Consider the following 72,089-nt stretch of genomic DNA (forward strand, 5'->3'; position numbering starts at 1 on the left):
TTTTATATTTTTTTCTCTACCTAATTGCTCCGCTTACTCATAGTTTCTATGACCTCATAACTTTGGCAAAGTCCATCATGGTCTTTCCAGGCTGATTTCTACAATATTTAACTTTGGTTTCTGCTGCTAAATGACTCATTCTGCTAGAATTGCCTACTTTAAGAGAATCTCACTTGGCGAGCTCATCTTTGGTGAGCCAGGCCACATCACAGCTTCCTCATCAGCTTTTGGGTTGACTGCCCTTGAGTCAAGTGTCCTACCTCTCGGTTTGGTTGGAGATGGCTAAGGAGGTAAAAAGCAGTGCAGTGAGATGTTTCTGAGGCAGCTCGTCCTGCTAAGAAGTGTATCCACCATGAACACAGTACTTGGCATGCAAAACAGAATTTTGCTTTTGGTAACCAGTAAACTGCCTACAGCCCACCCACACAATTTCAAAGTTGCCCCCATCTAACACATTCCATCTATCACACACATTGTAAATACACCAACATCTTACAAATAGGATGCTGTTAATCTGGTGTCAACATCATCTACTGCCTCTGGAGACAATGTCAAGAGGGCGTATCAAAAATTGCTTGATGATCTTAGAGTCGATGGGGTAATGATTAAAGTCATTGATCTGAGGCTAGACTATGAAATCCGGCTCTGATACTTACTATCTGGGCAATTGTTGTAATCTCGTTATTCTTCAGTCTCCTAATCTACAAGACAAATATGTTTCTCACCCACCCTTTAAGATTTTGGAGCAGATTAATTGAATCAGTATTATCTCAAGTACGTCAAACACTATAGGACAAGAAATGTTACCTACTATTATAAATAGGACCATTGAAATGCTATCAGTTTCTATTTCCTCTCTGCACTTGTAACTTACACAAACACCACTAAGTAATTGATATAAAATAGTAAAAACCCACCATTGTCATAACAGTTACCTTTTATGGAAGAGAGAAATGAGAGGGAACCTTCACTTCTCAGTACTTGGAGCTCTGTATCATTCGTCTCTGGTCCTGAACATGCAATTCATTTTCTAGAATAGTGAACTAATCTTGAAACATGAGGCTTCCATGGTTGGTATTACAAGGCCATTTATTTTTGGATGGTAAGATATTTAACAGGATGAGTGACTCCAAGGATATCGGCTTGCTACCTACCTTTTCTTAAGAGTTAGAAGTCTTGATACTCCTGTTCTCCAGAAATCATAGGTGAAGACTTGGTTAGCTGTGTCAAGCTACAGTCAGGCACTAAATAATTCCAATTACCCCACCATTTTCACTTGCTTACACCTGATTCCTGGTACAAATTTATGTTTTATTTAAAGTCTTTTTGTCACAAGTAAACAGACTCATTAGAGTGGCCCTAACATAAAGAGAGCTTCTCTTAAGGATCTATGTGGTCCAGTTCTGGAACAAGACTATTGACTGGAATTGGAACAGTTCTAGGAGCCAGCCATTCTATCTGTAATTCTTAAGGTAAATGACACTCTTTATTTTGAGTCTTTGGTTTTTTTTTTTCTGAGTTTCTATTCTTTTATAACTTTGGTTTGCCATATTCCCTACCTTAAGGCCTCGACGCTGCCTTAGGACTTCTTTTTTTATGCCTCTTTTGACCTTGAGCAATGGATACCAATTGCTGGATTTTCTTTGTGCTTCTTAACTAAAATCCCAGAGAAAGTGAATTTTGTTGGACTAGCCTCCTGTATCATACGTTCTGTATAGCTAGTAGGTTGATTACCTTTGGTCAATACCAACTCCTGCCCAATTATTTATATAGAGAAAAGAAGAAATTTATTTGCTTTACACAGTGCTTCCTCTTCCTCTGGGCATGTGGGCAGGGACATTTTACTTAGAAGGCTCTGCACGCACAGAAGGTGTTATGAATAGGACGTTAGTATGATAGTCTAAGAGGAAATCACATCTTATTCCTCAGGGTGTAGTCCTGCCCATCAGTTTTGAAGGACGATAAAGAAAACTTTGCATTTAGTGGTGTCAACTCAGTAGCTTAAAATCGTCCAAACTAGGAGTATTTTCTCCATGGGAAATCAGCAATTACTACAAATCAGGGCTCCTTATCTCTCCACTACTCACCAGCCCCACCATCCTACATCCATTTACCAACACTTTACTGCTTCTTACCCAGTAATTTCAGGGAAAAAAAAAATCCTATTTACATGGGCCAGGCACCCATTCCCGAATCTATTACTATAGTCACAGAGTAGACTAGCCAGGTTGTCTGGCCCCAAATCTCCATGGAGCTAGACTATTGGTTGTCCTTGTTAGAATGGCCAAGACAGAGGGAATAGAAGTGGTTTCATCACTAGAATTGAGATGGTTAGAAGAAAGAGTGGTAAATAATGAGCATGCAAAAATCACGAGGCAAGACTCTTAGAGAATCTGAGACGTTTCAACCCAGAAGACAAAACGGGACAGGGCCAGCAGCTAGGGTCATGAAAGATTTCAGGACACTGAGAGGATTGTGTGGACGTTCCTGGTTATATTTTTGCTGCTTTAAAATAGAATTCCTTATTAAACTTAATCTCATTCATCATAACTTCTCTAAAGTAAAATATACATTTAGTGTACGTAAGAGAATATAGGAATATACAAGCTTTCTTCCCTCTTGAAACTCTTAGAAAATAAGAATAACACCTTCTATATTTTATGATCACTATTTAGAGTAATTTGGCTGTTGATCATAAATGGAGCACTCAAACTTATAGTCACTTAGACAATTCCCCAAATGCTCCAAAATTAAGGTGTGTGTATGTGTGATAAACTAAGAAAACATACTAGCATTCAATGATGATAGCTTATTCATATCCACACAGCGAGGCCTGTTGGTTTGCCCCAAGTGATGTGAGCTCACATAACCACACTTCTTGTTAAAGTTAGAGTACTATCAAAGTAATGAACACTTGCTTATTGGTCTCCTACGGACACGAATGCAATCGTTAGAAGGTCATCCTGAACACTGAAATCATTCCCCCCCAATATACTGAGAAGTAAAACCTAAATGCAAGCAATACAGCTTCTTGGCATCTTTTATTTGCTCCAGTTGATGCTAAATGCCACAAAGATTCACAGAAGTTCCAAGGGTTCACATATGATACAACTATTTGACTTCACTTACTTTATGTTTTCATGAAGCACTGAAAGCACAGGTTCAAAGAAGTGGGTTCCCACCCTCCCACTCCCATCTACCCCCTTTCAAAAAAGGGCATTTTTGTTTGTATTTCATTCTATATCCTTGGAGTCTTCTTCACCAGAATCAATAATTTGTTCTTTTAAACTATGGTAGTGTCTGGGACATATGGAATCAAAAATACAGAAAACTTCTTGGTTACATTCTGCATTTCTGACCTTCAAATATACCCCCAAAGGACTTGGATTTTCCCACTCCTCTTTTACTGTCTGTCCCAATTAAAAACACCAAGTATTTAAAAAAGGCACCTTCAGTGAATTTAAGACATTAAATCATTACCCAATGCCAGTCTTTCCTCTTTGACTCTTGATCAACACTATCTCGTAGAAAAAGTGACAAAGATATCACCATGCTTGTTAATAAAATTTCACTGACTTTAAATAACTAGATAGATCAGGAACAGAAAATTAACACCGGACCCACTCTGTCTATTGAGCATACCTGACGTGAGGATACAGTGACCTTTTTGCTGTCTCTGTTGAATTGACTTCGATGTGGTGCCTTTCATCCCCATGTAGGAATGAGAAAACCACCTCCCGTGGAGGTTGAGTCTTACAAGAGGTCTCCTTCCCTTGCTAAGATCCTTGCTCAAAAGAAAGGTCATGAAAGCTGCATACTGATCACATTCTAAACCTTTTTGGCCAGGCCCCAGTGGAAGCCTGGATTAATGAGACTGATAAACTCTGACTTACCCTTTAAGACAGTTAGAGAAAAACACCCCGTGGTGATCATTCAAGGCCAATAGGGGAGGCCATTACCAACTCTCAGCTCTCTTAACTGGCTATTGTTCCAAAGACACTTTTGATTCACAGTAACAGGCCAGTGCTCAAGCCTTCCTCTCTTCTTCTTTCCTTGAGTGAGAAGGGCACACAAAAGTCAAAATTTCCAGAATTAAGTGGTATGTCAAAGGTCACTAGAATATTATGCTTATCAAAACTGTTAATAAAGAATCTTTATCCATATCCATTGTGACAATTTTACATTCAAATGATCCATGTATGTAACACTGATATCTCTGATGTTTCTGAAATTTTAGTTCTTCAACTTAGAGTGAAATAGCAATCAGTCAGAAAATATTCAGAGTACTTGGGGAAAAAATCCCATTTTGACAGAAAAACAACAGATGCACATTGTTGGTTCATAACGAGAAAAAAATTCTGACGTATAAGAATAATAATATCCCCAAAGATGTCTATGTCATAATTTCTAGAATCCATGAATGTTTTATCATATATGATAAAAGGGACCTTGCAGATTATTAAATTAAGAGTCTTGTGTGTGTGGGGGGAGATTATCCTGGATTCCCTGGATGGCCCTGATTTGTCATAAGCAAATATTTTATGAGTGTAAAGGGTGGCAGAAAAGTCAGAGACAGAGGAGGAGATGTGACAAGAGCAGAGAAGTTAGGAGTGACACAGATGCTGGCTTCTGAGCTGAAGCGAAGAAATAAGGGCAGTCTCTAGGAGTTGGAAAAGGCAAAACGAGGAATTTGCCTAGCCTAGAGCCTTCAGAAGGAATGCAGTCCCGCCAAAGCCAGAATTTTGACTTCTTGAGACCCATTTTGGACTTCTGACCTAGAACTATAAGCTCCAGGTTAAGCTTACTTTAATCTTACCTAGTTTATTGTTGGCATTCAAATGGCAGTATTCAAAAATAAAGGACAGGCTATAAAGATCTAACCCTTTGTGGATTCTAAGAAATAAAAGTAGTAAAATCACATTTAAAAGAGTTAAGTGACTTTTTGAGTCTTTCAAAATTAAATAAGTTATTTAAAATGTGCATTGGGGGCAAACAAAATGACCAAGAAAATATGCCTCTGTATTTATTTCAAAAGAATTTAACTAGAATGAAATGTTTCACTATTGCATTAAACTTAGGGAATTTCAATTGATTTAAACATCACATATACGAACTCAGAAGTGTTATCGTTGTTAACCATCACTCACTTTTATTAAAAAAATGAAGCTTTGATATTTTCAACAGGAGAGACAATGCTTTTAATTCCCTTGCATTTGTTCAAGGAAAGTTCTAACCTTAGACTACATCTGTGCCTGCAGAGATAATGATAATATTCTTCCTATCATCAAGGACAAAAGCAAATATGGGAAGCTCCAGATGGATATTGAATCTATAAATTGAAACACTTTCATGGGGGAGTAGGGGTGGAAAAAGTCATGGTTTTTTTTCTGTAAGATTTTTCACTGAGAGAGCCAGTAAATCCTTGTTAAACCTTAGAATTATTATTTGGAAAATTTTAGAATGAGAAACGTCAAGAAAGAAAATAATTTGGTTGCAGCCCGAATATTTGGTCTGGGCCCCATCTGTACCCTGAAGATGACCCAGTGGGTGTCCTGCTTTCACAACTGTACAAACTCTACATTCGGGACGACAGCTAGAGTCCTACACATCTGTACAACTTAGGCCAAATCTAGCACCATGCATTTTTTTAAAACCATTTTTTTTAAACATACCTAAAATAAAGCATTGGTTACTTCGTGTTTTATATACTTTCAGATTAAATATATATAATATATATATAAATACACTCAATTATGATCATAAGTGTTCTCTAATCTGCTTTTATCCCACATGATTCTCCACATCAGTCCTCAATAACAACATTAATTTGCTTCTGAATACCTCACTGCTCCATCGAAAAGCATTAAAATGAAAACACATTCCTATTATTTTATTGGGGAAAATATGATATATTTAATTCTATCCCAATTTTTGCTGACAAAAATTGAGAAAGTTACATATGTAATCAATGAAAACCGGGAAGTACATGAATACACTTTTTATAAAAAATGTAATGCAATGAAGGCTTATTTTACTCACCTAAGGAAGGAAAAGACCCATAAAGGTGGTGGATAGTACAGGTGGGGCCTAAAGGCGTTGCCATAGAAAGTGCTTCCTCAGGGGCTCCTTGGTGGCTCAGTCGGTTAAGTATCTGCCTTTGGCTCAGGTCATGATCTTGCGGTCCTGGAATGGAGACCTGTGTCAGGCTCCCTACTCTGCTTCGCCCTCTGGCCCTCTCCCCCTGCACCAGTTCTCTCCTTCTCTCTCAAATAAATAAATAAATAAAATAAATAAAACTTAAAAAAAAAGAAAGCGTTTCCTCTCTGCACTATTTTCTTCACCATATTTTGGTCCCACCATCATCTTGCACACCAACTGCTTCAAATAGAGTCGTAGCACAGAGAAACACCTAGAAAGCAAACAAAGTTAAAAAACAGGAGCACTTCAAAACATGAGGAAAGAGCACAGATGCCCAATGATTCAAAAGCCAAATGTCTTTGCTTGATCAGTGCCTGGGCAAAGGTACTGAGCTCATCCAAACACTGGGCATGATTATTTTCTGTTTCATACGGCATTAGATAAAAACTTAAATGTATATATATATTCATAACCTTAGACCCAATAGTTCCACTTAGGAGAACTTATTAAAAAATTAGAAATTTATGTACATGTACGATTATTGCTGTGTTCTTTGTAATAGTAAAAATTTGAATCAACCTGTATGTATAAACAATAATATTTAAGTAACTTAGTGTATCCATATGCTGAGATCATTTAAAGTCATTAAAACATGTCTTGGGGCGCCTGGGTAGTGCAGTCGTTAAGCCTCTGCCTTGGCCTCAGGGCGTGATCCCAGCGCTCTGGGATCGAGTCCCACATCGGGCTCCTCGGCTGGGAGCCTGCTTCTTCCTCTGCCTCTACCCTGCTGTGTTCACTCTCTCGCTGGCTGTCTGTCACATAAATAAATAAAATCTTAAAAAAAAATGTCTCAAATAATAACGCACAAAAATGCATTTGATACATTGCTAAATTAAAGCAAAATCAGATTGCAGTATATTCAAAACAATCTCAATTTTGTAAAATATCTCTGTAAATGTAGATTTATTATTAGAGACATTTGAATAGAAATAAACCAAATATTTTTAATGTATGTATGTATTTATTCATTTATTTAAGAGAGAGTGAGCAAGAGAGAGAACATGAGGAGGGGGAGGGGAGAAAGAGGGAGAAGGAGAAGCAGACTCCGCATTGAGCAGGGAGCCCAATGCGGGGCTTGATCCCAGCACCCTGGGATCATGACCTGAACCGAAAGCAGCCACTTAACCGACTGAGCCACCCAGGCACCCCATACTTTGACATTTTTAAATTAATAAGGCATTCAAATGGAAGCAGTTTTCAAGATAGCCTGATGTAAGAGATGACTGTGAAAAAAACTCAAGAAGGAATTATAGTTTGAAGTGATAGAGGCTTAAAGTGATCAGGGTGTTAAGGAGGTGGTGGTTGTAGAGAATGTTTCTGCAGAATTTCAAGGGGAAAATTTAACCAAGTACCCAGTGAAAAGGTAACCAAATGCTCCAAAATAGTAGTCATTGAACATACATTTTTATTTGAAAAGGAAATGGATACATTCTAGTTTTCTCCCAAATCTTCCACTCTGGTTAATTGGAGAGTCCTAAAGTCTCTGAGCTTCCAAGAGTCTTAAGGTCAAGGACTGAGTGTATTTTCATTGCTAAGTTCTCTGAAGCAGCCACCACAGAACCCTGTCTACTTTTGAATTTCAACGTTGGCAGAACCTGCCGTTATCATATCATCCATTCGGACATAATTGAGGACTTCTGATATTGGCCAGAGATTTGGGTTAATTATAAAGCAACTGGTTGCTCAGCCCTCTGACGCATTCAATAATAAGTACCATTCAGCTTCCTATATTTTGCTTTATGAGAGGAAATAGCTATGGAACTAAGTCGACTTTCACAAAGTAGTCAGTTGTATTAGTAGATGTACACATCTTTTTTAAAATTCAAACCCTTAAAATACATAGATATGAAATAAAAAAAGAAAGTCAAAAAATGTACAATTCAGAGCTTTTTTCTGTTCAACATTATACATACATTAAAATGAATGTATCATATTTTAAAGCCTATTTCAAATGTTCAGTCCACAAGCTTTGTTTTTTTTTAAACAAGAATATAATAAATACTGTATTGAGACTTCACATGCCCAAAGTTCATAATTAACTCAAAGAATCTTTTTACGCTGGGCCACCTGCAGGCGAAATTATAAAGAAGGGGAAGTTTACATTTATCGTTTACTTCCTTATTACTTTTTACCTTTAGGGATGAATGTATTGCTCTAGATCCTGGACTCAACTGGATGCTCTTATGTAGCTTTTTTTTTTTTTTCTTACCCCTAAAATAGGTTTCCTGTCTATTCCACAGGACTCGGTACTCTATGCTTTCCTGACAGCTTTGTTTTAAGGGCAAGGAATTGTTTTTCCCGTCTGAGTTCCGACTTCTGTCCTGTGTTTGAAATGGGATTATTCACATATTGAGTGATTGCCCCTCACCAGCAACCACACACAGAGCATGATGCACAAAGCCATTAGCACTTAGGCACTCCTCATAGGATCAGAGGTCACCTGAGGGGTGCCTGTGTGGCGCAGTCCTTAAGCGTCTGCCTTTGGCTCAGGGCGTGATCCCGGCGTTCTGGGATCGAGCCCCACATCAGGCTCCTCCGCTGGGAGCCTGCTTCTTCCTCTCCCACTCCCCCTGCTTGTGTTCCCTCTCTTGCTGGCTGTCTCTCTCTCTCTGTCAAATAAATAAATAAAATCTTTAAAAAAAAAAAGTCACCTGAAATAAATATGCCATCTGAGCTACCTATACCAGCTTTGAATGCAAAAAAATGAAAGATTTTGTCCTGGTGGCTATAGCTGAATAGTCCTGATGGGTTTCCATAGAAGTAGAGTGGGAACCATAACCAAGATTTCACAGGAAACAACGCCACTCTGAGTCATTCACCTGCTGTTACTTTCTCCTGTTAAGTGGAGCTCCAAATGCTCAAGACATCACAGATGTAAGATTCGTCTTCCTCCAGTTCACCATCATCCTTGCCTTCACAGCTGTTCTCTCTGCAGTGAAGGCAAAGCTATCCCAGGGGATCAAGATATCGTTCTGGCCTTGTTAAATTACATCTTTCAATACATTTGGGGCTTTCCTCTTTCTTCAGTGTGATTTTGTTAGTTTATTTTTATAATTGGTGTGGTTTAGAAAGAAAAAAAAAAAACCATAAGGGTACCAGAGGCTATTTTTAAAGAACTAACACAACTGTATAACTTTAATTTTAAATGGGAAATAAGAACAAGAGAAAAGATGATAAATAAAGGTTCTGTATAATTTATGTTTTGTAGAGAGACCTTTGTAGCTAGCTGAAATGCTGAGAACTTTATATAGTATTTGCTTTGTTGTCTAATTCATCTTCTTAATTTTCTGTTTCGTTCACCTTGTAAATTAATTTTGAGCAATGGAGCTTGGATTTAGGTAAGTAATGGGACATCTTCACCAAGAAAGAAGTGACATACTTCCCAAATGTATGACTTTGGTCTCCAAGTGTCTCTGGAAAACTTGAGGACGAAGGAGCATCAAACATGAAGTAAGAGAATTGTTGCAGAACTGATCTAGAAGAAATCTTCCCAGCCACTTAAATTTGTGTTAACACCTCAAATGAAGACAAAAATAAAGAAAAACACAATAGCTTGAAATAAGAAAATGCCAACTTCTTAAGATTACCCAAAGGTATATTATAGATAAGAAAACAAAAAGTGTGGTTCCTCTTTTGTTAGAAAGTATTATGGTCTTTGTTATCATCTGCAGGCCTAAATTAACTGCCTTGTCTCTGGATCCCAAGATGTATTAGTGGAGGTGAAGACACTGACATACAGGAAAGATGAAGGATTTGCTCAGTGTCACCTAATAAATTAATCCATGGGGAAAGAAAGAGAGCAAAATACAGCCCCACTTTCAAATCTTTGGTAGTTACTCAAACAAACCATGAATTCCAATGTATGGAGTACACTTACGAGCATGTGTATAAGCCAAAATATATATTTAAAAAGAAGTCAATTATCTTGTTGATGTGCATGGGTTTTAACTTTTTGTTTTGAAGTGATTATGGACTTATGTGCATTTTCAATATTTTTTAAAGAAATCTGCAGAATCCAAGTATTTCAGGTCTTCTAGGATTGCCTCAACATTGTTATTTGTAAAGCTTGATTCTAGGAATATTTCCCCCCAAATCCTGTCTAGTGACATCATCTTCTTAGGAATATTGGTAATAAATACACTTTACTAATAAAATGGCCTCCCAACCCACACATATAAACACTTTGCTTTTAATTTCCTCAAAATCAAACAGTAAGTATCTATATCTCATAGAACATTGCCTTTGGAACTAAATTTATAATGAAACAGTAGACATGGACTTGACCCGACAGTTCTTAGAGTTTACTTGGTGAAATGACATTTATGTATACCCTTGAGAAGCTCCATGCCCAAATACACAACTTCTAGCACTTTCAGTTTCTGACATTATCTGAATTCCTGCTCACAGAATAAGATACAACTATCTAGCACAAGTTAAATGCCAAATAAGCAACATGGAAAATAAAAACAAAACTGAAAATTGAAAATATATCTACTTGTTACAAACAATGTTTATAAAACACCTCTCTGTTCAAATAGAAAAAATTGTAAAGCTTCAAGAAATGAACATTCTGTACAAACATGGAGGCAGTTTGAGTCCTGGCTCTGGCATACCTTGTCTGATTTTTGACGAAGTCATTTAACTACTACCATTATTTCACAGTGGGGCTGCTATTGGCATTTGGGCAGGATAATTCTTTTTTGGTTCTACCGAAAAATTTGCGAGATGTTATATCATCCTTTGTCATGGATATCAAAGGTAAGCACTATCTTCCTTTTTTCCCCCAAATTTTTAAAGTTTTTAATTAAATTCCAGTTAGTTAACATACAGTGTAATATTAGTTTCAGGTATACAATCTAGGGATTCAACACTTCCATAGGACAGCTGGTGCTCATCACAACAGGTGCACTCCTTAATCCCCATCACCTATTTCCCCCATCCCCCCACCTCCCTCCCCTCTAGTAACCATCAGTGTGTTCTCTGTAGTTAAGAGTCTGTTTCATGGTTTGCTTCTCTCATTCTCTCTTTTTTCCCTTTGCTCATTTTTGTTTCTTAAATTCCATATATGAGTGAAATTGTATGGTATTTGTCTTTCCCTGACTGACTTATTTCCCTTAGCATTATACTCTCTAGCTCCATCCATGTCATTGCAAATGGCAGATTTCATTGTTTGCTATGGCTGGGTCATATTCCATTATATATGTGTGTGTGTATATATATATATATATATATATATACACATGTGTATGTATACACACACACACACACACACCCCACCTCTTCCTTATCCATTCGCAGTCGATGGACACTTGAACTGCTTCTGTAATTGGACTATTGTAGATAATGCTGCTATAGATACCAGGGTGCATACATACCTTTGAATTAATATTTTTGTATTCTTTGGGTAAATACCTAGTAATGAAATTGCTGGATCCTAGTTCTATCTTCAGCTTTTGAGGAACCTCCAAACTGTTTTCCAAAGTGGCTGCACCAATTTGCATTCCCACCATCAAGCACTATTTCCATTTGTCTTGACATCAATCCTCTCTCCTAAACCCTCACATTTCTCAATACATTGGGTAGGGGTTAGCAATGGGTGAGTGATATCATTCTTGTGAGAACCTCTTTTTTTTTTTTACCATTATGTAATTTTACAGATGAGACTTTTGCTTCATAAATTAATTTTCTTCCTTTTGTTTTGAATTTCTCCAATTCTCTACAGCTGACTACATATTGTAAAATTATAAAGATAACTCTTTCGTGTGGTGGTTTGATTTAATGTTTTTATTTTTCTTGTCTCACAAATAGGGCCATTATGTGGAAGATATATTTTGGTGGATATTGGAGGAGGTAGTAGGCAGCTAGAAGCAAAGTATACAATAGGATAAGGAAAAAAATAACCTTCTCTGTGATGTTCGTTTCTCAACATCTTTCTTATCTTTCAAAGCCCAATACAAATGTAGTTTGAAATATTTCATTTCATCCTCTGCCTTTTCCTCATCTCTTAGTAAACTTATACTGTGTATGCCATGAAATTGGAAGTACCAACAAATTGCATTATACAGCAACTGGGCTCAGCAAAACATGGTGAATTTTAGTAAAAACATACTAAATCTTAGCACAGGGGTCTAAGAAAATTAATTGTTTATGTGTAGACTAAGAAGTATTCCTCAGCAGCATGATATATTACAAAGGCTATGGAAGACTCTCAAAACTTGTATCAGCTGCAACAGCCAAAAGACTATGTACATATGGTAAAATAAGAAAGGACCAGAGAAATACAGTTGTCCCCCTTATTTGTGTGGGATACGTTCCAAGACCCCCAGTGGGCTTCTGAAACCATGATAGTACTGAACACTACATATGCTGTTTTTCCCTATACATACACAGCTGTGATAAGGTCTAATTTATAAATTACACACAAGAGATTAAAAGCAATAACTAGTAATGAGATAGAACAACTGTAACCCTCCATTATAATAAAAGCTAGTGAATGTGGTCTCTCTCTCTCTCTCCTTCAAAATATGGTACTATCCTCACCCTTGTCTTTATGATGATGTGAGATGATGCAATGTTACCATGATGAGAAGTGAGTTGAATTGGCCCAGGTGTTGTGACTTGGCATTAGGCTACTATCGACCTTCTGACCAAATGTCAGAAGGAAGATCATCTACTTCTGGACAGTGGTTGACTAGGAGAAACCTGGAACTGCAAAATGAAACAGCAGATAAGGGGGCTACTGGATTCCCAGGATTTCAGGATAAGGCTCTTCTTTCTAAAATCAGAAGGTCCTCTCGATCCCACCTTTTCTATGTTTCAGGGGATCACTTGTTGCCCTTTGGGCTTCTTTCTTTGCCCTAAATTCTTCATGTGCCAGTGGAAATAGGAAGGTAGGAACTGTTAAGAACAAAATCTTGAGAAAACTAAAGTTGATTTTGGATAGCTGCCTTTGACCTCTCAATCTCTCTCTCTCTCTCTCTCTCTCTCTCAGTAGGTTTTATGATTTTATATCCACTTTCTTTTGTGAAATTAATTGAGTCATATTCCAACACATTCTCATTCATTTTGTGATTGAACTCCATTTTTTTTTTTAATGGAAAGTGGGTTAGTTTGAATACAAAAAGGTAGGTGACCTTTACCCAAGGATGAGATTGCAGGAGAGATTTATGATCTTGAAAGGATTCGTGTCTAAGCAGATAGCAAATCCCAGCATGTCCAGGCTCTGCCACTGCCTCATTTCCTTCTGCCACGTCGTTTTGCTGCAATGCTCAGTCATTGTCTTCTTCAGTATGTTTCAATTGACAGGAACATTTACAAATGAAATCCTTACTAAAGGTGAAGTAAAACGATTTTCTCCTTCAAGGTCTGAATTTAGGAACCTGTCTTTTCTCATAACAGCTGATGACATCTCTGTTGTCTAGGAACAGAAGGGAGAATCCATCTGTTGGCAGGAAGAGAAAAAAGAATATACACAAGGTACTGTATATTTGCAGTTTGTTTTTTTTTTTTTTTCAAACATCAGAGACAGGAGATGTGGGAGTTAAAGTAGCAATGCTAAATGTCTAGGTGAATGTTCTTTTATTATTGCACGATGATGAAAAACTGGCATTTAGAATGAACTTAGAGATGACACATTGAATAGTAACTGTTCTTCCCTCCAAATCATTTTTTTTAAAATATAATCTATGCTCTTAAGGTTGGTGATATGTTGGAAAAATTAAACTAGGTCTACATGCACTTTAAAGTTATCACTGCCATTTAGCAGACAATTATTTAGATCCTGTGATGCAGAGAGAAATACGTATTGGGATATGCCCATTCATTTGGAGTTGCTGGGCTATTTCTCTTTATATTGCGGGTGCTTTTAAAATTACTAATTTTGAAAAAGAAGTAAAAACAATGTTAATTTTGTCTTCAGAGAAAACCGTGTGTATACGAGGCCCTCCAAAGCAAGCTGAATCACCAGAATAACCCGTCTGGCTCCTGTGTGTCACAATTCCATCACTACCTAGAAAATTGCCCCCTGGGAATGGCCCGGGTCGGATCATTTTAATGATGTGTTACAAAGTCTATCTGAGCTGCTATAAACAATTCTTTCTTTGTTTAAAAGAAAGAGAAAAAGAGAGAAAACAAGAACAAGTATAACATTCCCTGTTTCAAAGGGATTATTCTTAAAAACGATTCATACGCTTTTGACCACATTCCCCTTCAGCCACCACACCAGCAGCCACAACAGCCAGGGGGAGGTGTGCACGAGTGTATGCACACACGTCTATCTCCTCACACGCGCCATTGAATTCACTGCTTCCAAAACGTTACGATTCTTCCAAACAATTTTAATACTGAAAAAACACAAATGGGCTGAAGACTTAATGCCTGGTCAGGTTTGCTGTAGTGAAAAAGACAATGGACTCCCTGTTCTTTAGTTTACCAGCTACTTCAAGGAAAGTATTCATGCACATAAGTAAAACTCATCACATAGATTTGGTGGGACTCACATAAATGAACATGTAGTCAGCACACTGCAGGTGCTCTACAACTGGGGTTGGTGCAATCTGACTCAGATCTGATCTGCTCTTCTCTGTGAGAAGCCAAACAATATTCCAGAGGGTATCCCATCATTTGAACCAAAACCCAAACAAAACATTGGAAAATAAACAGACACACACACAGACACACGTATTACCTAAAAACAAAAACAACAACAAAATAACAACAACAACAAACAGGAACTAAAGCAAAGAGTTCAACTTAAAATTCAAGGACAAAGACATTCAAAATGATGCACGTGAATCATTGGGGCCTTTAAATATATGCCTTCTTTTATAATATGTTCTAGCACAATGATGTAATTGGTCTTGAACTTGGTTTCTACAGCTCAATGATGTCCCTTGAGTAAAGTAAACCAGTAGATTGAGGTTCAAGCTCCACTCTACTTTTCTCTTCCTATCTTCTAGTTTAACATAATAATGAGATGGGTGGTAGGGGAGTTAACAGAGAAAAGTGCATGGTATGATTTGTCCAGGGCTTTGAACTTCAACTACATGGAGGGCAAGTGCAGTTTCTAATTCATAGAGAAGAGACAAAGTATGGTTTTATTGCTAATAGTTTTGCATCTCACTTGTTTTGTGTAAGTGAGAGAAAAAGGTACGTGCTATCTTTCCAATTTATAGTCACTAAAGCTTCTGGTGGATGCTATACTTTTCTGAATATTTTGATATAGGTTCAAACTTCAACATGAGATACATATAACCATATACAGTCATCTAGAACATGAGATATATCATGGAATGTCATTCAGCCACAAAAAAGAATGAAATCCTGACATTTGCAACAACATGGATGGACCTTGAGGGCATTATCCCAAGTGAAATAAATCAGACAGGAAAAGACAAATACTGTAGGATCTCACTTATATGTGGAATCTAAAAGAAAACCAGGCCCATAGATACAGAGAATAGATTTGTGGCTGCCAGAGATGGCAGGGTGTGGGAAGCGGGTGATCAAATGATCAAAAGTTAGAAACTTCAAATTTTATTTTAATTTTATAAACTACAGTCACCACGCTGTACATTATATCCCCAGAACTTATCATGGGAGTTTGTACCTTTTGATCATAGTGGATCACTCATTTCACTCAACAGGCTTTTTATAGGGTGATGGCTTTCCTCAAGTTCTGCCACCTACAGCAGCCAGAACCAGAGTTAGCAGACTTGGAGTTCCGGTATCTTCTCCTAGACTGACTGTTGACATACTCTCTTATAAGACTGTGCCTGCCATTGATGTTCTCTCCACTATCCTTAGTCATAGTCATCTACTGACTTCCAGGTCTCTCCTCCATATTCATTGTAGACTTTGGCTCCTGGTTTGTGGTTTTATCTTCCCTAGGCATTAATGCCCTCCATCACACCCTTCTTCACACACCCTACATATTAACCCCCATATTTAGGTCTTGCTACCAATTCCCACTGATTTTATGCAATTTTCCAAGCCCTTAATAGACAGCAGGAAGAGTCCAGTTAAACAATGTTGATATATTCTGGGTAATTTTTAAGTGTTTAGAGAAGGATTTTCTTTAGTGCCCAATATCTTCATCTTTTCATTCTTCCAGGAAAGCTAGAGAACCTGAAGGAATAAAGTCAGTTATGAATTTGTTGCTTGCTTTATAAACATACGTTGAGAGGGAATCATATAGAAAAACAGTGAACAGGAAAGTTGAAAGGAAAGCAGGCAAGAAAATCTTCATTGAGAAATAGATGATACCATTGGTTGTAAGTTGCTGAAGATGTTCTGTGGCCTGGAATAGCCTGGTGTGGAACTTCTCATAGTTTGGTTGAAAAACACCCGAAAAGATAAATGAAGAGAGAGGAAATTAGCAAAACACCTTCCACTTGGCTAGACTAATGGGCAGTATGCCAAGGGTGAATTGGTGGTTTATGCAACCAGGAAGGGGTGTTTGTGAAATCAAAGAGAGCCTAAGTAATACTTAGCCATTTCAGGTTGATCTGACATGGCCCCCTTTCCTTACATTCACACCAGCTCAATTCTAAGTTTCCTTTCCAAGGCCAGTGTGAATTTATCAGTGACACTGGACAACAGGAGGACTTATTCACACACGCAGAAGGAAACGCGACTTTCTTCAGGGTTGGATATACATTATTTTATGGATAACTGAACTTATTATAACCTATTTCTGAATATCATTATACAGCATGAGTATTTTTTCATAAAAATAATAAATGAAATAAAGATGATAATTTGTAAGCTATACCACACATAAGCAAGAAACTTACCTTCTGGAAGCGACAGCTGAATCACAAACCCTGTATCTTTTAGAAGAACTATAATTTCTTCAAGTGCGGGGGGGGACACTTAATTTTCTGAGACTATCTCAAACACTGAGAAGATAGCAGCAACAGGAGTACCAACAGATCCCCGAGTTTATTTAATTTGTGGGGGGAAGAAAATACCATTAATCCTTTTTATTCCTTTTTTACATATTTATGTTAAAGTACTATTAATATGATTACAAATGTGTGATAATTGTCATATCAATATTAATAAGAATAATGTTGAAGATGTCCTTTCATTTCCTGTTTACATAAAATAAATACCCACCAGGGGCACTGGGTGGCTCAGTGGTTAAGCCTCTGCCTTCAGCTCAGGTCCTGATCCCAGGGTCCTGGGATGGAATTCCGCATTGGGCTCCCTGCTCAGCAGGGAACCTGCTTCTTCCTCTGCCTGCTGCTCCCCCTGCTTGTGCTCTCTTGCTCTCTCTCTGTGAAATAAATAAATAAAATCTTTAAAAATAAATAAATAAATAAATACCCACCAAGTGGTGGATATCAGCATTTCTCACTTGGGTGGGGAGTGGTACTACTGACACTGGCTCTGCCCCCGAAATGTCAGGACCGTCCTTACCCTCTGTAAGTAGGAAAACCAAGAATGCACCCCACCCTCCCCAATACCCACATCTGTGAATGTTCCCTGGGTGGCTGGTACCACTCTGATTGAAAGGCACCAATCTAAAATTAAAAAGCGTATTTTCTTAAAATAAGAGAGACAATTCTCAAGGAAGGCACTTATTTTTGTCTCTTTTAATTTCATCTCCCCTTCCCCATCTCAAACAGGCTACCAAACCTGGAGAAATCCCTTCCTAGCATCAGCCGCTCCACTGGAACGGGACAGGCTGTAAAACACTAGCACAGAGTAGGTGTTTAATGAACACTGAATTTCTTTGCTTCTGTCCGTTTTTTCAAGAGGAGGAAACAAGGTAAGGAAACATTTCATGCTGAGATAGTTTCATTATGATTCCATTGCTGCTTTGGAAAGGGTAAGTCATGTTCTTACCCATCTGCTTATCAAAAGCAGGCCGTCCACTCTTGTTTGGTCGCCTGGGTGGACAGGGCATAATTTGTTTCATATTGTTAAAGCAGAGCCGGTCTTTTCTAGCCAAGCTGCAGGCAAATTTCAACAGCAGGAGTTATCAACCTTTAAAGGAAGCCCTGTACAGCAAGGCACCGGCACTTCGCTGACTGATAGAGACTGGTATTTTATTTTTGGAAAGTCGCCTAAAGCTATTATGGCTCCGGGTGTTTGACAGCTCTCATGTGTTGCTATTTCAGAAGAAAATTTTACTTTAAAAAATCAAGTAGCCTCGGGCTTTGGAATCATACTTAAATTTTTAATAAGTTGTCAGAAAATACTTTGCCGTATTCATTTGTAACTGGACCAAATTCTGCAAATTAATATGTAAACCGTCACCACCCCATTTACGGCTGGTTGGGTCAAAATACTTTTAAAGGGCCGGTTATCAAGTTTATACTCCGGGAAGTAGGAGGTTCCACCTGTTTATTCTGCTTGTGTTGGACAAGAGGACTATCCTGAACCTATTTCTGTCGGGAACTAAACTGATACGGGCTGGCTTCTGGTTGTTTTCCATTTGACCAATGAAGTTCTCAGAATAGACCCTGCGGTAAAGCTGGTAATTATCCATAGGTCACTGAGAAATCTATTTAGCGTCCAGAGAGAGAGAAAGACACCGAGAGAGGGAACGCTTCCGTTGAGGTGTAGGTGGTGCTGTCAGTCAGTGACTTCGTCTGCAAAGGGGGTTTCAGAACTGATGATTTGATCACTTTCATCTGACCAAAGGTACACGTAATTAAAAATATTGATTATTCAGTTGACTCAGACACGATTATTGGCCCGGGAAGCAGGTGGATCTGGGATAGAACGAAAGGATCATGGGTGGTTTGGATTAGGTCTAGGAGAAACGTGTAGGGTCATCACAGAATCTTTGAAGACTCCTTGTGTTAAGGGAAGGAAGGAAATTTTTTTAAGCAGATAGAGCTAATTTTAAAGTTCTGCATCTTCCTTTGATAGGTCATGCAACTCTGCCTAAGATTTTTATTCCCTCTGGGTGTCAGTCTTTTCAAGTAAAAAATTCCCATAACAATAATGATGGAAATGCTAATGATAACAGTAATAATCTCTGCCTTATTACATTGTTATGGGGATTAAGAAACATATCAGAAACACAGTCTGCAATTATTTCTGCATCAGGTAGCTGTTGTATCTTTTCCTGTCTATTACGTAGTTGGAACCCAGGGCCAACATGGAGGCTTCTGTGGACCTCCAGAATTTACTCAGTTTATTTAGGCTGACGAACCTACAGGCAAAATACCCATGGAGTCATATTTGACTGTTGTGTACCAGAGGATAGTGAGCTTGCCAGAAAACAGAAAGTGGACATAAAAGTCAGCTGGTTTCTGACTAGAGGGTGTGTAAAAGTTTATCTACAACGCAGGAAGAATTTTGTGGTTGAGCTGTCAGAATGACAAATGTGTATGCAGAATACACAGGTCTCTGAGGATCCCATAGAGTCTAATCCCTTACTGAGATATCTAAGATATTCTGCAGAAGCACAATAAAATTTCAGCTGGACTCTAAGGAGTGGTTAGATGTAGAGAGGTGAGCTACAGAATAAAGTCATTCTAAGGGATCGTGAATAATCCTACTCCTCAACATACAAACACTTATGCCCTATTTCAGGGACAAAGTTGTTCAGAGCAGAAGGTTCTAGAATATTCTCATGAGAGAAGAATAGAGAAATTATTGGGAGGTGGTGTTTGGAAAGTCTTGACTGTCCAGTAACCCTTATATCTCAGAGTATTTGACCATTGCATATGGGAGGAGAATGGAGTCTCCAGAAGACTCCATGTTGACTCGCAGAATGGGTGGGAGGGCAGACAAACCAGAGATACACGCTAAAGAACTGTTGTGCACTATGAGCAGTGTGTGTGATTTCCTGGAAAATACAACCAAAAGTGCTGAGGGATAGATAACAACATAGAATTGACAAAATGTTGATACTTTGGAAATGGGGTGCCATGTACATGAGAATTCATGTTACCATTATCTCTACTTCTGTGTATGTTGAAAGTTTTTCACAATAATATAAAAATAAATATATAATACTAGCATTCTTAAAAATGTTTGTCTTAGACCACTCTGAATAGCTAATAAAGGCAATTCATAGTCTGTCCCGAAATACATATGCTTTCACAAATATTTGGGTACATTTGCCGAGAGTCATGGCTCTCTCTTCTCCCTTCCCCTCACCTTGGAGTTTATCCATGTGCCTCCTGGGTTCAACAGATTCTTTGTTTACCTACAGAAAATGTCTCCACATTGAGATTTCTGGTGACTTTAGACTAGGACTTTGGATCTTCAAGTGAAATTCACAGTTCTCATTCCTCAGAGCTTGCTGTAACTCAAATCACTTAATTACTTCTCTTCCTAAGCACCTTCTGTTCTATGTCACACAGAACTTTCTCAAGGGTGACAGTGCTTCTCTTGTCTGTGCTCTATTTAAAGAAACACAGGGAGCCAAGGTCAATTCAAAGGAAAGAAGTGGTTTATGATCCCGAGCTGCATGGCCACAGAACTGTTTACGATAGTAGAGGCATTTTCTAAACTCCAGTGAAAGGAATTTAGGACATCACTCAACAGCTGAATGGTATTCCACGTATCTGAACTGATTATTATTCCATAAAATAGAAACAATGTGGATTAAAAACTAGGAAAGGAAGCAAAACACCCCATTGGTTAAAAACTGAGATTCTAGAGTGACAAAGACCAAAACACAGTTCCAGAAACTTCTCATCGTTGAGTCTCCCAAGAAAATCCCTCACTTCTGTGGGCTTCAGTTTTTTCTCTTCTATAAACTGTGTGATACAGAACTCAGAGCTGTTGGGAAGATGAAAGGGAGATGGTATTGATGATCCCTCCAATTAATAATGGCTGTGGGCTGCTGTTTCAAACCGGGGCTTGCCCAGGTTTTTGTGTCAGACTCAAGACATCATTATTTTATCTGAATAAAGCCCTCAAGCATATCAACAATGTGGCATCGGTCATCTCTGATGTGTTTGTTTAACATCATCTTCTCTGAAATCGCTTCTCCTTAGGACCACTCTTTTCCATCCTGGCTTTTTCACGTCTCCAAACATAGACCCTGATTGACCTCCAGTCTGCCTCAAATCTTCTTACTCTATAAACGAATCCTCAAGATCCCATGCAGTCTCATCGTTTTAATTACTACCCATACATTGATGATTCCCAATTAAAATATATATGTATATCTTTAGCTGTTTGTTATCCCCTGTGTTTAAGACTTTGAAATGCAAAAGCCAGGAATTCAACATTTCTGGAACTGAGCCCCTATTCCTGTCTCCTTCCATCCCTACGACACTTACCACTCTTGGCTCAGCCATCACAGCTCAGATTATCACAAATCAACTTGTAGTTCCTGCAGACCCTCTCTCTTCCTCAGCATCCAAATCCAAGAAACTCTTGTGGGATCTTCCAACCCAATTATTATTATTTTTATATTCTCTCTCCTCCTCTCCTTTCCAGTTGCTACTCCCCCAATTCAGAAGGTCATTGTCTCTCCCCTAGTCTTTTGAAATCACCTGCTCACTGGTCTCCCTATTTCCATCATTTTCTCCTTTCCCGATGCCAACATCTCTCAACATGTGGTTTATCTGAATTGTAAAGCTGGTCTTGAACCTCTTTGCTTAAAAGTCAGTTTGGCATACAACAACCACTATCGTTGAACTAGCCTCCATCACCAGTTCCTCCTTGATTCATATTTTATGTTTGGGCAGAACCACAAAACAAAAACATATGGGTTCTCTCATTCAGGAAGATTTTATATCTTCTTACCTTTCATCCTACTATTCTGAGTGTATGAAGTATTCACTTCTACTTGTGTTTTCATGTAGTAACTCATCCTCATTCTGTAAAATTCGTTCTTCCCTAACTCTATCACACAAGTTTCTTTCCTTGGCTGGAATAGTTGTCTGACTCTGTGCTCCATTGCATGGCATAGCTTTATTATGACTCTTTATTTATTTATTTTTTAATATTTTATTTTTAAGTGATCTCTACACCCAATGTGGGGCTCAAACTTACAACCTGGAGATCAAGAGTTATACACTCTACCTCCTGAGCTAGCTAGGCATACCTAACAGGACTCTTGAGTTATTTCTACCCTTCCAGTTAGATATATGCTCCTCAATGGCAGGATTTTATCTTATTTTCATTATGAATTTCTATTATGTGGCACATGTTAAAAACTTAACAAGTGTCTATTGTACAAAATTAAACTAAACATGGCTGTTATAATCATAGAATATTTTAGAAATGCAGTAATAGGGTAAATTCTAGGAAAATATGAAGTATAGTAGATTCCCCCATCTCCTTACCTGCAGGGCATACATTTCCGAGACCTCCAGCAGATGCCAGAATCCAAGAATTGTATAGGACCCTATATATATTGTGCTTTTTGTCCTATATATATATACATGCCTAGGATAAAGTTTAATTTATAAATTAGTCACAGGAGGGATGAACAATGGTAACTAATAATAAAATAGAACAATTATAATAATATACTGTAAAAAAGTTATGTGAATGTGGTCTCTCTTTCAAAATATCTTATTATCCTATATTCCCCCTTATTCTTGTGAGGATGTGAGATGTAACGTGCCTGCATGATGACATGAAGTGAGGTGAATGACGCAGGCATATAATGTAGCATGAAGCTACTATTGACCTTCTGATGATTCCTCAGAGGGAGGATCCTTTGCTTTGCTGTGGTTGACTCCAGGTAACTGAAAACACAGAAGACAGGACTGCACATAAGGGGGATGATAGTAGTAAGAATTTTCTAAATCTAGCATATACTATCATCCGTACTCTTCAATGAGCTTCTTGTAAAGTCAATGATTTCCCCTGAAGTGATTTTATTCCTTTATCAGCATGAGAAAGCTGAAGCCAGAGTAGTAAAAATGGCAGGGGGTAGAGTCCAAAGGCCTTCTGCTCCCCAAATATTTCCCTCAAACAATCCGAAATGAAACACTTTGCATGCTTTGGAAGTTCTACCAGTTAAAGATCACTTTGGGCTCATAGAGGAGAGTCGGTCATTAATTCATTTATGTCTGCTGGAAACTAGAATATTTTCCTCATATTAAAGACTTGAGATAACTTTGGCTAAGGAAAGAATTTTCCATGTGGGTAGCAGAGAAAATGAAGGAGAGCATTTTCTTTGACGTGTAGGGCAATGGAGAATAGGGACAGATCTAAGTGGAGTGACAAAATGCGGCAGGATTTGAGCAGCATAGTGGCATTATGGCGTTCTCCTGGCAGTGTGGTCGCAATGGCTGTACATTGCTTACCTTGTAGACAATTCACATTACAGTCTCTGCAAATGGAGCTCCCGGTGTGGCTGTAGGTGGTGGCTCTGGCTGGGCCTGGGGGAGGAAAGATAAGAGCTACTAAGGCAATGTAGAGCTACAATGGATAAATGCACAGAACCATCCAGATACTGTGCTTATATTCGCCTTCGTGCCTGCAGGCTTCTTTCTAGTAGACCGAGGCATACGATATTTAAGAGCAAAATCAATTTTCAAAGTAATAAACTCTCTCAGATTCAGCGTCTAGGCACAGAACTATAAAAAAATAAGCTGTCAGAAAAATCTCTAGTGAATGAGCATTGGGCATATAAGCATTTTTCCCCGTTGACAGATGGAAACGACGGAGAACAGAGGCTTCTCCATCCGGAGAGGTCTCTGGTTATTGCTATCATGTTCAACCAGGTAGATTTGCTGGCCATCCACTGAGCAGATTGAGTCTTAATAGGAGGGTGGATCTATATTTTGAGTGTATTCTGTCAATTATGGTAAACTTCCCCAATCAAAAACAGCACACACACACACAGGGTATGACATAGTATCCTATTTTTCTGGTTAGTGAAATTATTTATAAGTATACAAAATAGGACCAGGTATTTGAAACTGGAACCATCACAGAAAACTTGGAATAGATTGCCACTTATGTTTTTATGCAGAAAAATTCTCATGACCTACCTACTAAAAATGGCTTATGTTTTATTGGTCCTTTCAATATAATACAGTCCATCTTTAGAAAATAAAATTCCTTAAACTAGAAGATACTTAGTGGATTCGTACCTTCAAATTTAGAAACCGGTGTCAGTGATTAAATAAGAAGAATACATAACATGTCACAGGGATCTTTAGCACAGATGAATTTATGATTGGACACATACCTCTGAGGACAACGGAAGGCTTCAAGCTAGTCCTTCATATAAAGTCACTTTTATCATCCTTTTCTATACTCTATGAACCCAAAATATGGTTGACTGGATGTTGAGAAGACAGAAAATTTCTGCCCACTACTGAAAAAGTGGATAGTTTATGGCTTTTTCTGAAAAAGTTTATCACCACCTATAGCATCCATGAAAGCAAAAAGGATTCTTCTAGTCTTAGTACTGAAATAATGTTGAAATTAGGTATTTTGGAGTTCCTATGCTTCCTTCTCTGGAACCATCCCCAGTAATTTAGTCAAGGAATGTGATAATAAGAAATAACGAGTCTCCACAAAATTTAAGATTAAGAGAAACAGAATATTTATTCACCTTAAAACTAAAATTTACCAAAATAAAGTCAGGGAAAAAATGTTCGATAATAAGAAATAAGAGAGGGCATAGCTAGAAGAAAAGAAATCAGAGGACTACTCATAGTTTTGCAAATTCAGCATTTCCACTGTTTGCTTCCAAACTTAGCTGAGATAAGGTAAACATTTTTGGAAAGAAAAAGCAGGCACATTCTGGCTTTCTTTAAGGCGAGGCAAAGTTGCTTAAGAAGCAATTTCATCAATGTTTTATTTCCTAACCAATCCCATCATGTAAAAGGAATTACCAATCAAAACATTTCATCAATGGCTGATCAAGGCAGCTAATGGTCTATGTAGGTACATGCTTCATGACCTAGAGTAATTTAAATTAATCTGATGTGACTAACAGCTGCCAACTCTCACCCAGCCTGTGAGTAAAGAATAAAAATAAGAAACAAAAGATTAAAATTTCTAGCTCGCTATATCCTACCAGTTTGTTTTCTGGGGTATTTTATTTTATTTTATTTTAAAGATTTTATTTATTTATTCGACAGAGATAGAGATAGCCAGCGAGAGAGGGAACACAAGCAGGGAGAGTGGGAGAGGAAGAAGCAGGCTCATAGCGGAGGAGCCTGATGTGGGGCTCGATCCCATAATGCCAGGATCACGCCCTGAGCTGAAGGCAGACGCTTAACCGCTGTACCACCCAGGCGCCCCTCTGGGGTATTTTAAATACTGGCTTTTTAAGAAATTGAAGGGGAAAATCCAAGTACATAATATTTCAATTCTAAATTTTCTATAATTTTAATGGATTATTTCTATAGAGTTCATTCATTCTAATGGACAAGTGGTCTGAATATATATTTAAAAGGGGCACACAGTTGACACATATACTCATGAGAGACCCAGTCAAGTTGAACAAACATTATTGCTAAAGAACCCAGTGGATAGAGGCAGATGACAAAGCGCGTTTCCTGAAGGACACGTCAGGATAGGAAGTTACAAGGCCTGGGTTTAACTCTTTGTTCAATCTCTGAGTACTGTTAAGACATTTAAACTCTGTTTCCTTATTCAGTTTAGGTCAATTTAATAAAAATATATTAAGTCCAGTAATTTTTACGTTGTCTAAGTTGGGCTGAATGAGTAGTAAGGTCCATTCAAGCAAGTTTGGTGATTCGTCAATCCGTTATAAATAAAGCCATTAATATCTGTGCGGAAGATTTACATTGAAGGAAATTTGCCTTCTTTGCTTCAGGTTTAGGACCTGGTTTGCGTTTGTCAGATACACTTCCTCTCTGAAGCAGGTGATCCTATATACATGAGTATTGTTCTCATTTCCCTCTGGGAAGTTACCAGGATATGCTTAGCCTATCAGCAAAACTTCGCTCTAGAACAAAGCTTTTCACATAGTATAAGACAGGAATTAATATATGCTGTTGTATTAATGAATAAGGAAAAGGAATATATACATGCAGAAATAACTCATTTGAGTCTTGAATCTTCCAATATTTATTGGTTATTTAAGGTACTCCTAAATTGTACTGTTAGCACAATCAATCTCCTTGTTTAAAGTCTTATATCTAGTTTGAAATGACTCCAATCCTGTCGGCAAGGAGAAATATCCTTTTTTTACTTCCTACAACACCTCCCCCCAAAGCCCTGGGTCAAAAAACTGAAGTGTCCATCTGTTTCAATATCGCCATATTGGCATAGCAAAAATTTTACCCAGGGCTTGAACCGCTTCTGGACTAAAACTTCCCACCCATTGTAAGACTCAAAATGCAAACCTGGTTTGGTACGAAGGCCTCTCCCCGTCCCCCCCCCCAACGCACCCCCCCCACGCACTACGTGCCCCACACCCTCCCCCACTCCACCCCTCTCCTATCCCACCCCTCCCCTCAGGCTTCCACAGGTGGGAAAGATGACCTGGAGGGAAAGAACTGGTGGCAGCTTCCTTCCTTCCTCAGCTCCCTGACCTTTCCCCCCTCCATATGGTTCCTGCTGTGTCCGACCCCCTGACGCAGGGACACAAGGCAAGCTGAGAGGAAAGCCCTTCAATTAACAAGAACTCTCCCAGAGCTAGTGTCAGCGTTCTAGGGCTTGGCAGGAGTTTAAAACTTATTTCCTCCTGAGACTTGTGAATTCTTTGGAGACCTCAGTGCTTCTCCTGCATTTCACTCCTCCTCCACGCCCCCCCCTCCCCCACGCCCCATCTAAGGAACTTGCCAACCTAGTTCCCTGCAGCATGGCAAATGCCCTAGGACTCCAGGGGTACTTCTGATGTCCCTCTGCCAGATGGCCCTTTTGAACTCAAGGGTTTATCTAGGGGAAACATGGATTCGTCCTTCACAGTGAAGTCTTTGCGGGTGGAGTACCACCCTTTCTCTGTCAGCTTTTTATGCATCTCTAGGTTGACTTGGTCACCAGTCCTCTGTAACTTCCTTTTGCAAAGGGGACGTGCTGAGGAGGCAGGGCTCATTTTGGTGATTTCTTTAAAGCCTCATTCTCCTAAAGTAAGGGACATCCTCATTTCCCTCCTTCGGGTTGGGAGAGAAACACCACTCTCTTCCAGAAAATGTCCTCAAATATAGTCTCCATTTCCTAGCTCCAAACTCATGTATACCTTACACGTGTGCAAGAGGAGGCTCAGAAAAGTCCAGGGTGGAGCGCCTGGGTGGCACAGCGGTTAAGCGTCTGCCTTCGGCTCAGGGCGTGATCCCGGCGTTATGGGATCGAGCTCCACATCGGGCTCTTCCTCTATGAGCCTGCTTCTTCCTCTCCCACTCCCCCTGCTTGTGTTCCCTCTCTCGCTGGCTGTCTCTATCTCTGTCAAATAAATAAAATCTTAAAAAAAAAATTAAGATTAAAAAAAAAAAAGAATAGTCCAGGGTACTCTTTATTCAAAAAAAGTTCTCCCCAATCTTAAGCTGGTGCCATCTTTAAGATGTGCTGCACTTGACACATTCAATTAAACATCACATAAATAGCACTAGCAAATTTTCCTATCTACTCTTGTTTATGTAGAGATAAGTGTGTTTGTTGACTAGTTCTGAGAACTTATGAAAATTGCTCTTTGAAACATTATTATATCTGCCAATATCTTATTATAACATTGCATATGGTTTATACTTATGTAAAACTAAAATAATTGGACTGTACAATGATAAATCTACAGATGGCCTTTGGGACTTCCGTTTGCAATGCCCAAACTTAGGCTTTTCATGGAGCGTTATCAAAAACTAGTCAACATTCTTGTCCCAGTTTGAGATGTTTCTTATCCTGTTTTGCATTTAACAGCATAAAGGATCAGAAATATTGTTACTTAAATATACATTAAGGAATTCAGCACCAAGAAACACATTCTAGGCAATTATGAAGCTGCATTATCCACTATAATAGTCACTAGCCACCTGTAGATACATACATTTAAGCTAAGGAACTTACAGAAAATTAAAAATTCTAGTTCTTACACGCACTAGCTATATTTCAAGTGCCTAATAGTAATAATTAGCTACAGACTACCATATTGGACAGTGCAAATATTAAGAACTATTTTTTGCATCATTATAGACATTTCAGTTGGACAGCACTACAGTAAAGGAAAATGTTGAGATTAAACCCATATGCATGAAATCAGATACTCGCCTTGTCACGGGAGGCAGAGGGATGTTTGGGGGTTACTTAGGATGGGCCTCAAAGGCAGAATTGAGGGTTTGCCCCCCTATAAATGACTAGATGCCTTTTCTGGGACAGCTCAGCTTTTCTGGGTGATGTGATTTAGGAGGGTTTCAAGTCGGGCAGTGTATTACAGAACTGGTTCCACTGAATAACAAGGTTATAGCTACCAGGAAATTTTCTTAATATAAGGAGATCTTGACCTTACTGCCTGAGAAACTTTGAAAGACAGTCCTCAAAGATGCAAAGTGAAGACACTACCTGGTACAAATTGAACTCACTGATAAATATTAACATTTATTTTTTTTTAAAGAAACCCACTCATTTTACAAATGTGAGATATTTCCATTCCCTTTTCTTGTGTCCCTAAAATAGTTATGATTTAGATTCCCTTATTTGTTAGGATAACAAGGTCTACCGTCATGGCGGCTAAGATGTCACTGGAACTTTTCTAGGGGAAATTGTAATGCAACTTCTCTTTCTAAAATTTATTTATTCTTCTTTGCTTTTTAAAATTGACTTCTTTTGTTTCAAAAGAGCAGGAAAGGATGAGATAAAACCTGGAGACGGTGAAAAAAAATATATCCTGTTTGTCTGTTTTCTGTACAAAACAAAAGGTTAGAGCTATTATTTCTTCTCCAAAATAAAGCAAATATCTCTTTGGTCATCCATAATAGGTCAGAACTATTTTGAACAGTTTGATGTCATTTCTACATCCCTCAAGGAAACAAAGGGGAAAGTCAGAGGAAGGGGAAAGGCAGCTTTGATAAGTTATGCCAGCCACTGGTCCCCAAGAATGAAGCATCCTGTTTTTACCATGTGGCTGAAAACAGTGGAAAAAAAAAATCCACCGTGATCAATGGTATTCATTCTTTTGTTATTTCACAGTTACCTGCCATCATTCCCTAAATAAACTGAATGAGGGCCTTTTTGGTGACAACCGTGAACAATAGGTCAGTCTGGGCAAAGGTCACTGGAAAATTACAGCTTCAGGGGGAGAAGGAACAGTGACAAGCCGGAGAAAGTTCACTATACAAATAACATTCAGTCTTGAATGTCGGTCGTCATTAGATTTTATGACAGTCCTACCTATCAGTGCCGTCAATTAATACTCCCAATTATTGTAAAAGTGGGCTGGACGACATATAAAAAGTAATAGGAAATTTAATGCTCACAAAAACGAAGAATTCTTTCCAAACAAAAATGTCTTTTAAATGGACTTTTTGTCGTTCCTAGGATTGCTATGGCCATTAATCATCCAATTATTTAAAACGACTTCTAGCAAAATGACCTCAGAGATTGCCACTGACGGGGATGAGAGTATGCCACCCCAGAACGTGCCACGCTGTCATGTGGGTTATTTTGAGCTGAAGACAGTAGAGGCCCAAAAGACTTGGGAAGAGATTGTAACCTCCCCCCTTAAGTGCCCCTAGGAATTTAGCTAGAGGGCCTGGTCCAGGAGGAGAGCTATCACCAGACAACTACAGAAAGTCTAGGCCAAGTGTGGTCAGCTGGGGGGAACTCCACAGGGCTCTATATGTTCAAAGCCCTCTTCTGTGTCCCGCTCTCTCCCATTGGCATAGCAAACATTTGTTTACCAAACATTTGCTCTTCCCATCTTCCTGTGAATTGCCCTCCTTCCCTTTGAAGCCCCAGACTCCTATCCCCCTCTTTCCTTAGCTCAGGATGGCATGGAAGCCTCAACTGCCCAACTTTGCCCTTGAACCTCATATCCTTCTGGCTCCCATGTGTGTGACATTAAATTTGTTTTTCTCCTGTTCAACTGTCTTGGATGTTAATTAATTGTTAATTAATAAACCAGCCAAAAGAATCGGGAAGAGGAGAGAAAAAAATTTTCCTCCCCTACACTAGCATTTGGAATTCATATACATTTGGTAGTCTTATCTCTGGGTGTCCAGGCACTTTCCTATAGGACTTATCAACATGGCGTCTACAGGATGTGATTTCAGCATGAGTACACATGCGGCAACTACAGAAGAAACGCCCCTTCACCAGTCTACATGTGAGACTGGCTTCCTAGGACACTCTCCATGCTGGGGCAGGAGGACAACAGCAGCTCTGCATTTCAGTACCTTTAGGAATAATATCTGAGACAAAGTTCTAAGTTACTTTTCTTCACGAAGATGGTTTTCTGATTAATATAGGATTATTAAACATGGAACTATCTGGTAAGTAAATTGCATTCTTTCCTTCTTGGTCAGGACTGGGAAGAAATATTTAAAATTCTAGTCAATCATCTGGATGTTTGTTTTACTTCCTGCCAAACATCTGGATATTCAAACATACCGAGATAAAGTAATACTCTTCAATGATTTTTTATGAACTGTGTAGATGTACCCTTAGATTGGGGGCAAAAAACAGTTGAAATGATTTCACAGAGCTATTTATACAATTAAAGCTTTATCAAGGGGGAATGTGATTTAAACCTCCATCCTTGGGAACATCATCATGATTTATATGGGGTTGACTTACTATTTTAAAATTTCTATACATTGTTTTCTTCCATAATAGCTCCAAGCCTCCTAATGAATTGAAAATATTCAAGTATTTAGAATCCTAATGGATTGCCACAGGGAATGAACAGAAGGTCTCTCTCCCTCCCCCTCCTTTTCCTGTGTTCAAGTTACAGGGCCAGATATATGGCCTTGAGACAACACAGAAGCAGTGTCAAGAAAACCATTTTGCTCGAGGGACCTGGCAGCTGAACTCTCCCCAAATGCTTTTAAAAAGAAAAAATATACATATTAAATGCCAATTTTAAACAAATCCAAAGATTTGTGGAGCCCTTGTTCACCTCATGATGTTGCTGTAGATATGAAAGTACACCAAATGAGGTAACAGATTATGAGAAGTCGATGCTTAGAGTCTCTTGAGTTTTCTAACAAGAGATCTGGGAAGTTTAAAAGCATATCAGGTTTCTCAGAGATTATTAATTCTGGACTGCATTTCAAAGTATATCAAGTGCAGTCTGCTTTATACCAAACAGAAGAGAATGCACTACCAGACTAAGCAGACAGAACTAATAAGAGCTCTAATAAATCAAAATAAGAAATATTTATTGAACATCTCTGTGTCTCCAGCATTGAGCTGTTAGGTGTGTGATGTATATAAAATAGAATGAAAAGGTCTGTGGTCTCAAAAAGCTTAAATGAATTGGGAGAGATAAGATGATGGCTCCGAAAATAAATAATCATACAAAATTTGAACAGCAACTCAAAATGAATGTCTCAAGGAATATCATAAACAGCAAAAATAAACCAAAGCAGGAACAGAAAAGAAGTCATCATTTAAATTTTTGGGCTAAAAAGGCAACTTTGTGAAAACGTTGCGGTGGAGAAAAATGTTGGCCTTCAAGTTATAGATATTTATGCCTCGGAGATTCCAGGCTTTGGCTGAATCCGTCCTTGTTCCCAGTTCGATGCTGTGTTTGTAATGGCGGCCAATGGCCAAACTGACTACAGTCCATGGTGCTCATGGAACGAAGTTTAAGAAGTAAATTATAAAATATACAATAGCCAAGTGGCTGCATTGCAATGTAGGAAAAATGGACGCTTGCTCTTGGAAATACAATATGACACAGTAACTGAAGTTTCTCTTTGAATTTCTAGGCTTCATCTGACTACCTACCAGATCTGCCCATCTCAGAAATCTCCGAAGGCCCAGCTGTCTAGTGGTGTCAGCTTATTTCCTCTTCCTTGATTTACTATACTTATTAAGACAATCAAAAATTATTTTAACCAAGGTAAATGAAGCATGCCTTCCTTCCCTTTGACCTTTGATGTGAATGACCTAGCTCCTCCTGACATTCAGTTGTTGCTGTTACATCATTATGAGGCGCAGTGAAGAGTTTAAAGAAACAATAATAAATGACCGTGAAACCCAGTATAAAATAAATAAACAAATGAAATGTTTTTAAAATGAAGAAAGACTCCACAAACTCAAAGTAAATTAACTACAACAGAGAAAGGGAGAGAGGTGGGTAAGGGCCAAATCCTTCTGCCTTGAAGAAAGAGGGATCAAAAATAATTTTGTTGGGGTGCCTGGGTGGCACAGTGGTTAAGCGTCTGCCTTCGGCTCAGGGCGTGATCCCGGCGTTATGGGATCGAGCCCCACATCAGGCTCCTCTGCTATGAGCCTGCCTCTTCCTCTCCCACTCCCCCTGCTTGTGTTCCTTCTCTCGCTGGCTGTCTCTATCTCTGTCAAATAAATAAATAAAATCTTTTAAAAAAATGATTTTGTTCTACAATTGATAGTTTAATATAGTATGAGATATGCTGTTAAGACATTAAGCTAATCTCAAATGGAGTTAAAGATAGAATGCTTACCTGGAAAATCCCTGCTGAAAACAAAGTTGAAATGGATACTCTACTAAAACAGAAGAAAATGAAAAAGCAGAGAGACTGAAATTAAAGCATATAACAAAATGAAAACAAGTTAAACCAAACAGTACATCAACAAGGGATTGGTAGGATGAGCGGCGGAAGGGGGTCGTTTAATAAGAGTGCTGTTTAAAATGCACGGGCGGGTGTAGGGACATCACCAAGCTAGCTTCAGTATTCCAGAGCAAGCAGCCTAAGGAAACTTACCATCCATAAGCCGCAAGGTAATGGGAGCAAACTATGACCAAGAACCCAGAAAATGGATCTAGAAAGAGAGCCTCTGGCAGGCTGTGGCCTTTGGTGGAAAGACTGAACAATCATGAGGCCCAGCAGGGTGAACTAGGATACCTGCTCGACCTTCCTCTCTTCCTCTTCTGCCATCCCTTGTCTAGAGTCTCCACTGATTCACTCGGCAAAAAGCCAGAGGACAAGAAGTCAGTTAATGTGTCCTCGAAAGCACAGAGCAGTGCAAACGGGGGGTGTGTGGGGCTTCTGGGGGAGCAAAACCAAGATACTCAATACCGAATGCACACAACAATGACAGAAATCATCATAACTGGGCATAACATCCTTTGGAAGATTGAGTTTTTTAAAAAATTGCTTCCTCAAGATGTAATTCACATACCATGAAATCCATCCTAAAGTGTCCAATTCTGTACTTTTTAATATAGAGCTTTATAGCACTTCTAATAATTTTTAGACATTTTAATCACCCCAAACAAAATTCCCTGTCTGTTTCCCCCTACCCTCAAACTACGGCAAACACTAATCTTCTTCCTTTCTTTACGGGATTTGCCGATTCTGAACATTTCGTATACTTGAAATCATACAATAGGTGGTCTTTATGTGTCTGGCTTTTAAACTTAGCATGACATTTACAGGGGACATCCATGTCATAGAAAGTGCCATTACTTCATTATTACGGCTAAATAATATTCCACTGGGTGAATTTATGAGTTTGCTTATCCATTCTCCAGTTGATGGATATTTGGTTATTTCTACTCTTTGACTATTATGAATAATGCTGCCATGGATATTCCTGTCCAAGTTTTTATGCGAACATATGTTTTTAATTCTCTTGTGTAAATATGTACAGTGGAGATTGCTAGGTCTTGTGGTATCTCAATGTTTAACCTTTTGAGGAACCACTAAACTGTTTTCCACAGAGGTATTCCATTTTAGGTTCCTGCTAGCAGTGCACAGGGTTTGGCTTTCTCTGCAGCCTGGCTACCGCTTGTGATTATCTGTCTCTTGTAAAACTTTAGCCGTCCTCAGTAGGTCTGAAGGTGTATCTCCGGTGGTTTTGACTTGCATTAATGATGACCATTGTGTGTGTGTGTGTGTGTGTGTGTGTGTGTGTGTGTGTGTGTGTTTTAATGTATTTCTTGGCCACTTACATGTTTTTGAAACATATCTAATCAAGTCTTTTGTCCTTTTCAAAATTGGGTCATCTTTTTATTGTTGCAGGGTTTTTTTTTAAGATTTTATTTATTTATTTATTTGAGAGGGAGTGCGCGAGCGTGTGCGCCGCAAGGCAGAGGGAGAGAGAGAGGGAGAGGGAGAAGTGGACTCTCTGCTGGGGGTGTACCCAATGCAGGGCTCGATCTCACGACCCTGAGATCATGACCTGAGCCTAAATCAAGAGTCAGGTGCTCAACCGACTGAGCCACCCAGGAGCCCCTCAGATATAAATTTTATATTATTTTTTTAATTTCATTTCATTTTTTAAAAGATTTTATTTATTTATCAGAGAGAGAGAGCGCGTGCACACAAGCAGCGGAAATAGCAAGCAGAGGGAGAAGCAGGCTCCCCGCTGAGCAGGGAGCCCGTTGTGGGACTCATCCCAGCAAACCAGTGGAACGGTGCGCCTGCCCACCATATCTTAAAAGTTTATAAAGAGGTCCTAACTGGGCTCAGTTACATATACCATATATGTGTTTTTAACACCAGGTAACTCTTTCAAGGTTATGTCCGTGGAGCAGCCTCTGCGAGCAGGAAAGGTAAGTGGAACCCATGATCCAAGGACAGGGAAGAGGGTGAAGAGCCTCCAAGTGTCTGGGTCCAGTTCACCACTCAACTGGCAGTCCCGTCTTATTTATCACATCCTGCAACAGTACTTTCGATGTTCTATCTAACATCTAATGATCCTAGTCCAAAGTCATGAAAATTCATTCTTATGTTTTATGCTAAGAATTATATAGTTTTATCTCTGTAATTTGAGGTTATGGTCCAATATGAGTTAATTTATGTATATAGTGTGAAATAAGGGTTGCAACTTCATTCTCTTGCCTGTGGATATACAGGTGTCCCAGCACGATTCATTAAGAAGACTTTTCTTCCTTGAATTGTTCTGGCTCTCTTGCCAAAAATGAACTAATGATTAATGTATGGTTTTATTTCCAGACTCTCAATTTTATTCCCTACTACGACACTGTCTTGGTTACTGTAGCTATACAGTAAGTTCTAAAATTTAAAAAAAAAATGTGAATCCTCCATTTTTTTTCAAGGTAGTTCAGCTATTTTCGATTCCTGATTTTCCATATAAATTTGGGGATCAGTTTGTCAATTTCTTGAACAAATTAACAAAACAAAATAAAATAAAAATCAGCTGGGATTTTTGGTAGGGACTGTACTGGCTCTGTGTATCAATTTGGAGAATATTACCATTTTAAGTTTTCCAATCTGAGCATGGGATGTATTTCCAATCATTTATATTGTTTTTGTTTTTGATGATGTTTAGTAATTTTTAGTGTATAAGCCTTGCACTGCTTTAGAAAAATTTATTTCTGAGTATTATATTCATTTTGATGTTATTATAAATGTAATTGTTTTCTTAATTTTATTTTCAGATTATTCATTGCTAGTATAGAGTTGCGATTGATTTTTGTACACTGACTTTGTATCCCCAAACCTTGCTGAATACATTCATTAGTTCTAATCATTTTTCAGAGGATTTCTTAGGATTTTTACATACAAGAGAACACCATCCGCAAATAGAGATATTCATTTCTTTTCCCCAATCAGAATAGCTTTTATTCTTTTTCTTGTCTAATTGCTCTGGCCTTAAAGAAGTGGCAAGAATGGACATCTTGGCTTGTTCCTGATCTTAGGGAAACAGTGTTTGGTCTTCCCTCAATAACTATGGCCTTAGCTGTGGTTTTTCCACAGACAGTCCTTTTAATTGAAGTTTCCTTCTATGTCTAGTTTTTTAAGCATTTTTATCATGACACAGTGTTAAATTTTGTCAAAATATTTGTCCTGCTCCAGTCGAGATAATCGTGTGTGCTTTGTTTGTTATTCTATTGATACAGTGTATTGTGTTCATTGATTTTCATGAAAAAGTAAGAATTACTCAACAGGTGAAGCTGGGCCACGTGGTGTTGCTCCTTGGACTTGAAACCCAATGGAGTCTGGTTGACTAGATTTTGAAAGTGCTTTGGACTAGTCTAGTGAGTCCTATTTTTTTGTGTGTCCCATTTTCTCTCATTTTGAATAAGAATATCTCTAACTCTTATCCTGTGTGCACTCTGCCCTTTTGTATTTTGTCAAAAGATAACATATCTTCAGTTTCCAGACAAATTGTACCTCAGGATAGATTACACCCAGACTTGTTTTAAATGATGAAATTTGGCACTTTTTTTTTTTTTTGAGAGAGAGAGAGAAAGAGAGAGAGATCACGTGTGTGCCATCAGGGGGTGGGCAGCTGGTGGGCAGAAGGAGAGGGAGAGAGAATCTCAAACAGACACCCTGCTGAGTGCAGAGCCTAACACAGGTTTCAACCTCACAACCTTGAGATCATGACCTGAGCTGAAATCAAGTTGAATGATTAGCCAACTGAGCCACCCAGATGCCCCAAAATTTGGCACTTTTGAGATGAGACATAGATGAGATTTTGGACTTTGCAATGATTGCGTAATGGAATGAGACTTTTGGGGCATGTCAAGATGAAGTAAATTTATTTGTAATATTCTAGTTAATAAGGAAAAAATATTAAGTTATAGAGGCCTGGTTAACATGCACTAGAATAAGTTTAACAAGAACTGAGAGAGAAAAGAGAAAGAAGGATGCCTGTACTGGCTGTAGGTAAGAATCCTCTGTTTCAGGGTTGCATTGTGGGTAAGATAATTTCAGAATTTCCAGTGAATACTTTTGGGGCGACAGTGATGGGATAATATCCCGTGCATTAGTACTGCATGTACTTATACTGGGACTTTCGTATGTCCTGTGATTCAATGTAGATAGTTGATGATCCGGTTTTAATTTTTGTTTTCCCGGCTATATTCCTTTGAAAGCCAGGTCCACTTAGCAACCATGAAGCCCAGTTTTATTTGGGTAACTAATGAGGCCTAACCTCTGGGTTGGTGAATTTCAGATTCTTGGTTTTACCTCCAATGTAAATTGTTACACGAGGTTTGAGACAAGAGTTTATTTTTATCAGACTTTTAGATTTGGGGAAAAAATACTGTAAAGGAAAAAGAGTGGGTGGGGTTGGCAAGCTTCTTGAAGCATAACAGTTCTCAAAAAAAAAAACAATTAAAGCACATGCACGCACACACGTGCACACATACATATACACATAAACTCATCCCAAAATACACACATTAAAACACACACACACATACATGATAAAAACAAAAAAGATACAGTGGAGTTTACACTGAGGTCAAAAGTGCTGTACAAGAGGGAATGTGCTGCTGAGGCTTTATATTCCAGAGAGAACAGATTCTATGAGTCTGTGTATGTGTTCACCAGCTAGAAGAAATCTTTAAAAATTCTTTCCTGCATTTGCTGCCTGGGAGTATTTAACCCAATCTCTATGGAACCCCTAGTTTTTAAGAAGTTAGAGTCATTTCTGGAAGTGTGGAGAAGATTGATGGTGGCCAAGTTTGCATTAATTCGAAGTTTCTAGTTCCACAAGTGAAACTGGATCCCTGGGGACTTGGAAATTGCTGTGGGATTTTCAAATAAACAGGCTTTGGAACCACTGATACAAGCTAATTGCTAACAGAAACTTGAGAAACTGGCAGAAAGAGCCATGCCAATGACTGGTGAAAAATATTTGGTTTGAGCAAGATTTTTAATGGCAAAGAATAGAAAGTTTCAGAGACTGGGATGTTCCGCTGACTCAACTTCTTTTGCAGCATCTGGCCTGAGTCCTTATCAGTGGATTCATAGCCATCCTCATGCTCGTTCTGTGCAGGGCTCACCCATGCTTTAAAGTAAGCTTCAAAACTGATGACTTGTTGAATTTAAAATGTTGCTTTAATAAAGAAAAAAAATATTCACATTTACATTGGATGACGGTTTCTGCGGCAGTGATGTGTCATTGACCAGTGAAATAAAGCTTGGAGATTCCTCCAGAGTTGGGCAAGATTCTTGAAAGGGTGATCTATGAGCTCTGTTTGCTTAACATTCTTGAGTTGAATAACAAAACCTAACAGATAATTTGAGTATTCACTATCAGTTGTATTCATTAAGGTTTAGGAGGAAAAATCTGTCACTTTAACTACATTCTGGAAGTTGGATTGAGGAATGACAATTAGATGGGAGATGCTGAGGCAGGCTTGAAGGTCAGAAGTTATGAAGACATATCTCTGACTCTTAAAGTTGGACCTGTTAATGAGTGGGTTGCTGGTGGATGGAGGATGGGTCAGTTGGTCAATGTGGATTAGTGTATTCCTCAGAGCTAGCCAGGGACATGAGATGGGGACAATGACTTTATATTTGAACCCAGTATGAGAGTGGATCATAATATTTTAGGAACAGATATTAGCTATACTATGAAATTAGATGCAACCTAACTAATGGTGGATTGGTTGTAGACAAGGGAAAAGACAATGCTATGTTTTTCATACTGGTGGAGATGGGGGTGATTGATAGGATTGTGTGACAAAATGGAGATAAAAGGAGGAAGGAAAATTTGGGCAAGGAAGGTTATCAGTACAACTTTAAATTGGACTTTAGCGATCATCCAACCCAAGCTATTCTCTTATTAATCAGGAAATAACTAAGGCCTCCAAATCTCAAGTAATCCATAGAATTAGCAGAAAAGATCATCTTAGAACTCAGATTTACTAAAACTGAAGTCTCAGGTAATTCATCTCAAGGATGAAATAACTAGGGTTTTGACTGAATGATCCAAATGGTAAATTGAGATTTGAAGAGTTACTGTAGATCCAGAGAGAAGGACGGAAACTTGGAGGTACATTTGCTCAGTTCCCTGTAAGTATGGGGGTCTAACCGAGAACTCCGTAGAAAGAGGATAGCAATTAGATGATGGTATATGTAGTTGTATATTATGAGCCTCAAGTTAAATGACTTTATAATATGAAATGGGTTTGCTACAGAAGTGGCAATGGAGGAATGCCTGGCTGGCACAGTCAGTTAAGCAGCCAACTCTTGGTTTTGGTTCAGGTTGTTTTTTCAGGGTCATGAGATCAGCCCCACATCAGGCTCTGAGCTCATTGCAGAGTCTGCTTAAGATTCTCTCTCTTTCTCCCTCTACCCCTCCTGCTTGTGCTGTCTCTCTCTCTCTCTTTCTCTCTGTAAAACAAAACAGATCTTTGAAAGGAAAAACAAAAAGAAATGGCAATGTAGAGTGCATGGAGCCATTAACATAGGATAGTTTTTGTCATCAATACCTAACAGTCATTTTGCAGATAAAACAAAGTCAAACAAGGGAAAATATACATTGATACTAGCGATCAAGGTTTGCCTACGATTGCTGGCTTACCCAGAGCTAATAGTTTTTACAAAAATAAGCAATGGTGAGTTTGAATATGGACATAAAGCAAAAAAAATTTTGAAAACGAAGGCCAATAGTGGGGCCAATGTTGCATTACTGGTGGACTTTTCCCAGTACTCTCTGCATAGGTCTACTTCTCTATTTGCTCTTTTTAATTTCTCCCACATCTTCCTCATACTCAATCCCCTTTCCAAAAAGAATTTCTTCAGTTTGATTTAAAAACTATTCGCTCAAGGCACTCCTGCAGACCCCTAAGCCAATAGAACATGGATTTGTTCTCTTTGTTCTTTTAATTATGTGCCATGTAAACAATATAAATGTAGTTAAACCAGCCACACAGTATTCGTGGATCTGATCGTTTCTGGCAGCCAGTGGCTAAACTTCATAATTATCTTCGTAATGTAATATATTTGGGGTTGTCAGTACACAGAGGTCATATTTACTCTAAGGAACATAGACACAAAAGCAAAGCAGCTCTCCTAAGGTCAGGATGTAGAAAATCAGAAATAGATACAAAACCTTTTGTTTCCCGGTTTCATATTTTGGCAGTATCTTTATACATCTGCAGCATTTGAAATGGTCTGGATTACTTGGAAAAGATGTGTCCAAAATGGACTTTCTCCTTCTACGATCTGCTGAATATGGTAGAAAATTGCAAAATAAGATAAGGCATTCTCTTAAGGGGGGGAATACACTATTTATGCTTTATGTGGAAAGATTTACTAGAAATCAGTCTCAACACTGAAAAATCAGTAGTACATATAATATCCTACATTGTAATGCTGTTATCCTGAACATTTTAATGTGATTTACAAAAAAAAGAAAAATGGTTACTCTCAATAAAATGTGGAATATGAAGAATAGATTTATGTAGTGTGAAATACTATGTCAAAAATAAAATTGTCCATATACTTCTCTCTATCTTTATGCTATGATATGATCTAGTTCTTGCTGACATTTGGAACTCAAAGCACTGTGGTTTTACAAGTGGAGACTAAGAAGAAACTTTAATGGTGATTAATGCTGATTCTAAATATATATATATATTTAGACGAATGCAAACGTATTTAATAAGATGATTTAAGATGTTCCAAGAGTCTTGTACAAACCTAAAACAAGCTTTCTTTGAAAAATTGAATTTGCTCCTTTTAAAAAAATGACATCATACAAGATGTGTTTTTAATCAATTATCATTGTAGATAATTCAGAGGGCAAAATGTATGGAAACACAGTGGCGTGATTAACTGGGCGTTGACCTCGCGTCATGGCACTGGTCCAGAGAGGGCTTATTAGTCTGAGCTAGCAGTAAATATGAAACCGAGGGCATCATAAATCACAACAGTAGGATTAATCTGAACGTGGATCAGATACATGGGTAAAACTGAGACATTCCCAGTTAGTCCAAAAACAGCTACATGAAGTCAGTGGAGAGAAAATAATTTTCTTACACTGTCTGCGCACAGTCCTTTTCGTTTTATCTATAATTTTCAGTTGCAGAATTTCAACCGAAGTCCTTAGAGCTAAATAAGAATTTTCTTAATTAAATAAACCAGAAACATGGGCTCTCGGGATTGTTAGTGATACTGGTCAGGGCAAAATCTTGGTGAGGGAGGGATCTATGGACTTTGTTTCTCAAAGTGTTTTGTCTAGTCATACCATTAGAGGCTTGGACAACCAGCATACCTTAAGGCTATCGTTTTAGTTCCATAAACTCATTTAGTTTGTCTGGCTCATCACAGAAATTTTCGTTCTGAGGAAAACACGGTGACCCATGTTTCCCTGTGCCAACCAATTAACTGGCTGAACCATCTTAGACAATAATAGAGAATTGGTTGGGAGAGTTTTCAGCCCTGTGTTGAGTCTCAGGATTTTAAAAAGATCCTTGGGTAATGACATTTTCAAACTTATTTTCTACATTAAGCAGGAGAATTCCAAGAGTTTACTGTGTTTACACAGTAGGATTGGCAGGGAGATGTTTCTTACCTGTCCTGAATATGTTAACTGTGGTTTGCAATGTTTGATAATTGGTCAGGCTCAACATGTTTGAATTTTCATTACCTTGTGATTTCTGGATATAAGTTTATAGTAATATTACTATTTGAAAGAAATGAAAAGAGATAAAACACCAGCAAAGTAATTATTTGGTATGATGGTAAAATAGCAATAATAAAATGGTTTCAGCAAATGCACTTTTTGTCTTTTTTTTTTTTTAATTTTAAGAAAAAACTCAATAAACCCAGCTGGCTAAGGAAACACAGCCATGTCAGTATGCTAAATCAGAAATGTTAGCTAATCAGAAACACACATGAGCTTCATACTCTTCTGGGGGTTTGTATGTAGATATTCTTCTACTTCCACAGATTTATTTTTTCAAGCAGACATACTTACTACATGTAAAAAATATAGTTCCCTCCGTGGTCTGCTTAAAAGCCACCTGCAGTTGTTGCTTTCATATTTTTCGTTGAGACCTACTTGTTCTTGGAGACATTGGTAATATTTTCTGTGGTGTGAGTCATGCTAATGGCTCCTTTCTGTCTGAGAATGAACCAAAGGTGAGATGCCTAATTCCAGAAGGTTCTAGGGGAGCAGAAGAGATGGTGTACATATCTCCTAGCTCAGCCAATTCCAGGAATGTGTATATAAAAAACAACCAGTTCTTGCCATCTGCACCAAAGTCCTCCTCAAGTGCTTTAATTGTCTTGGAGATTCACAGCAGAAACGAAGCATGAATAGAGTGGCTGATGTAAAATTATATTGCACGTGTGATTACTACCCTGGGTTGATGATACACACTTTCTTCAGCCTATATAAGAGAGGGTTAAGTAAACTTAGTAAATTAAAAGATCATATCAAAGGAAGTTAAAAGAGAAAAAAAATCTATTTTTATGATTGGAGAAAATATGAAATTATATAGGGTAGGTGAAACTTTTATGTCATTCAATTTTGTTAGAATATAGCAAGCCAATTAGATAAAATTAAATTTCAAGCCTGATTGATTTTTTAAATATTCATTTTAAGCACTGCATTTGGTGTTTATTATATTATACAGAAAATGCCAAAGAACGTCTGCTGTATCCAGGAATTAAATGAAACCTATACTGTCAATAGTCTAGCTGGGGTTTTGATAAAGTATTATGACATTTCTATATCATGCAGCACCGTAAAATGCTAAACATACACAGAGCATAGGACCATAAGTTTCAAAAAGCGCATACTAGAAGCTAGAGTGTTTTGGCATTTATAACTGGCTAGCACGGGAAGATAATGAGGAGTTTGATACCTTGGAAATCATAACTATGAAATATATACCATAGTTTCCCATCAAGATGGATCATATATCATGCAATATTAGAGGATAATTCAAGTCTGCCATGCAATCTACTTTTCGTTTCAAGTGGAGGGCCATGTAAGCCATAATTTACCCAGGTAGTACTAACGTGGGGAATAATGGCAAATTTAGGGCAACTCATGACAAAAAAAATTCACATAGGAAACACGAAAGATTTGATATCTTCTTGCCTCTCAGTGTTCTCCCCCCACTACTGTTCTTACCCTTCTCCATAAATTGTAAAAATTTTTGTGTTAAGATGGATTCGGGATGGGGGCACCTGAGTGGCACAGCGGTTAAGCGTCTGCCTTCGGCTCAGGGCGTGATCCCGGCGTTATGGGATCGAGCCCCACATCAGGCTCCTCCGCTATGAGCCTGCTTCTTTCTCTCCCACTCCCCCTGCTTGTGTTCCCTCTCTCGCTGGCTGTCTCTATCTCTGTCGAATAAATAAATAAAATCTTTAAAAAAAAAAAAGATGGATTCGGGATGAAATATTAGTATTCCTTGAAAAATATGAAGGGACATATACAATTACTAGGTAATACTTCCTAGATTGTTGTTGGAGATAAAGTGGGATAAGTCATTTAAGTGATAGTTTTTTGTGGTTACCTCAGTCTCCAGGAAGATATGAATTTAAATACTTGTCTACTAAACACCACTTTCCATGTTAAGATAGGTGATGGCTTTTTGCTTATACACCAATTATTTCTTTAGCAAAAATCCCTTTTTGATATCATATAGAAATGGAGTTTGGGTGGCATAGGACCAGTACTTGCAGATTTTGGAAAGAGCTAAATAACTGATACTCCATTTTCCCTTTTCATTTCAATATTTAATGAAATATTACGAGACAGTGGGAAGACAGAAGGAATTTTTAGTGAGAAATAGAATAGTCCTTTGTGATTGGACAAAATGGTGGGAACTCTGTGGCCTCTGCATGTTTCATCACTAATATCGGCTTCACCAGCAGCCACTTGGGCTTTCTCTCTCTTGCCGTTGGATCAAAATATACCTCTGTGAGGGAAATTCAGAGAGGGTATGGCAATATGGACCTGACCTTCATCTCTGCTCTTATTATTTATTTTCAATAATATGAAGCTATCTCTCTGCACTCTAAAATCTAAAGATAGCATATATATATATATATATATAGTATAGACAGTATATATATTATATATAATATATAAAGACAGTAGAGCAGACACAAAAACATGGACTGTATATTTAATATTTATCATTTTTCTTCTTCTTTTTTCTCTTTAGGCTAGAGCTTACATCGCCATCTTCTTCTTCCTAAAAACTAAAGAAAAATCAGTTTGGACCATAGTCAAGAGATTGGGCCTATCTTTTCACATCTGAAGACGAGTAGAATAATGTGAACATTTTAACTCCCTTGTGCTTCAGTCGTACACTTCTTTCATGCTTATAAACATGGTGACAACACTAGCAAGACTCCAGCAAACGGAGATAACACGGAAGGTAATGGGCAAATTCCAGCACAAAGTTCTCAAGTAAAATATTATTTAAGCACACAACACCATCTTTGCAATGGAATGGAATGGCATTTCAGACTTCAAAGCTTAATTCCTCTTATTTTTACATAGGCTTTATTTTCTAAAGAGATAGACAACAGTTGTCACGATGGCTGACATCTCGAATACTATTATTTAATTTCTTTATCATCATTTCCCCCCTTAAAGTCAAGTAATCTTAATTTGTTTCTTATTCTTTTATGTCCTTTTGCCAATTATATAATCATTTCAGATGTTGTACTTGAGTTTCTTATGCCTTCAGAATTGACTTTTTCATCTCATTCGCTCTTTAACATTTTGGACATGAAACAAAAAGTGGTCTGGTATAAACATCACACAAAAATTAAATAGTTTTGTATAACTATTACATAGCACGAACTCACAAGTAAGGCTTCGGTTCAATAGTCTTGCACTTCAACATCAGGGCTTAACCTAGATTTACTTATTTACTTACTTATAAATTCTCTGACTCTTTTCCACAAAGGCATTGCCAGAGTTTACAAAGATAAACATAAAAAAGATTTAAAAAAACAGTCGAGAGAGACAGAGTAAGGGGGTTGCTCAGGCGCTGCTCTAATTAACCCCTGATATATAGAAATATAAATACATGGAATGGACACACCGTAGTTACTAAAGGCAAGTCACGAATTTGGCCTCAAAGCTTTCAGCAGTTAAAGCAAAAAGGGACCTAGTATCAGTTACAAGAATCACAGTGTTTCTAAGACTCAAAAATAAAAACAACAGAGAAAACCATAATTCAGGAAAAAAATACCCCAAACTCCAAATCCGAGAAATTTCTCTCATGGCTTCTCATAAACAAGTATCAAAAAACGTAATAGAAATAATCCTACGGTAAGTATAATGACACATTTTTTTGGGCTGTTCCTTATGGTGTTTTCAATACAGACAACTGGCAAAAAGTTACTGGACAATTTAGTGAAAACCAAAAAGATGGCAAAACATTTTGGTACAATGCCCAGTTCTTTGGTTTGATCCAAAGATAGAGTCAAAATACATGAAAGAATAAATATTTAGCATGCCCATCAAGTGTCCATCCGCAAACATTTCTTCACAGCTCGCATTTTGATAAGGATTAAACAGCAGAGATTGAAATATTTTTACCTGCTTGAAAGAAACGGAAGGCAGTCTTGGGTGCTGGGGATTAAGGGCTGAGTCCTATCCCTCAACACGCAATCCAACGAAAGTAGGGTCTTCATCTGCCTTTCCTACCTGAGAAACAGTAAGACCTAACTTTAAGAGCTCAAAGGAATAAATGAAGTCTCCTTTTCTAGGGACCATCAGCTTCACCAACGTGAAGCTCCAGTGCGCTTGTGTGCAAACTAAATCTATGGTTAGCCTAAGACTTCTTTGAGAGCAATGAACTCAAACTCCAGTAGAAACAGTGTTACTGATGGGAACAAAAAGCAGGCATGGGTACCGATGTTCACCGCAAGATGGGGGTCTCAACAGAAATCGTTGTTTTTAGTATATTTGAGGTCAGCACACCGATTATATTTAGTAACTGTGAAAGTGATGTGAAATGCATGCAATGGACTGCAAATATAGTTTTTGATTTGTATGGCTTTCCACAAAATTAAAAATAAAATGCTACTGCTCATTTGCCAAACACATCAACTCTTTGGGCAAATTCATTTTGGAGGAATCTGGAGAATGTTCCATGGCTTTATTTTTATTTTTTTATTTTTTTTTTTATTTCAAGTTTTTATTTAAATTCTAGTTAGTTAACATATACGGTAAAATTGGTTTCAGGTGTAGAATTTAGTGATTCATCACTTCCATTGCTTCAAGAGGTGCATTTTTAGAGGAAAGAGTAGGCTTCCTCCCACCTCCAATCCCCAAGAGAGAAATGGCAGAGAAGAAAATTCTGGAAAAAAATGGCAGAGTCTATATTCTCAAGGAGAAGGAACTTCTTATTTGCCTCTTAGGTCCCTTTAGGGACAACATGGCAGTTTTGTTCTACTGCTTGTTTTTTTTTTTTTTTTTTTTTTTCCTTTTTCTCCTGTAACCTCTCATCCTCGTAGTACGGAAAGAGTTTAAACAAAAATGACTTTGTTTGGTTCTGCAGAATTAACACGACACTCAGGCATATTTCTAATTGAATGCAGATGTTTTCTAAGCAGAGAAAAGCCTCAGCCTTGTGTGCATAATTCTTACACGGTCTTAATGGGGAGAAGGGAGTTCAAAATTAGCAACTTTCTAAAGCCAACTCTGGCTACGTGCCACAGAGACTTTGCTATTTCTTTTTCTTTCCCTTTTTTTCTTTTTTTCATTTTCCAAGGGCGTGCAGACAGAAGATCTTTGAAAATCTATACAGGGAGGGCCACCATGTTTCCACGAAACTTGAAAAAGGAAGAAAGCAAGCCAAACCAATCAGTGTGGCAGGGCATTTACGGTCTCCCCTGATCTCTGCCCTCAGAAATAAAACTTTTAAAAATTCACCAAAATGTTGATCCCCGAGTGGCAGAGCAGCAAGCTTTGAGGGAATGAGGTCAACTCAAGGGCTCTGTTTTGACTGTCTTGAGACCAAGTTGCTGACATGGACAGACTTGTGAACACCAGATGAAGAAAAAGATGTTCTGTGTTTTTTCAACTCCCTATTTCAACAATTTGCTCTAAAGATGTTACAACCTCATCGTTCCTTCCAGATCCTTGGCCATGTGTGTGTACGTTAGAATTGCAGGTTTTGAGCCCAATTATGTTGTCCTTAAAAAAAAAAAATCACTTTGATTGCTGAGAACGTCACAATTAGGCAGTTTGTGTACAATGTCTGTGCTCCAGAGTCCTGACCACAGGATTGACAAGAGAAGGATGCACAGCTGATGGAAATCCCTGCTTTAGATCGAGGATGTGTGTGTCCTCTTTTCTTCCTTTCCCATTGGTGGAAGATGTCAGGACAATTAAGCCAATTTACAAAATGTAGAATTACATCTCCTGTGAAAATAAATAATCCCCAGAAATGACACATTCATAACTGACAACAAAATGCTTGAGTTGTCAGAGGGATGGCCTAATAATGCTAATGAACTTAAAAAAAAAAAAGGTCAGCTTACACTGGCTTACACCTACGTTTAGATTTAGATGGATATTTACCTTAAAGAAGAGGATTCCTGACTTTCAGCAGCATTGTTACGGCCTCAGTGCAACCCACCTACATGAGAATAATTCTTCTGTTCCTCCGCAGTCATTGAGTTTTTAGTGATTTCAATAATACGTTTTAGAAAAGTTCATCTGCAAGCGTACCTTTACACTAGGTTTTAGTGATCTAGAAAACATTCGCCCACCATGGATGTTGCCTCTATGGAATTATTTTCAAGGATTTGGGTCTATAATCTTTCAGATTCTACTTTAGGTAGAGAAAGCATCCTTTGGCACATGGTTGAGAATCAGGCTTTTAAACAAAGCCGAACATTTTGCGGAGGCAGGAAAGGAAGAAATAGTTATTCCCATTTTTTGCAATTTATGATTGACCTGCCAAGGAAAGCTCTGTCACAGAGCCACAGTAGGTTACAAGTTTGAGAGGCTAGAAGTGGGATCCTCCTTCTAGAGAACTAATTCTTCCCTTGCTCCAAAAATGTAAATGAAAATGGAAAAGTCCTGAGAGCAGGCCTTACTGCGTTTTTTTTAAAAAAAATCTGCTACCCTGTAGGACACTTATTTATAAACTACTTACTTTCTCATGAAACATTCAACATGTGGGCATCTCTGAAGTTGCCTTAATAATAAGACACTATCCTTGTGAGATGAAAGGTTTTAATGGGTTCGGCCTATCTCCACACCCATGAGAAGACTTGGGACTTTCATGATAAATAACTAGTATGCTACCTAAAAGCAAAAATCGTGACATGAAAGCCTAGGAAAAGGACTTGCCGGACACATGAGAAATGTCTTTACAAATACCATCTAACTTGAGCGTTCGTAAAGGTTCAAAGATGTTGTCTATGCCAGGTATCATATCTAGCATGATTTCACTGAGCAAGGGCCAAGATGAGTTGAAAAACAAAAACAAAAACACACCCCAAACACCAGCAAACCAATCTAACCTCAAACCTTTCCTCTTTCAGGGCTTGAAGGAAAAGGGGGAATATTTTTGAAGTATTTTCACATTCAAATAGTGATAGAAAAAGACTCGAATGATCAAGGAAAGCATGTAAAGCCAATGTCAACCGTGAAGCCTGACTCAGGACACTGAATTGAGGGAATAGTTTGGTTCTTCCTCCGTGCAGTACGAAAGAGCTTGGCCAACCCCGAAGCATCCTTCGGAATGGATACCCACACAACAAAAGCCTTCCTCCTGTGCTTTTGAAGTTTTGCCTTAAGCAGTTCCCAATTTCACCTATATTTTGGCTGCTTCTTCTTTGGGTTTCAGTTTCTGTTTATTTCCTGCTCTATTTAGTTACCTCGAGGGCACGTAGCTAATAGCTTTTTGCTGAATAACTTCTGCTTTTAAAGGGAATTTGCAGTGTGCTGTTCTCAGCTTATCCCCTAACTGATTGTTTTTAATGAATGGGTCTGCTTGTTTGACTAAGGATTTCTGACCTTTAAGACTGTTAGTATTTTCTAGGTGATATTTACTCTGTTGATCTCTTGCTTTCATTGTTTCTTTGCGCTCTTTGTGTGTAGTTTCTATGTTTAAACTAGTGATTTCATGTGTTTTGAAACTAAACACTTAATCTCCTTTGGTTTGTATACTTTCGAGTCTGTGCCTATGGAAGCACTCCCCCAATGCATTAGAGATGTTGAAATCCTGGTTTCAGATAAATTCTAGTGCTTCTTGCCAGGGGGAGAAGAGAGCCACTTGATGTGGCTTGACAACACTGGTTTATTTTCTGTTTGATCTTGGTTTATTATATCTAATAATTTCAGACACTTGCTGGGAACAGAGGAAAGGAAAAACAATCCTACAAGATCTTCACCCTATGGATTATTTTTTACTTTCTGGGAATGATAAAGGGTAAACCGATACACTTAAAATAATGCTATTTATTCCCTAAGGATAATTTCAGGTTATAAATTACCTACCAGGAGGTTGGAGGCTAGTTTTCCCAGGTTAGGGTAAGACTGGGGGCAGGGGGAGAGTATGCCCACATTTTACCAGTGAAATCAAGTTTAGAAAAAAATGCTTAAGGAAGTTCTAAAAGAAAGAATTGAACAGCCAGAGGGGTGTATGAAAGTGGAAAGGGTCAGTGGAACCTTTTTATCTTAATAATTTGCTCTGTGCTTTTGGGCTCATAAGCAAAGCTGAACCTATGATTCCCATTACCTGGAGTTACTAGACACCCTCCTGCCCTCAGCCCATCTGCCACCTCCCTCCTCCACAGCCTGGCCCCTGGAGTGAGAAGGCTGAAACACGCTCAGGGATGATGGCTCGGATTCACTGCCTCTTAGAGTGGATGCCACCCAATCTTCCAAAATCAGTCCTGGGTTAGGGAGGGATCCCATCTAGAGAGCACACGGCGACCCCCTAGGAGTTTCAGACGAATAAAAGCAGTAATCAGGAGTGAGGTACTTCCACCGTTCCAGCAAGCGAGAAAAGGCAACAAATATCATTCCATTTACTGGCTTTCAAAAATTGGGAGGAAAAAAAAAAGATGTAGCATGGAAGCACACACACAAGGAAGAAAAATCAAGGGAGTACAGCAGAGCTGGAGGGAGGAGGGAACACGCAGAGTCAAAATTCCCTCTGAGCCCACGGAAAGCAATAAGAGTTCTCATTTAACCTCGAAAAATGACTTGAGAATCACTTGTACTTTGAAACGATTCTAAATTGCAAACTAATTTCCCAGTGGGATATGTTGATGGCCTACTGTACACAGCATAAATAATGAGTTTGCAACCAGGACCCCAAATAAAGCAGCGCACGTTCGTGGAGTTTATGAACAATTTTCCCCCACCTGACACGGTGATGTTAATGCTTCCAGTTAGAAGTTTTACTGTGTCAGCAGGTGAACCCCCGGCAGTAAGTCAAGCTTTAATGGAACATGCTGGTAGGAACGATTATGCTGCTGCCGTGTAAAACTCTGGTGTCAGTACTGGGCTTCTGGAATACACGGCCACAGTCTGCTACCTACCCTGATGGCAGGTGTTCCTGGTTGTTGGACTTCTAATGCTACAGTTCAAATGGGCAAAGCGAAATTTCTATCTCATACAAGATTTTTAGAACTAGAAACCATCATGATATCTAGTCAAACCTTTTTTTTTTTTTTTTTGAACAAGGAAGAAAGCCAAGGCTTAAGGGGTCACCTGGCTGGTTAGATGACACACATTAATAAGTGGTCGGACTGGGACTCTATCCTAGGATTCCTCTGCTCCTTAGTACTCTGCTCCTGTCTCCCTTGAGGATGCTGCCTTTTGTTGAGAAAGAAAAATGGTGACTGCAAGAAATGTTATAAATGTGTTTAAGAAAATGTGACAAAAATATGAATCTGAAAAATGCTTTAATAACAGAAAACAAAACATATTGCCTGGTATATACGAACATCCAGACTTCTCTGACTGAAGGACAGACATATCATGGGACAAGGCTGTAAGTGATTATGATGTTTTTATAAGGCTTCCTCCCCAAATGTAAAGATATAATTAGATTGAATGTCACAATATGATGCTTGTAAACAACTCACGGCGGGTAAGACTTCATGGTCTTTACCTAACTTCAAAAGCGGCATCTCTTTAAGTCAGGAATAATGGATGTTTCTCAAGGAAGTCTTGTGTGCCGATGGCTTTGGAAGGCGTAGCCAAGGTATACCCAGCTATGGATCTTCTGAGATCACTCAGGGGTGTCTGCAGTTCCCTCTGCAAGAGCAATACCCAAATTCTTAACCACTTACCTCCAGGTGTTTACAGCAGGGTATGGAGTCTGCCAGTCAAAGCAGGCCCATTCCCCAGCTATCCCTGGACACACATAGCTTGCAAATAGCACTGCCTTATTGTACCTTCTTAGACCTCCAAGCCTACAAGCGAGATCTGCGTTCTAGTCTAGCCCAAGGAATGGTGCCACCGTTACAAAACCATCTCAGCTGGGCTTGGGATGCCAACCAGTGATCCTTTCCTCATCGGTTCTTTTTCCTAATCTTTACACCAACTATTGCGGTCAACCCTCCTTTCAAACCCTCTGCGTCATTCCTTCATCATCATTCTCCAGAGATAAGCATCCGTTCCCTTTTTCATAGAGAACGTCAGTCAAGAACACTACAAACTGTATCCCAAACCGTCATGCTTTCCTTTCCTATATCTGTACCTCTATTTTCTGGATCCCATTGCATTTTACTGCAAACACTGTCCACTCTGCTCAGACAGCCTTTGCCTTCTAGCAGCCAAACGTGCTCAAATCTAAATCTAACTGCCCGAAGAAAGCAAAAAAACCTCACTTGGCCACACATCTCCCTCCCTACGCTGCCAAACTTCTCGAAAGAGCAACCTGCACTCTAGCTCTTCCACACTGCCGCCCCTTCCCTGTGAACACACACTTCTGCCACCCCACCTGACACTCCATCCAAACTGTCCGTGACTTTGCAGATGCTGATGACAAAGAACGTGCATCAGTGACACCACTTTGTCTCAGTTTTCCTGCAGTCATTCTTGACAAGTCTCAGTGCATTCCCATTCCTACCTGTGAGATGTTGGCATTCCTCAGGATTTCACCATTAGACTTTATTTTTGTCCCGTTCCACCCACTCCCTTTGGGTGAAAATATGGCTCTCAATGGCTACAACTACCATTTTTATGAGGTAAGTCCCAACTGCAGAGCTCTCTTCTGTGTAATAAACAAGTATATTTTCCTGTCAACTAAGCTTATTTTGCAAAAATTAAACATATGAATCTGTCTAACTAGACGCAAATCCGGAAACAGTACCATTTTACCTAAATCTACCTAATCCTCCCATGTTCTTCCTCTTGATTAGTGACACGTTCAACCATCCAGTTAACTCAATCAGGCAACTCAGGGATATATTCTGAACTTCTCCCTCCCCCTTAAGTTTTCAATCCAATTGGCGACAACATTCTACGTCTATTCTTCCATTTTAATGTCTCCCAAATGTTCGTTGTCTCAACTCTACGGTCTTAGTTCAGACCAGTCGGCTCCCTCCCAGAATATGAATTCCTGAAATGGCAAACTGAGCGGTTTCCCTATCTTCACCTATATGTTCCTTTATTCCTTTCCCCCAGTGTAGACCATGAGGTGAAAAACAGTCTTTAAATGTTTCCTACTAGTAAGGTTAAAAATCGAACCACTTAATATAACAGTAAAGGCTCTTTGTCATTTCTTGCCTTTCTACCCTACAGTCTGGAACACATGCTAACTTGCCTGTACAGTCCCTTCCTCTCTTGTCTCTGACAGAGCATTTCCTCACAGCACTGTTCTTGGTGTTCGTCTTTTCCCTTCTCTATAAGCTGCTTGGTAGGAGATAGGGACCATGTCTTTTAGTAGCTCACGATGCCTGGTCCATAGTAAATGCTCAATAATAGTTTTTAAGTGAATACAGGTCAAGTATCTAAAATGCATTATTATAATTGTGATTATACTTTCTCATGTATGTGCTTTCACGTATTTTTAATCTTTTTGTTCAATGATATGCATTTGCCAAATAGCAAGTAGTACATTGTATTTCTTACCTAGCTCTTTAAACTGATAATAAACATATTAATTAAGGTCTTAATATTTTTCTCAGGCACATTTTTAAAAGATTTTATGTATGTATGTATGTATGTATTTATTTAAGAAAGATTGACAGTAGCGGAAGGAGTATAGGGAGAAGGATAAGCAGACTCCATGCTGAGTGCAGAGCCTGATGCAGGGCTTGATCTAAGGAACCTGAGATCAGGACCTGAGGGGAAATCAAGAGTCAGATGCTTAACTTACTGAGCCACTCAGGCACCCCTGGGTTACATTTTTATTACTTTGCATGAATTTATTTAATTTCTTCTAACAACTACAAGACATTATTATTGTCATCTCTATTTTACCTATGTGAAAACTGACGCACACAGAGAAGCAAAGTAGGGATTGGAAGGCAGTTGCTGTGAATCCACAGTCCTGCTTGCTAACCCCTCTGTTGTCCTTGCAAATCTCAATCTTATACTGCTCTGGGATTATGCTTCATCCTAGCTTTGTCTTTCATCCATTCTTCTTTTGTGTGCATTCCTTGAAACTTTATTCTTACTGTTTCAAATATTAGTAGTAGCAAGAAGCCTCCCAGTTTGAAGATGATCCCTTTTCCCAGGACTAGCCTATTCTTTTCCTTAGCAGTCTGTAATATGGACATAGGATGGAGAACAGTTTCAATATAAAGTATAAAGAGAGGATTATGAAAAATGGCCACGAATGAGTGGCAAACACTCTTCAGTCCAAAAGTGCTTGAACATTCCCTTCAGAATCCAGAGGCGGTGAAAAGAGGTTTAGAATATAGTTAGAGCATCAATCCAGAGAATTCCATAAAAGATAGCCAAAGGTGATTAAGATTTAAGATTTTTTTTTTTTTTTGGCATTTGTTGACTGAATCATGAATGAAAGTATGTCCCAGTCAGTGCCCATGACGTGAAGAGCTTTCGATACGTTCATATGCCTCCAGAGCCACATGGTCCCCAAAACTCCAATGGTTATAAAAAAATTTTATAAAATAAAAATAAGGTATAATGTTCCTATTCTAAAATACACTCTTCCAAGTGCTAAGTTCTTTCTGGAGCATTATGACTTGTGTCAGGGTAATGGTGACAGAAGGAATAAGTCTGTTCATTTGTTTATGCCCAAGTTGAAAACAAAGTGAATATCAGCCAACATAACTCAGTTGACGTTATTCTAAAATATCCTCCTCCCACATGAAGCATGATTTCACATTTGCAGAAAATATTTATCCCAAGTTGCAAGCAATATTATACTGGCTCTTTGTTTCCGACTACTAAATCACCGTGTTAAGTAGGATGCAAATGTGAAGTCAGGTGTCTTTCAACACATTGTAAGAATGAGGAATGCAGTGGGAAATATTACTCTTCTAGGAAGGTCTGCACTTGACCTAATCAGCTCGTAATGGCTATCAGTGGGATAGCAGCGTAGTCTACATTTACTAATTTTCGGTCAAGCAGTTGGCCGTTTGCATTAGCCCTCTGGTTACGCTAGATTGTTCAGTGTGGATCCATGACAGTGTGGTCTGGCTAAATTTGTCAAAAGAAGCAGAGGGAAGTGGGGCCACTCGGTTATCTAGTCTTCACATTTGCTTGAATGCCAAGTGGAAAATACCAAGACTTTTCATGATCTGAACTTTGCCTGTATCCTGAGTGCTACAAAGCTATTCAAAATAAAAATATGATTTCCTCTTAACTTTCATCACATCATGATTTTTTAATTAAAAATAAGTGTTTGCCTTTTGCTTCTAGTTACTAATGTATCCCATATGTAAAAGGCATGAAACGGTTAAGCTGCAAAACCCAGGAAGACAGATTTTTTTTTCCAAAAAGTTGTATTTTTAATTAACTTGCTTATTACTTTTCTAAATATTTATTACTGATACTTACAATTTATCTGTCACCGACCTGGGCAATAGGAGTGCAAATACAAAGACATCCCTTCTGCCTTCAAGAGGGTTATAATGTCTTGGAGAAGACACTCAAAATTAAGTTACAGTGGGATATGATAAGTACTTTTGCAGTAATATGAATGAATACTGTGTAAAACAATAAAGACTTTACAACCTACTGATAGTTTTACAGAGAAGAAACTTGGCCTTAACCAGTAAAGAGAAGTTCACCAGAAAAGGGGCTTTGCCTTGTACATGAGCAGAAAAATATGAAGTGTCAAACTGGTCCAATCCATCTCTTGACTTCTGCTGCAATAGTGGAGGGTGACCACGGTGTTGGGAAGGGGTGAAGAATGAAGAGAATTTTCTCCTGGATCAAAGCTAAAACATGAGGGCAAATGACCTGAGCTTTCATCTCAGAAGTTATTTTTATTTCCTCTTACTTTGGAGAGGCTTCTAAATCTCTCCCCAACACCCACTTGAAGTTGGGACATATTGACAAACATTTCAAGCCACCGCAAAGATTTTGTACCTTTTAATGGTTACAAACATTGCTTAGATTTAGGCAGTGGTAATTAGGGATCAGGAGTGGTACAAGCAAAGAACTGTCACCAGTAGACGCACAGAGGACATATGGATGAGACTTAAAGAGCTGTAGTTGGCAGAGATCGAGAACACTTCATCGTTATCTTAGAAGATTTCACACCACAACACAGCCAGTCTTGCACAGACAACTGTAGAAACTAGAGCCTTAGAATTGTAATGATGAAGGAAGATCTGAATGGACACACTAGTCAGGACCCCTTGTCCCACTGCTTCTAGATTAAGTCTGCAAACACCACAGTAAGGAAGCAATCCCATACCCTGGCTTGCAGTTATGCCCACACGTTGCTCACTTTTTATTTAATGTATGGGCACAGGGGCTAACGGCACAATGTTTAGGTGCGCATTTCTTGGCATATGGACAATTCTCCATAAATATTTATGGAGTGAATGAGTATGTCGTAAATTGTTTATTCCACAAGGTAATTTTCTTTCCCCCATATTAGTCCTTTATTGGTTATTGTAAACTCCATATTAAAATAATCCCTTCAGCTCTTGTTAAGTGAAGGTCCTAGAAGTAAAAGGACCTACCAAATAGGCCCACCTGCTGATAAGCTATTCCGGTTGGATGGACCGTGAAGAGAGCTGCTGAAACAGGCCTTCTTCAGCATGAGAGAGCCTCCCTGTACGCTAGCCTCCTTTTTAACTGACAGTTCTCGCCCTTCTATACATATAGCTTAAATTGACCCCCCCCCAAAAAAAAACTCCAAACAAATAAAAAACGTCAGTCTGGGCTTGGTAGATATTCATTGTGGATACGGATTGATAACTCTTTTGATGAGAGAAGAGTTTTTGTGGGAAACCAAAAGCTTAGTAATGATCTATTTACAACGGCTTCTAGGAGAAAGATTGCCTTGTGCTCCATCTTTATTAATTACTGCTAGAGACATTCCTCAAATCCCAGGCCATGTTAAAAAACAAAGAAAGGCATTCTTAGCCATTTTACAGGAAAGGGGAGGGATTTAAAGGCTTTTAATGCTCTTTAAAGACCATCAGAAGATAACTTAAATTTTACAGTGCCATTCAAGAGTACCAATAACCAAAAGCTAAAATAATCCAGATCTGATTGCTACCATGACTCATACCATTGATGGAAGACTAGAGATAAGACCATAGTTCTTTCTGAATCACAGAATAAAAATTAAATTTGGAACAATTTTATTGCTTCGTATGTTTGATAAGGTTCTGTTTATTTGAATATTGGTTAAACGTGTTTATGTTATATATTCATTCATTTATTTAAAAAAGCATCTTTTCCCCTGTTTGAGAGGCAGTATGCTAGATGCTGGGAGTTAAATAAAGTGATTGGCCCCTGCCCTCCAGAAGCTTAAAATCTGATATATTAGAACTAGAACTTCCTGTTGGTTTTGTCGTATCACTCTGGCTCATTTACCATTACATTTGGCTAAGATGATGGATTCACAGCCATTGTACAAAAAAAAAGTGGAGTAGAAGGACATCAGGGAACATGAAAAGATACTAAAAGTCCCCTATATTGATAGCAACACATTATTATTATTATTATTATTATTATTATTATTATTATTATTATTTTACCAAAAAAGTGTCATTTTTTCATCAAACTGAAAACCTGTCATTAGGATACACTAGGCCAAAACTCACTCAAGAAATAACCACAGCCACATGGTAGTAAAGAAAATTCAAGATTCAAGGCAGCTGAAATCATAAATAGCTCATTGCTCGACTTAATTGTTCTTTCTCCTCTCAATACCGCCTGTTAACATTTTGCAATTGGAATGTTTTCCATCTGTGCCTTTACTTGAATTGTGTGAATACAGCTGATGAAAACCATTATCACTCTGTCTTTTAGTCTTTGATCTGCTTTGTGTTGACACACTCACCACCAGAAAAATGTTAGCTCAGTCATACACTTGATGTTCTGTTATATATGCTTTATGCCCCATGTTCAAAGTTTTCCATCTGTACTTCGAAGTTACTGCTTTCCTCATTCTGAGAGCACCGACACATACGTGTGCAGAAGGATTATCCGTGGGATCAATAACTGGGAAATCTGTAGCACACTATTAAATATAATTGCATCAATAAATGAAAGCAATAACATATATGAACCTAACAAATATTGGTTTTTGAGATTTGTCCAGTAGTGTTTTATTCCACCTTTCTCCGCCATCTTTTCACATGTTCTTTTCAGAAGGCTGCAACAGTGACCGTGTGCTGTTCCAGAGGGCACCGTTCAGATCGCAGATAGAGGAGGAGGGTGGCGCCTGACATTGCAGTGCACAAACTGCCTGGTTTAGGCAGCAGCTCTGGGGTAAAGACTTCCTAATCATCACCCCCACCTCAGGGGCCAAGTGACGCCCAACTTACATGAGAAAAGGACGGTATTGGACATGAGGATGCCCATCGTTTTGTGTGTGTGGAAATTGGTTAATTGAGAAGAATGTGAGTCATTGGAATAAACGGCATACCAAAGGCTAAGACATAAGGAGAGAGTGACTGGAAGGTGAATCTAAAATCAGAGACGGGAAATGGGTGAGTGGCAGGGTGCTTGCTTTGGGTTTGAAGTGAGAAAATGGTCCTAATTCACTTGATTATTTTTGTGGTGATATCATCTGCCTCTTTCATAGATAACACAATTGGAAGATACTTGGACCAGAAAAGAAGCCAAGTATTTTGTGTTTCTATGTCAAAAAAGTATTAGTACCTAATTTGGAAAAAGGGAGTTTCTCTAGCTCAGATGATGCCCAAGGAGAAATCTGTGAAAGATCCGATGCCCCCCCCCCCCTTCTTTTTTTCAAGTTCTGAAGGAGTTTGGTTGCGAGAATTGCGACTGTTTTCTCCGGTATGACATGGAGATGATGCCAGCATCCTCTCTGGGCCAGTGGGAGAACCAAATGATGCAGTCTAAAGCAGGAAGCAACATTTCCTCAAAAGCTACACTTACACATTTAGTTTCCAAATAGCAACCTTAGAAGCCCAGTAAAGAAACATAATGATGAAAATAAAATGTGTTTAAAATTCATAGTTTGTCTTTTCTTTGCATGATTACATTCGGAGAAACATACAGGTGAATGCTGAGTAAATTCATTGTTAATGGGCATTATGCCTGTTATGGGCTGAATGTATATGTCTACGAAATTCTTGTGGTAAAGCCCTAACCTCCAGTGTGGCTGTATTTGGAATAAGGAAAGTAATTAAGGTAAATGGATATCGTAAGTGGGACCCGGACCCAATAGGATTAGTGTCACTACTTGGTCCTTCCATTGTTGGCTCATGCTTGTGAATTTCTCCCTCTAATTATTATTTTTTTGAAGGAGGTAACAAAATGTCCGTAACAGAATGTACAGGTATTTCTAAACCCAAGTGATCCAAATATTTCTATGTCAATATCTAGTCACGTAGGTAGAACATTTAAGCAGCTCAGTCAGTGGAATATGAGTTTTTTTATGCTTGAATAGATTTGTAGCTGATTAAATCATAGCGTACAATATCACAATATCTCTTCCTAGGAAATATGCTAATTTTATATTGCTGTTTTATGATGGTGGTGCGCAAGCATGCACATGTGAGTGCGCGCGCGCGCATGCGTGCACTTTCCCCACGTGCTTCCTATTTCTCCAGGATTATCCGGGATAGCGTTTTCCAGAGAGCTTTATTTCTAAGCTTCACATGAACATCTGTAGTGTTCAAGGTGAAAATGATTCCTCGCGGATTGGTTTTAACAACAACCTGGGTAGTGCAAAGTGAAGAGGATTAAGGCAGACAATGTGACCACACACCAATTTCCTCCCTTACAAACCTCTTATATCACTTATCAGAATTTTAATTCCATCTGCTAAGCAATGCAGGTCCCCAGAGCAGAGGTTATGCATGTCCTCAGTTGCTTTCTCATTAAACTGTGCTCGGCAATTTCTGTGGGGCTCTTTGGTGATGGAGCAAGGGATGTTTGAGTTAGACGTTCATTCTTTTATTTATCATTTCAACAGGGGGAAAAAAAACCCCACATATTTTAAAAAGCATTCACCCATTGCTGGATAAGGACAGCCCTATGGTCCTCCGACCCAAATATTCCCAACCTATCAGTAGACAGATTTTTCTACTACACCATTTTAGAATGATTTAAGTTGGAATATTTAAATATAATTCTTGGAAGGGAGACCATCTTTCCTTAACAAAGCTGGAATACTCATTGGCAGGCAGCAGAGATGGGCTGTGTTAATGTCAATTTCTTTACTTTTTACAAATGCCACCTGTGTTACCAGCATTGATTTGAAGGTGATGTAATTTTCTTGCAAATCCATTAGTTTTATAGGTTTTTGGCAAGCCCCACTGCTGTGTTGATTAGATATAGTAACTGTGTCTATTTAAACAGGGTTTTAAATGCCTGGCTCAACTCTCTGTATTGGCTGGATAACAAGACATACAGTGGATGCTTTAACTTAAGGTTGTGCTAAGCAATGATTTGACATATAGCTTAGTGTTTAGCCATTTGTGATAATAAGCACTTTAATTGTGGAGTTAATTGCAGGTACCTGCAAGACATACCTTAAAGCAATCCTGACAAATAAAATACGGGCTATCCACCCCCTTTCAGTGGTTTTTGTCTAACAGTGTTTCTCAAAGTTCAGTCCTCAGACAAGCGATATCAGCATCATCCGGGACCTTGTCAGAAATGCAAATTCTTGGCCCCATCCCAGACCCAGTGAATCAGAAACTCTGGGAGCAGGGTCCGGTAATGTACGCTTTAACAAGCCCTCCTCGTGATTCTTTCCCATGCTAGATTGAGAACCACAGCTAGTAAGAGAGTCCCCGACACACTGGGATCACACACACTCTATTTTGGCACAGAACAATTCAATGTGAATCACTTTTCTAATTACTCTTAATGAATTAACCTCCTATATCCAAATTGGACCATACTGGAAAATCATTTCATATTAATAAAACGCTATCAGTTCATTCTTAATTTTTCCATATTTACCTTTACTCTGATAGATGGTGGCTTATTATAAATGCATTACGATTGAGGTTTGGGATGAGGGAAAGCAGCTAATCTTTATTTTCCTTATCTATCCTTGTCTTCTCTTTTTCATTATCTAAAGAAGTGAACATCACACGCTCCATTAAACAAGATGCAGTTTTTATTATCTTGTATCTCTTCCCGAACCCTTTCTATAAATGCTACTTGATTACTCTTGCATGTTGAGATAGACATTTAGAATAATCAAAACATCAAGAAAGTGATGCTTGCTTAATCTATGGCAATACAGCTTCCTTGACACAGACAAATGGGTTGAGACAGATGCAAGTGTAAGTTCTACCCGATGGGCTGAGATGATGCTTTACGGAAGGAGTTAGGTGAGAGACTTGATGCTAACAAATGAACAAACAAAATGGTAATAAATACATTTCCCAGCAAAAGAAAGTTTAAATTTTCCTGAGGAAAAGAAGATAATTGATCATTTACACATCCAAAGTGCCCTGCGGTTAAACCTTCAATGTGGACAGTTGCTCATTCGTGGATTCCTTCATTTATTAACTATTTGAGACGTTTTCATCAGCCATATGGTTGTCCACCTTTAGCTGAGCTGGAATTACGTTTCCAGAATTCCCTTCTCTGCATAGTTCCAGATTCGTGTGAGCCGTAAGACAAGAGATGTTTTATGTGAGATTTGGAGGACAGCAGTGAAACACAGCCATGTCCTCTCGGGCACTGTGTCACTTACCACTTGGCTCACCCTGTGAAAGGGGACAACAGCCAAAGCCTTAGCACTTCCAGATTCAGTTGGATATATTCCTCCATTTTCTCAGATTCCTGAACCACTTATAGATTTACCACCATTTTGAAACGTCCGTGCTTCTTCTGCTGGTCCAACGCCACCAAAGTAGACTGTTAGAGACCAGTGTGAGTTCCAATCCATCCTTGTGGATTCCAGCTTATCCTCCCAGTTCGCCACTGATCCTTGTCCACTCCCTACTCTCCACTTCACACCCATCTTTCCTTCAGAGCTGCCTGCCCTACCGGTGGTGGGCCCCACATCTAGACTTGGGAGTCATAGCTTCAGACACTCTCATAGTTTCATAAAGTCAAATCCCCACAAATCAATCCTTGGTTAGATATCATCCCTGGAGTTTCTACTTCCCTGAACAAACCGTGATACAGAATTTGGTACTAGACGTGGCTCCAGAAGAGCTGAATCTGAAACTGATAGTTTCTCCAAATTATTCCAGAGTTTTCTAGAATTGATTCTCTGTTTAGATTTAAAGGCATCACTGGTTCTATATCCAGTGGTAAAGGGGCCAAAGCATGAAGTGGTACAGCATTTACTTATGTTATTACCTGCAGCTGTGTACATTTGGAAGAGAAGAATTCATTGATCAAGCATGTGGTTGCAAGCCTTCCACACCCCCCCCCCAAAAAGCCTCCATGGTTCCAAGTCACAAAGATTTGTTTCTGGCTCCTATTACATGGACTCCTCTGCAGGGGAGCTGCAGCCGTCTTCCCCCTGTATTTTCCTTTTGCAGCCCAAGCAGAAGAAGCAGGTGCTGCTCTGAAAAATGCCCTTCAGAAGGGCTGGGCCAGAATGCTGGGTGCTAGTGAAGCCCATTCCCCTCACGGGCGAGGCTCAGACACAGTGCTGTCCCATGAATTCATCATCATCCAGCAAACATGCCATATAACCAAACCCGAATGCTGTGGGACAGCACTGTATCAACCTCTTGTAAAGAATGAAGAATGAATAGTGGCCAGCAGCAATGCAACTGCCCACAGTAACTTATTAGATGAGTCAAAATTGAGGTTGGTTATTACGCATGAGAGGCCTGGGAGACCAAGTGCCAACCTAGCTCAAAGCAGAGCAAAAATACAGTGTAATGAAAATTATAGTGGATAGGAAATAAATAAAAATAGTAGTTCCAGAAGGGGGGAACAAAAGCAATTATGGAAAAAAGCATTACTGAAACAAATAAGAAAAATAAAATGTCCTTGAAATAAAAAGTTCTGATTTTGCACCAAGCTATCTGGATAAGAAAAAGACACATCTAGGAAAATTCCAATAAAATTTCTGACTCTAAGTACAGTTTTTTGTAAGTGGCAATTATCCAAGCATAATTAATAAAATATCCCCCAAAGGGGGGGGGGACCCAAAACAGGCCATTAGCAGGCTTTTCATCTCTAATACTGGAAGACTGTGAGTAACAAAAAATGAAATAGCAACATGGAGAGGAGTGAAGTGGAGAAAGTGTTGTCTACGAATCTTATACTTAGACCCCATTTGCTGGGGGAAAATATTTCCTGGAAGATTTTAAGGACTTTTGAAACAGAAAAAAAACATCCTGGCTTTGGCCTCTGTGGGGATGTAAGTGCAGGTTGGTGGAAAAATCGTAACTATTTTAGTTTCAGTAAACTAAAGTGTCTGATTATAAGAATAGTAACTCTTTTGATTGGAAGGTTTCAGTAGAATTCCCAAATGAACAAGGGAAGCATGGAAGGAACTTGGTCAACTGAGCAAGAAACAAGGAAAGAAAGAGGGGAGGAAAAAAAGCAATACATAATAAAAGATAAAATACAATAAAATGGAAAGAATAAAGTCAAGATAACCAGTTTTTAAGGTAAATATGAATAGTAATTAAATCTTGAATCTAAGAATTCAAGGTGAAATAAAAAAAAACTATCTAGAAAGCAAGGAAAAGGACACTTCAAAAGAATATCTATGTAACATAGCAAAACAATACCTAAGTATTTCCTTCTTTTCTCAGAAGGAAATAAAGAGATTTAAATGCCTTTAAAATTAAAGAAAAGAAGGGAACTAAATATGCATCTTAAAAAATTAGAAAATAAAAATGTAGGAGGTAAGAATTAATAGAGAGAAATTTAAGTTAATGAAATAGAAAACAATCAAAAACATTTAAAGTGTGGATCAATAAGTCCATTCTCCTAGGAGAAAATCCAGTAAAATAGATAAGCCCCTGGAAGTCTGATTATCTAGAAGGGGATAGCCAAAGTGGATAAGATTAAGTATGAGAAAAGAAACAAAACCAAGTATAGAAAGATAGGCTAAAAAGAGAATGCTACTTGATTAATACAGTTAGCCAAAAATGACAGAGTAGAAAACTGAATAGGGCCATTTACCAGAGAAGAGACTAGACGGCGGAACATCAACAATGAAAAATGGGTCAGAACAGCCAAACATGCATGTACACACACACACACACACACACACACACACACACACGGAAAATAGCCTATCATATCACATAGAGCATATTGTCACTAAATGAAGTAAATATGAGATGGATGTAGGAAAAGGCACATAGGTTAGTGAAATAGGCATAGAATGAGGATTTTAGTTTGTAGAGTTTTAATACAGAGAAAAGCAATAATTAATTCAATGACAAAAAGACAATTTTTTTAAACAAACAACACAGGCACAACTGGCCAACCATCTGGAAGGAAATAAAAATGAAACCCCATCTTACACCATATACAAAAATATATTCCAGATGGACCAAAGCCTAGAATGAAAAACAAATGAACAAACAAAGAAAAAACTAAAAATTTTATAAGAAATCTAGAAGACTATACATACCAAGACATTAGTGGTTGGGTGACCATTATGATTGGTTCTGGAAGACTAGAAAGTATTACAAATAAATACAGTTTATCTCATATTAAAAAAACTACTCTATGAAACTATTTCTAATCTGATGACATGCAGAGTCAATATTTATCATTTCTTAAAAATAGGAAAACAAATAGTTCAATAGAAAATGGATAAAGCCATAACTAAAGAATCGACAGAAAACTAAAACCTTATAGAAAAGAAATACACTAAAACATTTTCATATTTTCTAGTAGTCTGATCAATAAAAATATACAAGTTAACAAAAAAGTGACTATTTATACACAATAAACTGGCAAAAATTAAAAAGAAAAGACCTCCTTGTCAGGATTATAGACAAAAGAGCATGCTTATCCAAAGAAAGACAAAATGTGAAGCATTACAGTCTTTTTAGGGAAAAAAAATGATAACATATGTTAAAATTAAAAATACAAAATGTCCTTTCAATCCAACAATTTCATTCAAGAGTTCAACACTGTAGAAATACAGGTAGGTGCCAGCACGTAGGAGTCTTAAGTGTTTAGGGTATCTAAGGTGCCCAATCTTGCCAAAAAGCTTTCAGCTTTTCACTGTCGGGTATGATGTTAGCTGTGCAGTTGTTATAAAAGGACTTTGTTATTTGTCTACTCAAAACCACTGGAAGTCCTAGGCAGAGCAAGTAGGCAAGAAAAAGAAATTGAAGGTATCCGAATTGGTAAGGAATGAGTAAAACTGTCACTATTTGCAAATGACATGATATTATATATAGAAAACCCTAAAGATTCTACCAAAAACCTATTAGAAATGATAAATGAATTCAGGAAAGTCACAGGACACAAAATCAATATACAAAAACCAGTTGTGTTTCTATACACTAACGATGAACTACCAGAAAGAGAAATTAAGTAAACAATCTTATTTACAGTTGCATCCAAGAGAATAAAATACTTAGGAATAAATTTAATCAAGGATGTGAAAGACCTATACCTTGAAAACTATAAGACACTGATGAAAGAAATTGAGGGTGATACAAATAGAGGGAAAGATGTCTCATGTTCATAAATTGGAAGAATCTATTTTGTTAATATGTCCATACTACCCAAAGCAACCTGCAGATTCAATGCAGTCCCTATCAAAATTCCAATGGCATTTTCGCAGAAATATAAAAAAATAAATAAATCTAATATTAGTGTGGAACCGCAAAAGACTGAATAGCTCAAGCAATCTTGAGAAAGAAGATTTCAAACTATAACACAAAGCTATAGTAATCACCACAGTAATGTCATAAAGTGAGCGTAAAATATAGATTAATGGAGCAGAATGCAGAACCCAGAACTAAACCCATGCATATATCGTCAATTAATTTACAATAAAGGAGCCAAGAATATACAACAGGGGAAGGATAGTCTCTACAATAAATGGTGTTGGGACAACTGGACAGCTACATGTACCAGAATGAAACTGGACCACTTTCTTACACCATACACAAAAATCAGCTCAAGGTGAATTAAAGACTTAAATGTAAGGCCTGAAACCATAATATTCCTTGAGAAAAGCAGCAGGTAAACTCCTTGACATCAGTCTTGACAACAACATTAGGGGGGATTTGATAGCAAAAAAAAAAAAAGGCAACAGATGTAAAAATAAACAAGTGACACCACATCAAATGAAAAAGCTTCTTCACAGAGAAAAACACCATCAACCAAATTAAGAAGTCATCTATACAAAGGGAGAACATATTTGCAAACCACATATCCGATTAGGGGCTGATATCTAAAATACATAAGGAACTCACACACCTCAATAGCAAGAAAACAAATAACCCAAATTAAAAAGAAAAATGGGTAAAGGACCCAAACTGACATTTTTCAAAGATAGCATGCAAATGGCCAATAGGTACATGAAAAGATGTTCAGTATCACTCATCGTCAGGGAAATGCTAATCCAAGCCACAATGAGATATCATCACCTCATGTCTATTAGCATGTCTGTTATCAAAAAGGCAAGAGGTTAACAGATGGTGGTGAGGATGCGGAAGAAAGAGAGCCCTCGTCCACTGTCGATGGGAATGTGAGCTGGGGCAGCCACTGGGGAAAACACTATGCAGTTTGCTCAGGAAATTACAAACGGAATGACCATATGATCTGGTGGTCCCCCTTCTGGATTTCTCTCCATAGGAAACAGAAATTATCCTCTTGTGGAGATACACGTAACCCCATATTCATTGCAACATTATTCCCAATAGCCAGGGTATGGAAACAACCTAAGGGCCCATCAACAGATTAATGGATAAAAAAATCTGATATACATAATAGAATACTATTCAGCCTCAAAAAAGAAGGAAATCCTGTCTTCTGTGAGACACGGATGAACCTGGAGGGCATTACGCTAAATGAAATAAAGTGAAAGACAGATGTTGTATATGGTATCACTTATATGTGGAATCAAAAAAAAAAAAAAAAAGCAAACGTATGAGATGATGGATTTGTTAATTAACTCAATGGAGGACTACTCTGATTCAATGTGTATGTATATACAATGTGTATGTATACTAGTACTATGTATACTTAAATAGCCTACAATTCTATTTGTCCCTTAGGCTTCAATAAAGCTAAAAAAAATATTATAGATATCTATACCTGCAAAACAATGAAAATGTATAACCTTCTCATACCTCTCCACCTGCTGATTCTTATAGTATTGTTCAGATTGCAAAAATTTGATAATAATATTACACTATCATAATATTATAATATAAATATAATATAATATAGAATAAATGTTATGTTCATATTGCAACAATATATTATTCATGTGTCAATAAAATTAAAAATCAACAAACAAAAGACAGCCCACAACATATAAATAATTCACAAGTTAAAGACGAGGGTAATGAAAATTATAAAGCATTTATAAGTGAAAACGGAGAAAACCTTCAACCTCCTTTCACCTTTCTATCTCTTCATTTCATGAGATATTCATGTACATGAAATTTTTGTGTCAAGGTTTATAACATTTTATAACATTAACATTCTCTTATAAGCACTGTACCCAGTTTGTTATCCTTAACTCTATACTGGAATGCATGATGCAGGACAAAGTTACTTTACCATGGCCCCTCTATTCATTTTCTTTTTATAGATCTTTTATTTATTTATTCATGAGAGACACACAGAGAGAGAGAGAGAGGCAGAGGGAGAATAAGGCTCCTTGCTGAGCAGGGAGCCCGATGCAGGACTCGATCCCAGGACCCTGGGATCATGACCAGAGCAAAGGCAGATGCTTAACTGAATGAGCCACCCAGGCTCCCCCTATTCATTTTTTGTTTAGTTAAATAGCAACACCAAGGAGTTTCCTCCACCTTTACTCCCACCAGGGATCCCGGAGACCATTTTTTCTGAGTATTTGTATATTTAAAAATATCTCCCTGTTGCCTTTATATAAAAGCATTTTGGTTCACACATCCTCTCCCCAAGGACTCTGTATGTATCGATTGTTTTATTCCCTTCTGTCACTTAATATTCCCCTGGAGAAAAATGACGCTGAGCTTATTGATTCTCCTTGTTGATACCTTTTTGTTTTTTAATGCACAGATCACCAAGAAAATATTTCTTTGCCTTAAAGTCCAATTACTTTAAGGACATGACTTAGTATTAATTGCCTTGTATCAATTTTTCTTGGTACACGGTGTACTTAGCGGACGTGGTGTAAATTCAATTTGCAGATTCAGGTATTACTTATTTTTGAAAAGTTTACTGCTTCTATTGCGGTAAGGCATATAATTCAATTCTATTTTTTCAGGGTTTTATTCTGAAAGGAGAATTATGTATGTGTTAGGTAACTTTTATAGCTATCATTTTCCACTTAAAAATTAATTTCACTCACACTGTCTTCTATACTTGTGATATTGTTTTCTGTCACGTCTTTTGAATTTCTGCTGTTACCAGTGGCTTTCACTTTTCTCTTTTCCTGTTCTTTTTTTTTTTTTTTTTAGTTTCAGGCAGAAGAGTGCTTTAGAAACACCTTCTTTTCTGAAATATTTAAGCAGAAATACCAATTTATGATACTGATGGTTTTGCTCTGCTACAAAAAGAATCAAATTATTTAGGGCATATGCAAACAAAAAGCCTGATGGGACACTATTATATCATTTAGGGGAGAGGTGATTGGTACTTGGAATATAAATCTCAGTTATAAAAGCTTATACCATTAGGATCACATTGAAATCCTCCACTCATTACACTTTTGCTTCAGATTATATATAACTAATCGTTGAGGAAACCAGTCAATGGCAAACTTCAGCAATACATACTGCTAATCTGGTGCACAGTACCCACTCTACATAAAATAGTGTCCTTTTTTGTATGTATTCTTTTCCATCTCTATCAGCCCTAGCTCTACTACAGTCTTTTCATTTTAATAAAGTCTAAAGAATAAAATGGCATGCCATTCACTTTTTTCAGTTGTCCAAAGAAAGGGACTTCAATAACCCGTAATAAGTTCTAAGTAGGAACCTTTTATGGAAAACCATCCCAAAATGCTGGAAAAAACATATAAAGCATCACCTTAAAAGTGTTAATGAGATGGCAAGCGATCAAGAAATACTCAAGTGAGGGAATGCATGAGTATGGGTCCCCAAAGAGGTTAGCAGAGCACTGAAACTGGTTTCATCCAAGGGAATTTGAGAAGCCAAGTGATCCTGTTCATCTGTTTTCAAGGCCCCCAGCCTTGGAGTACATGAGGAAAAGTTCGTTGCCTGTAATAGGATCTTCCTTTCATAAATCTGGGATGCCAAAAGCCTGTGCCTTGAAAGAGATGTAAAAATGGGAATAAACCAGTCCCTCAAGATATCTACCTCAAAAAGATTACAAGGAAAAATTGGCTATTTTAACCTGAAAGCTGAGCTGGGACCTGGGATAACCCCTGAGACTTTGTACCCATAAGTTAGCAAGCTCTCCTTCAGATCTGCAGGCTGAATTCATAGCTCTGTGGTCCGAAAACCATAAATCAATGATTAACTTTAAAGTAATCCTTCATTTGTGTTTGTCCAAAATGCCTAGAAGAAACAAGCACAAAGCCTCTCTGGAAGGCTTCACTATCTTCCAGACTTCAAATAAATCACACGAGTATAATTCTTACTAAAAGGAGCCCAAGGAACAAAGGTAATAAATTCAGAAGGGAAGAAAGCATCCTGAGGGAAAACCAACACAACAGAGTGCAGAAAGACATCTGCAAATGCTTCCTTCACTCAGATTATCAAACAAAATATTAAAGGACCATGTATTTAAAACAGAACATTTGAATACTCTGCAGAGAATAAAAATCTACAAAGAATGGGCAGGCAGATTTGAAGCAGGAACAAATAGCCCTATCAGAGATGAAAAGTAAAATGAGAGTCATTTTTAACCAGGCCAATTTAGTGGCAGAGAAGATACAGCTGAAAGAAAAATTAGTCTTCGGAAAGATTATGTCGGGGAATTATCTCAACTATAATGGAGAGATCAAGAGATGGATAGAGTGGTGGAGATTCCCAGAAGGAGAGAAGTCGGGACATGGGGGGCTACATCATCATTTAAAGAGGGAGTGACAGAGAACATTTCTGAATAGATGAAAGGTTAAAATATACAGAGGTAGGAATCCCAATGTGTAGCATGCAGTATATAATCAAGGAATCCAGACCCGTTCACATCAGAATGGCACCACCATACACCAGAGACAAGGTGGGTACAGGGAGAAGTCATTCTGATCATGACTCTGGTAGTGACCGCCACAGTTCACAGGGGCAACAGTGGGCTCCAACAGATTTCCAGAACTTTTTTTTTTAGCACCAACAGCAGCAAGAGCAGCCAGGAGCAAAAAGAGCTTCATCAACAATGGCAACGTTTTCTTCTCTGTTGCTTCTCCAGCTCTTGCAATACTGTTGTGACAAGTTTCTGTATTTAATAAAACCTTAATTTGGAGTGTTTAGAGTAGTTTCTGTTTTCTTGGACAGGACAATGGCTGCTAAAATAATTAACAGGCTCAGGGTGCCTGGGTGGCTTAGTCAGTTAAGAGTTGGACTCTTGATTTCAGCTTAGGTCATGATCTCAGGGTTGTGAGATCGAGCCCCACCTTGGGGAGTCAGCAGGGTGTCTCCCTGAGATCCTCTCCCTTCCTCTCCCTTTGCCCCCCCCCCCCCCGCTCATTCTCTCTCTCAAATAAATTAGAAAATAAAATCTTTAAAAGTAATAATAACAATCAACAGGCTTAATCTAATGCATGCAACAGGTGAAGAATATACTCAGGGTGTTTTTTTCAAGTGCACCAAGAACACCATCTTACATTTTGTCTTCTAAGGTGGGAGACTAGGTCCTACTCAAATCTTGTATCTTCACAGGCGTTCAGTCTCTTTAGGCTTATGATGTGGTCTTGGCCTACTTTCTCAGGCTGTGGTTCCAATGGCAGTTTAATTTTCAGAGCATGTATGGTGTTATTTTGTTCTATTTCATTAATCTGGAGCTCCCTTTTCAGGTCTCTGCCTATGCTACCTGAGGGGAACAAAGGAGTTACCCAGGCCAGGCCACTGAGCATCTCTTGAAGGGGGAGAAATGTGGTGGGACGCTCTGAGGTGGCCTAGTATCTGTGGGTAAGGAGAACTATCTCCATCCATGGGGACAAAGGATATGCAGGACCAGACAACTTGCTCCGGCCGCATCCTCCTTGTCTGCTCTTGCTGACCTATACTCCTCTTTGGGTGCAGAGTCTTGGACCCACAGGGACAAAAAGGCTTCTTGGACCAAGTTGGTTTCTGTAGCTGGGTTTCCCTTGTCAGGTCTGCCACGTCCCCTTGGTACCTTTCGATGGGATAGGTAAGGCTCATTCCCAGTGGAAATGAGAATGCTTCTCCTGGCTGCTAATTGTTTGTGGGGCTCTCAACTGATTCCTCTTACTGGTGTTATCAGGCTCTCTTAATATTGCCAGAAGGATGTCCAATCAGTCTGGAAGGAGAATAGACCTATCTAAACTACCTTCTTTTCCTGAGTCAGGGGTTAGGCAGAGTTGGATCTGGGAGAACGTCCATTGGTTGGTGTTTGAAACCAGCTCAGTTTGGTTGACTCTTGTGCTAATTCCAGGTTTTATAGGAACACTGCATGAAGAAGTGAGAATAAAGAAGTGTATGCTGTCATGTCCAGACTGGAAGTATCCTTAGTATCATTTAAACTGTACATATATGATTTATATGCATTATTTATTTATTTATTTATTTTACATGTATTATTATTTATATATGTATTATATATGTTTATTACAGGTATTATTTATTTATATATTTTAAAGGTAATTTAGAATTTTAAATATAAGATGCTTACTAGGCTTAATTTTATTTATTTATTTATTTATTTATTTATTTATTTATTTATTTATTTATTTTAGAGAGAGTGGGGAAGGAGCAAAGGGAGAGGGAGATTCTCAAGCAGACTAGACACCCAGCATGGAACCTGACACGGGTCTCAAACCCATGATACTGAGATCATGACTTGAGCTGAAATCAAAAGTTGGATGCTTAACCAACTGAGCCACCCAGGCACCGTTAGACTTAATATTTTTTATCTGTCTGGTGTCCCCTTAAAACTTACTCTTGGATCACTGCCTATAGGAAATGCAGAAAAAAGGAGTCTGCATATGAATGAAAGGAGTTTTTTTTTCTAACTATACATTTCTTGCTGTAAAAATTAGATTTGACAAGCAGTGATCATTCACTGTATAAACCATTACTTCATCTGTATTTTATATGTAGTATATATTTATTCTAATGGATTTATTGCATTCTGAATCTTACAACCTGTGCAGAAATATAGATTTATTCTTGTTTGAATAGCATACAGTAAATTGTCATATAATACATTGAATCTTTTTGCTGAGCACCTAATATACATTGGTTATTTTATTTTTTTTACATTGTTATTTTAAGTATACCGCTGAAGTATCTCACCATAATAGACCTACAATCAAAGTATCATTATCTATATTCCGTAAGTGAGAA

The 72,089-nt window shown here is 38.3% G+C and overlaps 1 long non-coding RNA gene across 3 annotated transcripts; it reads left to right on the forward strand.

Moving 5' to 3' along the window:
- Nucleotides 1-18,737: 18,737 nt before the first annotated feature.
- LOC148107331 (uncharacterized) lies at nucleotides 18,738-49,009 on the forward strand. Of its 3 annotated transcripts, none has more exons than XR_015722616.1 (5): nucleotides 18,738-18,849; nucleotides 30,305-30,536; nucleotides 31,977-32,110; nucleotides 44,084-44,299; nucleotides 48,435-49,009. It is a non-coding gene; the product is annotated as an uncharacterized LOC148107331 (long non-coding RNA). The 3 variants fall into 3 exon arrangements; XR_015722617.1 differs by lacking the exon at nucleotides 48,435-49,009 and adding an exon at nucleotides 34,698-34,747 and having other exon boundaries at nucleotides 44,084-45,929; XR_015722615.1 differs by lacking the exon at nucleotides 48,435-49,009 and having other exon boundaries at nucleotides 44,084-45,929.
- Nucleotides 49,010-72,089: the final 23,080 nt, after the last annotated feature.

The sequence above is a fragment of the Ursus americanus genome, chromosome 32 (assembly GCF_024610735.1).
Source record: "Ursus americanus isolate L20-20 chromosome 32, mUrsAme1.1.p, whole genome shotgun sequence".
Lineage (NCBI taxonomy): Eukaryota > Metazoa > Chordata > Mammalia > Carnivora > Ursidae > Ursus > Ursus americanus.